This window comes from Bos mutus, unplaced genomic scaffold (assembly GCF_027580195.1).
Source record: "Bos mutus isolate GX-2022 unplaced genomic scaffold, NWIPB_WYAK_1.1 CTG216, whole genome shotgun sequence".
NCBI classification, from domain to species: domain Eukaryota; kingdom Metazoa; phylum Chordata; class Mammalia; order Artiodactyla; family Bovidae; genus Bos; species Bos mutus.
The window spans coordinates 110,517-182,605 of record NW_027219617.1 but is presented as its reverse complement, the minus strand read 5'-3'; the positions used below and the strand labels follow the sequence as shown (position 1 = coordinate 182,605).

The following is a 72,089-nucleotide window of genomic DNA, read 5'->3' as shown; positions in this document are numbered from 1 at the left end:
CTGTGCCACAGGGGAAAACTAGATGCCCCTAAATTGTAGGACTTTGAAAGACAATGAGGATTATTTTTCAGAGAACCTAAGGCCTGTAGAAAACAAAGATTTCTTATGGGTCACACACAAAATCACATATAGTCCAAGAAGAAATAGACCTCTGAGAGGAACCTGAGTCAGACAGCTTGTTGATATTGGGCAGAGCCTCCCAGAGAGGTGGGGAAAATTACAATTGACCTTGAAACATAAATACTAGTAACAAACATTTTAGCCAGCTATCCCATGACAAGGACATGGTGCTGACGAGCATCGTATTGTAACCCTCACCTAGGATTTCAGTGGTGGAACCCAGTCCCACTCACCACCTAGGTGGCATCAGTCTTGAAAAACTCCAGACCAAGCAGCTAGCTGGGCAAGGACACAGCCCACCCCCACTTGCCATCAGGCTGGCTAGGACACCTTGAGCCCATAGTGGACCTGGGACCCACCCATCACATGGCCAGCACCAGCCCTGCATCCTTTCTTCCCTATTTTTCAGAGTTAAATATTTCTGTCTCCTAATCTGGTGATCTTTACATTTCTCAAGACGGTTAATACCATTATGTCATATCTATCCTCAGGAGAGTTGATGTTGCAAAAGGATTTTAAAATGTTCCTCAAACATAAAACTAAGAACTAAATTCTTTCTCACTGCATAGCAATTAGTATTCTCAAAGACATGTTTTCAGGTTAGAAATGCTGGGGTTATAGTCTTCATTCTTTTTCTACCTTTAATAGTAAATAAAATAAATAAAAATCAGTACCCTGCATTTACAACACACTTCATGGATTCAAGCTGTTTCGTTAATGTAGCTGAACACATGCTACTGGGAAGTCTGAGGACAGATGTTCAGTTTTACTGAATACTATCATCACCGGTGATGCTCGAACCTCTATGTTTGGATGACCTTTGCTAGCATTCTAAAGTTAATCTGCGGTCTTACCTAAAGGTTTAGATATAAGTTAAGACAGTATTCCTCAATGTTTTTTTTTTTTTTTCACTATTGTCCCTTAAATTTCCTTTCTTCAAAATTCTGTTTTCTTAAGTACCTCCTCATTTAAAATAGCAATACCACAAATATACTACCTATGTATGTGTTTACGTGTATTCATGCATTATGTATAAAAAACAGAAAGAAATGTTCACCCCAAAAGAAATTATTTTTATCTTGTGGTAATAGATAGTGCCTACATTTCAAATACGCATTAGGGAAAATAAATATAAATAAATAAATAAATAAAAGAAAGGGTCATAATGTGGTTATTTAAACTCAGACCAAAACCAAAACTCTTGCTGTGCTGCAAACAAATACACAGATCTATATCCAGCTAGTCTTACCTTATCACACTCTTTAAAAATATTTTTCATCTTACCTGTTACTAACAATATTATATTTTTACATTATTCAGTTCAGTCCAGTTTCTCAGTCGTGTCTGACTCTTCACTACTTCATGAACTGCAGCACGCCAGGCCTCCCTGTCCATCACCAACTCCCGGAGTTCACTGAGACTCATGTCCATTGAGTTGGTGATGCCATCCAGCCATCTCATCCTATGTCATCCCCTTCTACTCCTTCCCCAATCCCTCCCAGCATCAGTCTTTTCCAATGAATCAACTCTTTGAATAGGTGGCCAAAGTACTGGAGTTTCAGCTTTAGCATCATTCCTTCCAAAGAACACCCAGGACTGATCTCCTTTAGAATGGACTGGTTGGATCTCCTTGCAGTCAAAGGACTCTCAAGAGTCTTTTCCAACACCACAGTTCAAAAGCATCAATTCTTCAGTGCTCAGCTTTCTTCACAGTCCAACTCTCACATCCATACATGACTATTGAAAAAATGATAGCCTTGACTTTTGTTAGCAACGTAATGTCTCTGCTTTTGAATATGCTATCTAGGTTAGTCATAACTTTCCTTCCAAGGAGTAAGTGTCTTTTAATTTCATGGCTGTAGTCACCATCTGCAGTGATTTTGGAGCCCAAAAATAAAGTCTGACACTGTTTCCCCATCTATTTGCCATGAAGTGATGGGACCAGATGCCATGATCTTCGTTTTCTAAATGTTGAGCTTTAAGCCAACTTTTTCACTCTCCACTTTCATTTTCATCAAGAGGCTTTTGAGTTCCTTTTCACTTTCTGCCATAAGGGTGGTGTCATCTGCATATCTGAGGTTATTGATATTTCTCCCGGCAATCTTGATTCTAGTTTGTGATTCTTCCAGTACAAAAAAGATCTTCATGACCCAGATAATCACGATGATGTGATCACTCACCTAGAGCCAGACATCCTGGAATGTGAAGTCAAGTGGGCCTTAGAAAGCATCACTACGAACAAAGTTAGCAGAGGTGATGGAATTCCAGTTGAGCTATTTCAAATCCTGAAAGATGATGCTGTGAAAGTGTTGCACTCAACATGCCAGCATTTTGGGAAGCTTGGCAGTGGCAACAGGACTGGAAAAGCTCAGTTTTCATTCCAATCCCAAAGAAAGGCAATGCCAAAGAATGCTCAAACTACCGCACAATTGCACTCATCTCACATGCTAGTAAAGTAATGCTCAAAATTCTCCAAGCCAGGCTTCAGCAATATGTGAACCATGAAGTTCCAGATGTTCAAGCTGGTTTTAGAAAAGGCAGAGGAACCAGAGTTCAAATTGCCAACATCCACTGGATCATCAAAAAAGCAAGAGAGTTCCAGAAAAACGTCTATTTCTGCCTTATTGACTATGCCAAAGCCTTTGACTGTGTGTACCACAATAAACTGGAAAATTCTGAAAGAGATGGAAATGCCAGACCACCTGGCCTGCCTCTTGAGAAACCTATATGCAGGTCAGGAAGCAACAGTTAGAACTGGACATCCAAATAGGAAAAGGAGTACGTCAAGGCTGTATATTGTCACTCTGCTTATTGTACATTATTATTATCCATCTATTCCTCTGGGATCTTATTTTCACATAAAAATAACCCTTTATCTTCAACATGTATACGCAGGTCCCATAACTCTCTGTCTCACTGAATAAACAGAACAATTATGTGTGGATAAACTAAATAATCAAAATTTCTGAAAGTGAATTTCTCATGAGGCCCCTCCCTTTTTTTAATCAGTAATACATGTTAACACTATGGCATAGCAATGTGAGAAGCCCTATGGACACAGTACTTACTTAACTATTCAAGGTGATAATCTCATGCTCAAACAGAATGTCAGTCTCCTCAATGACTGAGTTGCTTGTTTTCAACTAAGTGTTTCTTTCACCCAAGTGGCACTTCCTTTGAAACTCAGACATTTGAATTCCATTTATTGAGTCCATTTTTCATGATGCCCATGAAGGTAATATGTCTTCAGAAAAGAGATCATCAGATGACTTTTCCTTGACACTGGAGGGGTCACACCTTAGTGACTGAGCATGAATACCAGCAAGAGAGAAGGGTCAAGAGAGTAGCCTGGTAATTGAAGGTCAGCAGAGAGAATAATAAAGTGAAACTGAATCCCCGCACCGCCCCGGAAGAAAGTAATGCCTCAATGACAGTCTTCACAATGTGGCCAGTGGTCAGATCCATGTTTTGACTTTTTCACATCATGACAGGAGGAGTTCTGTGAAGTGGGGTGAATACAGGAATCCAACTCTAAGAGACTTCATATGCTTGCTTAACTTTATTGAGTTTCATTTCCCTCTTGCATACAATGGAGTGAAACTCGATCAACTAATACCTGTCCCTATGATAAGAGAGTTTAAGTTTGTAAAGAACCTGTCAAAATGTATGTCTCATAGTTGGCTTTCAACAATAGTGAACTCACTTCACTCACTTAATGCCTCCTAAAATTTTCACCAAATAAAACTTCCATATTAAAACAAAGTATCCTTATACACCAGATCCAGACATTCTGTCTCATTAACTTTTAGGAGAAACATAACTATGACTGATATATATATATATATATATATATATATATATATATATATATATATATATATTTTTAAGGAATCAAAAGTAGTCACACAGTAGTTGCTCCTCAGGAGATATTATCAGGAATGAGTGAAAAGGAATTTCAAAATGAGATTTAAACTTACAACCAGCAAAACTTCACCCACTGAGATTCCATATAGCCTACACATCCTTCATCAGTTCTGACACCTTCCAAGTTTTCTGTTGAAAAATATTAATTCATGCAGCATTAATTTTCTCATTCCTCCATTGAGCCTCTGATATAGCCCCCTAAAACACAATCATTGGTCTTATTTTCCATCTTCAAATCTTTCTTTTGGTCTTAGAGTAGAAACATTTACTCAAGACTTTTCTATTCACTGCCCTTGGTTTAGTCTCATCTTTTCTTATCTCCTCCTCATAATAAACCACATATCATTTAGTCTTGATTTGTTGAAAGGTTTAATTCTCACCAGAAATTTCAAACGACCATTTAATAGATTAAATGCTGATTCTATCACCTTCCAGGCCTAGACATTGTGAAAAAAAAGTGTTGTTTCCTATGAATTTGAGATAATTATGCACAATTTACTAAATACCATTACACCAGTACCATGTTCAAGCATTAGTGTATTTTTTAAATTATGGAATAAATAGCTCCAGTTCATAATTGAGTCTAAGAAAGTGACATCTGTGATAAGTAAAATGGGTTTCTGTGATGTAGTCAGAGAAACTTAGGTTTATAGTTATTAATAATGTAGGATGACCTGGTATTCACCATGTATATAGAGGAGCATTACAGGTATTCCCAGTTTTCTGAAGTTAACTTTAAGCACTTGGTTTTATGAAGAACAACATTAGTACTTGATTTTACTAATTTAAAAAAATGGGATTTTTGTTTTACAAAATCCAACAACACAAGACTCCATAATCATACAAATGTTGGTGAGGTTTTAAATATTTCTTTTTTTGAAGCACAGTTAATTTGCAATGTGAGGTTAGCTTCAAATGCACAGCAAGGCAATTTATTTATAAATATACATATCTATATATGTATAATACATATATATATATTCTATTTGAGATTATTTTCCATTTTAGATTACCATTACCATACTAATGTTTCTTTGTAAAAGTGAAGTGGTATAACTTGAACGTTCAAAAAATGAATAAACTTGTACTGCTGAAGTATACCATAACATGTGAGACAAAGCTACAAACACATTAACACCATCGTCACAAAAGAGGTAAATCATTAAGATCACAGATAATTTTCTTATCCATGTGAAAAAACATACCACAGACAACTCCTTTGAAAGAAATTGAGTTAGAAGGCCTAGGTTGAAAGTTTGTAAGGAAACTTCATTCTAGAGTTATAGGTTCTGGACATAATTTACGGGAGAAGCATGTGTGATGTGAGGCAAGTAAATCAGTAAACCTGTCTTGGCTTCAATTTGCTTATCTGTAAATTGGGAACAATGATAATGAAACTACCAGTTTTGGCTGTGGATAAATCAACTGAAGTGAATGTACCTGGTAGATAATAAAGGGTTCATATAATGTACTTATATGAATCAGATCTACAGAGCAACAGGTTTGGAAATTGACCATATGCTTTTCTGTTGAGATTTGCAAGAGATGTTTACTGGTTCCTCAAGTCTTGGTGTAAAAAATGAAAATGTTTTTTTATATTCAATAAAAATGTGAGCCATAGGGATATTTAAGAAAAAGAGAGCAAATTAAGAGTAATTTCAAAATTTCTGCTTTAACTTCTCTATTAAAAGAGAATTAGAGATAGATTGTAAAATATTCTTTCCTTCTTTTGTCAGTGACACTCATTTTGCTTTTGATAAATCCATAGTGCAGGGGAAAATTTAGCTATTATTCCTTCATTCAACTCCCTCTTCACCATGCATTTACCCAATATTTCTATCCAATGTTTGCTTTACCACAGGTAAGTAAAAATGGGGAAAAAAATGAGGTTAAGGTCCTATGGAAAAGCCAATTTCATCAAAGTAACATATATAAATAATCTGAAAAAGCAGCAGTAAGACTGGAGAAAAACTTCTTACTCTACAATCATCAAACTGTGGATTTAATGTTCTTTTCATTGCCCATTTTGAACCTATGAACACTGAAACTTTGGCAGTGTACATTAACATATCAGTATGCTTAAAATAATGCCTAGCCAAGATTAAAAATCAACAAGTGTTAGTTCCTGGATCTCTCTCTCTCTCTCTCTCTCTCTCTCTCTCTCTCTCTCTCTCTCTCTCTCTTTCTCTCTCTCTTTTAATGATCTACAAAATTTCTTAATTTTCTTTCACACTTTACAACAGGTAAATGTATGTATGTATACATTTACCCTCTGAATGTATATAAACAATCACTTTCTTGGCAGCATGAACAGCCTAAATCACTCTCCTCTTCAACAAACTCCTGATGGCATTTTTCACCTCTGTGTTTCTCACTGTGTAAATGATGGGATTTAACATGGGAGTGAGGATTGCAAAGAACATAGCCACAAATTTGTCCACAGGGTAGGTGACCACAGGACGCATATAGGTGAATATACAGGGACCAAAAAGAGCACCACTACCGTGAAATGGGAGCCACATATAGAGAGGGCTTTGTGCCGTGCTTCAGAGCTGTGGGATTTCAGAGAGTGCAGGATGACTGTGTAGGAGATGAGGAGCATGATAAAAAACACTAAGCACATTCCTGCAGTGTTAGCTGCCACCATGATGCCAAGCCTGTAGGTGTCACTGCAGGCGAGTTCCAGCAGTGAGAAGAAATCACACATGAAGTGATCAATGACGTTGGGACCACAGAAGGTCAAGTTAACAATGAAAAGAATCTGCACGGTGGCATGCACGATGCCCCGAGCCAGGCCACCACCACCAGGAGCTGGCAGAGCCCCTGTCTCATGATGGTCGTGTAGTGCAGAGGCTTGAAGATGGCCACATAGCGGTCATAGGATATGGAAATGAGAAGAATGATCTCTGAACCTCCCATTATGTGTTCCAGAAAGATTTGAATCAGGCAGCCACTCCAGGAGATGGTTTTCCTCTGGTACAGCAGGTCAGTTATCAGTTTGGGGGTGGTGACAGAGGTGAAGATGCCATCTATGAAGGACAAATGAATGAGAAAGAAGTACATGGGAGCTGAAAGTGTGGGGCTGAGGGAGATGGTGATGACAATGAGCAGGTTGGCCAGCACAGTAAATAGGAAAATGAGCAAAAAAACAATAAACAGCATTTTCTGCAAATGTGGATTCTGTGTGAGCCCCAAGAGAGCAAATTCAGTCACGTTGTTGGGAGGTGTGAGGACATCCATTTAGGAAGTAATACGTTCCTATGTCCTGAATTATCTACAAATAAGTTTAAAAATAATGATATCCATTAACCACGAAATTAATTTGATCTGAATTTCTTACAACAAAGAAAGAATGATTATTTTACTGTGGAGCATGTCCTTGTCACTTTTGTCTCAGTTCTTGTTTCAAGCCTTTTTAAATTTTTTTTCCAAGATAATTTCCATCTCTACAGACACCTAGTGCCTGTCACCTGTTAAACACCCATAGAGCAATGTTTGGTGTGTAATGTATTGAGAAATCAGTGTTCTGTCTACACGAAATCTAGATTCTTCTATTATTTCAGCTCAAAGCGATTCTGCAAAGTCATCTCAGTGCCTCATGAGCCCTTCTCTCTGTCCTTCAGCTTACAAATAATAATTCTCAGATGTATCTTGTAAGTTGAGAAGTTCTATACACAGATAAGAGTTATTTTCTATTCCATGTGAATTTACATTTGAACTGTCACCTCTTACTGTGGAAAGAAATATACCATCAACAAGTATGTATTGCAAGCAGGGAACATAGGGAAACACATATGTCACTGATGACACTATGCTTGGAACCATTCAAAACACAAAAGTTTTCAGCACTGTTTCCGCTCTTACCATGTGCCCTGCATGCTAAGTCACTTCTGTTGTGTCTAACTCTTTGTGACTGTATGGACTATAGCTTGCCAGGCTCCTCTGTCCATGGGATTCTCCAGGCAAGAATACTAGAATGGGTTGACATGCCCTTCTCCAGGAGATCTTCCCAGCTCAGGGACTGAACCCATATCTCTTATGTCTTCTGAATTGGCAGGAGGGTTCTTTATCACTAGCACCACTTGGGGCTCTTACCATAGAATCTGCTACCATGGCTTCAGTGTCTGAAACCTATTAGGTGATGAGCAAATGTGTTGGATAAGTTGCCATTCACCATAGGCAAATAGGGCTTCCTTGGTGGCTTAGCTGGTAAAGGATCTCCCTGAAATGCAGAAGACCTGGGTTCAATCCTGGGTCAGGAGGATCCTCTAGAGGAGAAAATGACAACCCCTCTAGTATTCTTGCCTGGAGAATCCCATGGACAGAAGAGCCTGGTGGTCTATAGTCATGGGGCTGTAAAGAATGGGACATGACTGAGAGACTAACATGCATGGGGAAATTATGACTGCTTCCCATGACCATAAACCTAGAAGGATTCCAAGTGTTCTTTTCTTCCTGCTGGAGAGTGAAAAAGTTGGCTTAAAAGCTCAATATTCAGAAACTAAGATCATGGCATCCGGTCCCATCACTTCAAGGCAAATATATGGGGAAACAGTGGAAACAGTGGCTGACTTTATTTTGGGGGCTCAAAATCTCTGCAGATGGTGATTGCAGCCATGAAATTAAAAGACTTTCCTTGGAAGGAAAGTTATGACCAACCTAGACAGTATATTAAAAAGCCACGACATTACTTTTTGCCAACAAAGGTCCATCTAGTCAAGGATATGATTTTTCCAGTATTCATGTATGGATGTGAGAACTGGACTATAAAAAGAAAGCTGAGCGCTGAAGAATTGATGCTTTTGAATTGTGGTGCTGGAGAAGACTCTTGAGAGTCCCTTGGACTGCAAGGAGATCCAGTCAGTCCATTCTAAAGGAGATCAGTCCTGGATGTTCACTGGAAGGACTGATGTTGAAGGTGAAGCTCAATACTTTGGCCACATTACGTGAAGAGCTGACTCATTGGAAAAGACTGATGCTGGGAAAGATTGAGGCAGGAGGAGAAGGGGACGACAGAGGATGAGTTGGTCGGATGGCATCACTGACTCAATGGACATGAGTTTGGGTAAACTCCGGGAGATAGTGATGGACAGGGAGGCCTGGCGTGCTGCAGTTCATGGGGTTGCAAAGAATCAGACATGATTGAGCACCTGAACTGAAATGAACTGATAAGAAACAGAAATAAACATTTGAAAGGAAGGTGAACTCCTGAAATTTAGTTTCTGACACATTGTATCATGTTAGTATGAAAATTTTAATTGCCTATAGGAAATAATATTTCCTGGATTAATTTATTTTCAAGATAGTGTGTTCATTATTTGATACTTCTATTTTTCAAAATTCTATTATGATATAATTTAATATAATCATATTCAGTAAATTTACAACTTCTATAGACTTGGATATAAAAGCTCTTTTAGGCGTGTTCAGTACACAAGGATCTTTCAAGCAAAGGAAATCCTTATTTTCAAAGTTCTAAAAAAATAAAATAATGTATGGAAGAAAAGAAATAATATATTGCTAGATAAGATAGATAAAGAACTACACATATATTATTGTATACAGAGGCTAACACAAACGTATAAAGTATTTACTTAAGAAGTGGGAAAAAAGTGAAAGTGAAAGTTGTTCAGTCGTGTCTGACTCTTTGCAACCCCATGGACTATACAGTCCATTGAATTCTCTAGGCCATACCTATGCAGTCCACGGAATGCTCCAGGCCAGAATACCGGGTAGCCTTTCCCTTCTCGAGGGATCTTCCCAACCCAGGGATCGAACAGGTCTCCTGCATTGCAGGCAGATTCTTTACCATCTGAGCCACAAGGGATACTGGAGCCCAAGAATACTGGAGTGGGTAACATATCCCTTCTCCAGCGGACCTTCCTGACCCAGGAATCAACCGTGGTCTCCTGCATTCCAGGCAGATTCCTTACCAACTGAGGTTTCAGGAGTATCTATTTACAAGCTCACATGTTCAACAAATATTTCTTGGAACAAAACAGTGTATATAAACATACGTTTTCCCACATACTGTCACGAGGTGTTTCTCTGTTCATTACACTTGCTGTCTGAGGTTCATTACCAAATAGCCGCAGTTCATCCATCCATGATATGCTGACCTTCTCACTCCTTTGTGTTTCTGCTACATGATTCCTACGCCTCCTTCTCCCATCTTACTATAGGGTCAGTCATCCATCCTTCCTGGTTACAGTCTACTGGATAACTAATGGGATGGGAAACTTGCCAGAAATTTTGCAAAGAAAAGACAAGAGAAAACATAAATATAATAAATGTATTCTGTGAAAATATATTTTTGTTTTCAAAAACAAATGGATGAATATCTTCATTTTTTAGTTATCCAAGATGAAGAATTCATACCTGTGTGGAAACAAAGTGCAATGGCTTCACCTTATTTCCTTATTCTAAAGTGAGACCCACAACAGAGCAAAAAAAGTTATAGAGTAAAGAAGCAAGAGTTAGATGTTATTAATAAGGTTTAGAAATAATGACAAAAAAATAACTTTTTGACTTTTATTTGGTTCAACAATACTCTTTCTAGGAAGACACTCTAATGGAAAATATTTTTAACAGATAAAAATAGTTGTTTACAGTTATATTCTACACAAATTTTCAGAGCTGTGGGAAACGAGAATGAAATAGAATGTTCAACAGTGGAGAAATGGATAATTAAAATATAGTGTGTCTCTTTGATTAATATATAGGTTTTATTTTATTTTATTTAACTTTACAATATTGTATTGGTTTTGCCATATATCAAAATGAATCTGCCACAGGTATACATGTGTTCCCCATCCTGAACCCTCCTCCTCCTCCCTCCACATACCATCCCTCTGGGTTGTCCCAGTGCACCAGCCCCAAGCATCCAGTATCGTGCATCAAACCTGGACTGGCGACTCGTTTCATATATGATATTATACATAATGTTCATTGCTGCAGCACTGTTTATAATATATAGGTTTTAAAAGATATTTTTAAAACTTATGCAGTATCATTGAAACATACATGAGTTGTAACATAAATGGAGAAAAATTTTGATGCAAATTTGAATTGCATAATTATTCTAATTTAATTCTAACTGTATTATTATTCTAATGTAAATATGTCATAAGAAATAAGGACTCAAAATATTTTTACTTATAAATTGATAGTATTATTTGAGTCTATCTTTCTTAATGTTTTGTAAGCTGAAAAAGTGATTTAAATGTCATATCAGTGTGGATGAGTGGTGATTATAAGATTTTTAAGGTCCATTTATACCTGAGAGTCTCTAATTATGAGATTTCTTGGGGAAAAATAAAAAAATACTTACCTATGAACTTGACATAGGTTCTTGGCCAGGGCCCCAAGCAGTTGTTAGTACACCAAGAAAGAAGTAAAATAGTAAGATTTCAAAATTCCAACTAGCTCAGCTACAAAAAGTATCTTTGTTGACTTAAAAGTGGTGCTTTTGGATCGCCTTAAAAGTACTACCACATGTCTTGCATAGAGGTGAATTCTATAAAGTTTCTTAGCTATGACTAATAGGATCTCAGAGGTATTGCATCATCATTAGTAGATCTTGCCAATAACACAATTATTTCATATAAGTTAACTGAACAGTAGAGAACTTGTATGTCTCTCATCTTTAATTTTTAACTTCTACATGAAGTCTATATGTAGACAAACTACTAAGACTAGAGAAAAAAAAGTTGATCACCTGTGAAATTAGGTATTGGAAAACAGTTGAGTTTATTATGAAGCTTTAATATTATATAAAATAAGCATTCAGGTAGACAATCATCTGATTTTAATTTTTATTAAAATAATTTGTTTTGATTGATCTACATTTATCCAAATAATAATTTTTAAATATTTTTTTTCAGATGTACATTAACTAATAATCATGAATCCTATTATACTATTGGAACTTCACACCAGGTGAAGTTTTCACACCAGTACTTCTCAAAATAGTTGTTTTGGATAATTCTGGAATTAGATTAACAAGATGTTAATGAAAATAGTTTCCTTATTCAATTATATCTAAAGATGATTAAAGCATCTATTTCAGTCATTTACATTTAATTGTATTAATCCATATGGTATAGAGAAATAAGCAATGCTATTCACAATTCATAGCAAAAGAAATATAAGACAAAGAATAAGAATGCATTTTCCAAGGGGAATTTAGAAACCAGAGCACTAAATCTCAGGCCAGAATACTTATATTAAATTATTGTTCTATAACTAAAGCAGAATGAACTGTTTGATATCACCAACTGTAAGCCCACTACAAACATCCATAAACAGAAACATCGATGTATGGAATTATTTTATAAATATATTTAAATCAATTAAACTCATAAATATTCTTATGTAGAGTAATACTTACGGTGTTCAAATATAATTGCATTAAGAAGAAGAAAATAAATTGTACATAATTCTCATTGGTTCCAGAGAAAGTGTCACTGTGAACAACATGTGTCATGAAAGAAAAGAGTTTAATAAAACTGAAACCACGTGACAAAACCTAGTTTGAAAGGACACTCCAATATTACAGTGCTATAATAATATTTGTGATAGCAGGTATAAAAGCCTGAAGGAGGATTTGAAACTATCTAAAGAACTGTGGAAAATTCTGAAAGAGATGGGAATTCCAGACCACCTGACCTTCCTCTTGAGAAATTTGTATGCAGGTCAGGAAGCAACAGTTAGAACTGGACATGGAACAACAGACTGGTGCCAAATAGGAAAAGGAGTACGTCAAGGCTGTATATTGTCACCCTGTTTATTTAACTTGTATGCAGGGTACATCATGAGAAACGCTGGACTGGAAGAAGCACAAGCTGGAATCAAGATTGCCAAGAGGAATATCAATAACCTCAGATATGCAGATGACAACACCCTTATGGCAGAAAGTGAAGAGGAACTAAAAAGCCTCTTGAAGAAAGTGAAAGTGGAGAGTGAAAAATATGGCTTAAAGCTCAACATTAAGAAAACTGAAGATCATGGCATCCGGTCCCATCACTTCATGGGAAATACATGGGGAAACAGTGGAAACAGTGTCAGACTTTATTTTTCTGGGCTCCAAAATCACTGCAGATGGTGACTGCAGCCATGAAATTTAAAGACACTTACTCCTTGGAAGGAAAGTTATGACCAACCTAGATAGCATATTGAAAAGCAGAGACATTACTTTGCCAACAAAAGTCCGTCTAGTCAAGGCTATGGTTTTTCCTGTGGTCATGTATGGATATGAGAGTTGAACTGTGAAGAAGGCTGAGAGCCAAAGAATTGATGCTTTTGAACTGTGGTGTTGGAGAAGACTCTTGAGAGTCCCTTGGACTGCAAGGAGATCCAACCAGTCCATTCTGAAGGAGATCAGCCCTGGCATTTCTTTGGAAGGAATGATGCTAAAGCTGAAACTCCAGTACTTTGGCCACCTCATGCGAAGAGTTGACTCATTGGAAAAGACTCTGATGCTGGGAGGGATTGGGGACAAGAGGAGAAGTGGACGACAGATGGCTGGATGACATCACTGACTCGATGGACGTGAGTCTCAGTGAACTTCGGGGGTTGCTGATGGACAGGGAGGCCTGGCCTGCTGTGATTCATGGGGTGGCAAAGAGTCAGACACGACTGAGTGACTGATCTGAACTGGTCTGATCTGATCTGAAAGAACTCCATGTGATAAGGATTTTGCTGAAGTGCCATCTTTAAAATATCTTGAACTTGTCTTTCAACTCTGGAATGAAAAGTAGAGTCAGATCAGAGAATTAGCATGTATGGACAAAATCATCACTCCTAAAGCTCATAAAAGATTGAAATCCATTCAGAATAATCCATTGAGTGGTCATCCAGCCTCTATTTAAATAGTTACGGTCTGGTTAGAGAGATTGTTTTTGAATCCCTACACGTCTCTAGTCTAGCTCCTCAAACCCTAGAGTAGCATAAAAAGAAGAGAGTGTAGTTAGGTCTAAATCAGTGAAGGTTTTTGTGTAAAGAATTATTCAAAAGTGGAGTTCTTGGAGCTATACCAGGAAATCCTACTGCTATTATGCTCAGTTGCTCAATCATGTTTGTCTCTTTGCAACCCCATGGACTGTAGCCCAGCAGGTTCCTCTGTCCTTGGGATTCTTCAGGCAAGAATCCTGGAGCGAGTTGCCATTTCCTATTCCAGGGGATCTTCTCAACTCAAGGATAGAACCTGTATCTCCCACATTGGCAGGCAGATTCTTTACACTGAGCCACTTTGGAAACCCATTTTGGAGAACAGTTGATCAATAATATTGTAAAAGTTCCAGGTGTTCAGCAAAGTGATTCAATTATACATATACATGTATCTATTATTTTTTCAGATTCTTTATCCATTTAGGTTGTTACCTTACATTGACCAGTGTTCCCTTTGCTGTACAGTAGGTCTTTGTTGGTTATTTGTGTGGGAGGAGTTGACTGAAGCTTATTTAGTGCTCTGCCTGAGAACTATGTTATTGTAAAAAGATATGCAATACTTCTTTTGACTCAACTGAAAAGAAAGAGTTTGAAACTATAAAAAGGTTTGCTGTTGTTTTTATTCAGTCACTAACTAGTATCTGGTTTTTTGTGACCCCATGGACTGCAAAAAGCCAGGCCTCCCTGTCCTTCACTATCTCCTGGAGTTTGCTCAAACTCATGGAGTCAGTAATGCTATCTAACCACCTCATCCTCCGCTGCCCCATTCTCCTCTTGCCTTCAATATATCCCAGTGTCAGGGTCTTTTCCAATGAGTTGGCTTTTCACCCCAGGTGGCCAAAGTATTGGAGCTTCAACCCCATTCACCAACAGTCAGTTATTTAAAGACTTACTGAGCACGGTCCTGCCCACCAGAGCAAGATCAAGTTTTCCCCACAGCCAATCCCTCCCTTAAGGAAGCCTGCACAATCCTCTTATACTCATCCATCAGAGGGCAGACAGAAGAAGTAATAACTATAATTTCACAGCCTCCAGAATGAAAACCACAGTCACAGAACGTTAACAAAATGATCACATAGATCACAGGCTTGTGCAACTCAGTGAAGCTATGAGCCATGCCATGCAGGACTATCAAAGATGGACAGGTCATGGTGGAGAGTTCTGACAAACGTGGTCCACTGAAAAGGGATGGCAAAGAACTTCAGTATCCTTGCTTGAGAACCCCATGAACATTATTAAAAGAGTTGTGGTTTTCTCAGTCACTAAGTCATGTCCGACTCTGTGACCCCATGGACTGAAGTATGCCAGGCTTCCCTGTCCTTCACTATCTCCTGGAGTTTGATCAAACTCATGTCCATTGAGCCAACCATGCCATCCAACCACATTATTCTCTGTCACACCTTTTTCTTCCTACCCTCAATCTTCCCCCGCATCAATGTCTTTTCCAATGAATTGACTCTTCATATCAAATGGCAAAAGTACTGGAGCTTCAGCTTCAGGATCAGTCCTTTCAATGAATATTCAGGGTCGATTTCCTTTAGCATTGACTTGTTTGCTCTTCTTGCTGTCCAAGGGGATCTCAAGAGTGTTGAGTTCAGTTCAGTTCAGCTCAATCACACAGTCGTGTCTGACTCTTTGAGACCCCATGAATCGTAGCATGCCAGGCCTCCTTGTCCATCATCAACTCCTGGAGTTCACTCAGACTCATGTCCATCGAGTCAGTGATGCCATCCAGCCATCTCATCCTCTGTCGTCCCCTTCTTCTCCTGCCTCCAATCACCCCTCCCCCCCGCCCAGCATCAGAGTCTTTTCCAATGAGTCAACTCTTCGCATGAGGTGGCCAAAGTACTGGAGTTTCAGCTTTAGCATCATTCCTTCCAAAGAAATGCCAGGGCTGATCTCCTTCAGAATGGACTGGTTGGATCTCCTTGCAGTCCAAGGGACTCTCAAGAGTCCTCTCCAACAACACAGTTCAAAAGCATCAATTCTTTGGTGCTCAGCTTTCTTTACAGCCCAACTCTCATATCCATACATGACCACTGGAAAAACCATAGCCTTGACTAGACAGACCTTTGTTGGTAAAGTAATATCTCTGCTTTTCAATATGCTATCTAGATTGGTCATAACTTTCCTTCCAAGGAGTAAGTGTCTTTTAATTTCAAGGCTTCAGTCACCATCTGCAGTGATTCTGGAGCACCCCCCCCCCAAAAAAAAATAAAATAAAGTCTGACACTGCTTCCATTGTTACCCCATCTATTTCCCATGAAGTGATGGGACCAGATGCCATGATCTTCGTTTTCTGAATGTTGAGCTTGAAGCCAACTTTTTCACTCTCCTCTTTTACCTTCATCAAAAGGCTTTTTAGTTCCTCTTCACTTTCTGCCATAAGGGTGTTGTCATCTGCATATCTGAGGTTATTGATATTTCACCCAGCAATCTTGATTCCAGCTTCTGATTCTTCCAGCCCAGCGTTTCTCATGATGTACCCTGCATGTAAGTTAAATAAGCAGGGTGACAATATACAGCCTTGGCATACTCCTTTTTCTATTTGGAACCAGTTTGTTATTCCATGTCCAGTTCTAACTGTTGTTTCCTGACCTGCATATAGGTTTCTCAAGAGGTAGGTCAGGTGGTCTGGTATTCCCATCTCTTTCAGAATTTTCCATAGTTTATTGTGTTTCACACAGTCAAAGGCTTTGGTATAGTCAATAGAGCAGAAATAGATGTTTTTCTGAAGCTCTCTTGGTTTTTTGATGATCCAGCAGATGTTGGCAATTTGGTCTCTGGTTCCTCTGCCTTTTCTAAAACCAGCTTGAACATCTGGAAGTTTATGGTTCATGCATTGCTGAAGCCTGACTTGGATAATTTTGAGCATTACTTTACTATCATGTGAGATGAGTCCAATTGTGCAGTAGTTTGAGCATTCTTTGGCATTGCCTTTCTTTGGGATTGGAATGAAAACTGACCTTTTCCAGTCCTGTGGCCACTGCTGAGTTTTCCAAATTTGCTGGTTATCCAGCACCAAAAATTGAAAGCATCAATTCTTTCACACTCAGCCTTCTTTATGGTCCACTTGGCTCAGATGGTAAAGAATCTGCCTGATATTCAAGAGACCTGGGTTCAATCCCTGAGCCAGGAAGATCCCCTGGAGAAAACAATGACTACACATGCTAGTATTCTTGCCTAGAGAATTCCAAAGACAAAGGAACCTGGTGGGATACACTCCATGGGGTTGCAAAGAATGGGACATGACTGAGTGAATAACACTTACTTATTAATAATGTAGAATGACTTTTCAGAAACATTATGGGTTTCTCCCACTTTCTTAAAGTTTACCTTAGCCACCTGACTTTTATGAAGACCAACACTGGTAATTGTTTCACTTATTAAAAAAAAATAATAATAATCCAAAGTGGACTTTGTTTTCCCCCCAAAAAGAAATCCATCTTACTAAGATTTGTTAGTTTTTTTAAAGTATTTTTTAAATTTTCTTTTATTGGAAATTAGTTAATTTGCAACACATTGTTAGTGTTCAGATGCAGAGCAAAGTGATTTGATTGTGTGTGTGTGTGTGTGTGTGTGTGTGTGTGTGTACATATATTCTACTGTGGCTCATGAGGAGATCATGAACTCTTTATTGCCAAATTCAGACTTAAATGGAATAAAGTAGGGAAAACCACTAGACCATTCAGGTATGATCTAAATCAAATCCCTTGTGATTACACAGTGGAAGTGAGAGATAGATTTAAGGGACTATATCTGATAGACAGAGTGCCTGATGAACTACGGATGGAGGTTCACGACATTATACAGGAGACAGGGATCAAGACCATCCCAAATAAAAAGAAATGCAAAAAAAGCAAAATGGCTGTCTGAAGAGGCCTTAAAAAATAGCTGTGAAAAGAAGAGAAATGAAAAGCAAAGGAGAAAAGGAAAGATATACCCATTTGAATGCAGAGTTCCAAAGAATAACAAGGAGAGATAAGAAAGCCTTCCTCAGAGATCAGTGCAAAGAAATAGAGGAAAATAGTAGAATGGGAAAGACTAGAGATCTCTTCCAAAACTTAGAGATACCAAGGGAACATTTCATGCAAAAATGGGCTCAAAAAGGACAGAAATATTATGGGATTAACAGAAGCAGAAGATATTAAGAGGAGGTGGCAAGAATATACAGAAGAACTGTACAAAAAAAGATCTTCACGACCCAGATAATCATGAGGGTGTGATCACTCACCTAAAGCCAGACATCCTGGAACGTGAAGTCAAGTGGGCGTTAGGAAGCATCACTATGAACAAAGCTAGTGGAGGTGTCGGAATTCCAGTTGAGCTACTTCAATTCCTAAAAGATGATGCTGTCAAAGTGCTGCACTCAACATGCCAGCATTTTGGAAAACTCAGCAGTGGCCACAGGACTGGAAAAGGTCAGTTTTCCTTCCAATCCCAAAGAAAGGCAATGCCAAAGAATGCTCGAACTAATGCACAATTGCACTCATCTCACACACTAGCAAAGTAATGCTCAAAATTCTCTAAGCAGGCTTCAGCAATATGTGAACCATGAATTTCCAGATGTTCAAGCTGAATTTAGAAAAGGCAGTGGAACCAGAGATCAAATTGCCAACATCCACTGGATCATCGAAAAACCAAGAGAGTTCCAGAAAAACATCTACTTTTGCTTTATTGACTATGCCAACGCCTTTGACTGTGTGGATCACAATAAATTCTGGAAAGAGATGGGAATACCAGACCACCTGATATGCCTCTTGAGAAATTTGTATGAAGGTCAGGAAGCAACAGTTAGAACTGGACATGGAGTAACAGACTTGTTCCAAATAGGAAAACGAGTACATCCAGGTTGTATATTGTCACCCTGCTTATTTAACTTATACGCAGAGTACATCATGAGAAACGCTGAGCTGGAAGAAGCAGAAGCTGGAATCAAGATTACTGGGGGAAATATCCATAACCTCAGATATGCAGATGACACCACCCTATGGCAGAACGTAAAGAAGAGCTAAAGAGCCTCTTGATGAAAGTGAAAGAGGAGAGTGAAAATGTTGGCTTAAAGCTCAACATTCAGAAAACTAAGATCGTGGCATCCGGCCCCATCACTTCATGGCAAATTGATGAGGAAACAGTGGAAACAGTGTCAGTCTTTATTTTTTTGGACTCCGAAATCAATGCAGATGGTGACTGCAGCCATGAAATTAAAAGACGCTTACTCCTTGGAAGGCAAGTTATGACCAACTTAGACAGCATATTCAAAAGCAGAGATATTTCTTTGCCAACAAAGGTTGATCTATTCAAGGCTATGATTTTTCCAGTGGTCATGTATGGATGTGAGAGTTGGACTATAAAGAAAGCTGAGCACCGAAGAATTTATCTTTTGACCTGTGGTGTTGGAGAAGACTCTTGAGAATCCCTTGGACTGCAAGGAGATCCAACTAGTCCATCCAAAGGGAAATCAGTCTTGGGTGTTCACTGGAAGGACTGATACTGAAGCTCCAATACTTAGGCCAACTGATGCAAAGAGCTGACTCATTTAAAAAGACTCTGATGCTGGAAAAGATTGAGGGCTGAAAGAGAAAGGGATGACAGTGGATGAGATGGTTGGATGGCATCACCGACTCACTGGACATGAGTTTGAGTAAACTCTGGGAGTTGATGATGGACAGGGAGGCCAGGAGTGCTGCAGTCCATGGGGTCACAGAGAGTCAGACACGACTGAGCTACTGAACTGAACTGAATGGATTCTATTTGAGATCCTTTTCCATTACAGGTTACCTTTAACATACTAATGGTGTTCTTTTGTAAAACTGAAATGACATAACTTCAACTTTCAATAAAGGAATAAACTTCTACTGCTAAAATACATTGCTATATGTGAGACATGGCTCTTGCTTTACAATATTAATCTGATTTCTGTCATACATCAACATGAATTACCCATAGGCTGGAAGTTTGTAATGTAACTTTATTCTAGTATAACAGTTCCTCAGATCTGAGGCAAATAAATTAGTAAACCTCTCTTGGCTTCAAATTGTTTCTCTGTAAAATGGGGATAATGATACTGGTATCACTTTAGTATCAGTTTAGTATGTGGATAAATCAACTGAAAAGATTGCCTGACAGATAAAAAAGGGGTTCTTAAAATATGAATACATGTATCATACATATAGGGCAATATCATTGCATACTAATCATGTGACTTTCTTCTGAGATTTGTAGAATATTTTTACTGTTGTTCCAAATGATTCCTCAAACTTGGTATTGAGGAATGGAAAAATTTCTCCTGTACTTAAGGAAATTGTGAGCTATGGAGACATTTTGGAAAAGAGACAAAATTGAGTAATTTGAAAATGTTTGCTTTTTTTTTCTCTTAGGAAGAAAATTACATTGTGAATTATTCTTTCTTCCTTTTGTTGGTGTCACTCATTTTGCTTTTGGCATATTCATAGTGCAGAAAAAAATACTGGTTGTTATTCCTTCACTCAACTGTCCCTTTCCCATGTATCTACCTAAGAATTTCTATTCCTTGTTTGATTTACAACAGGCTAAAGCAAAAGGAAAAGTTCTGAGATCAAGGTCCTATAAAAACTTCATCAAAGTAACATACATGAAAAAATATGAAAAAAATAACCGTAAGAATCCGGAGGAAAACTTACTCTACAAATATCAAACTAAAGGGTTTACAGTTGTTCTTTCCATTGTCATAAACATAGAGACATTATCAAAAACCATTAAAATTACCAAAATGCCTACCCATATTCAATAACCAACAAATGCTGTTGCTGCTGCTGCTGCTAAGTTGCTTCAGTCATGTCCAACTCTGTGCGACCCCATAGATGGCAGCCCACTGGGCTCTGCCATCCTTGGGATCTCCAGGCAAGAACAGTGGAGTGGGTTGCCATTTCCTTCTCCAATGCATGAAAGTGAAAAGTGAAAGTGAAGTCACTCAGTTGCGTCCTACTTTTAGCAACCCCATGGACTGCAACCTACCAGGCTCCTCCATCCATGGGATTTTCCAGGCAAGAGTACTGGAGTGGGGTGCCATTTCCTTCTCTGAAGATGTGTCTAGCCAATACTAAATTATCAACATATATTAGTTTCAGAGCCTTTTTTTTTCTGTCAATATTCTGCTAAGTGTTTTAGTTTCTATAATAATTTACAATAGGCTCAAGGTTATCAATGCATATAAATCATCCTCTAATTGGCATCATGAACAGCTACATTACTCTCCTCTTCAACAAACTCCTCACAGCATTTTTCACCTCTGTGTTTCTCACTGTGTAAATGATCGGATTTAACATGGGAGTGAGGATTGCAAAAAACACACTCACCAACTTGTCTTCAGGGTAACTGATCACCAGACAGGTATAGGTGAAAATACAAGGGATAAAATAGAGCACCACTACTGTAAAGTGGGAGCCACATGTACAGAGGGTGTTGCACCATCCTTCAGAACCTTGGGATTTCAGGGAGCTCAGGATGACTATGTAGGAGATGAGCAGCATTAAAAACATAAGTCAGCACATGCCGCCACTGTTAGTGGCCACTACCATTCCCAGCCTAGAAGTGTTGCTGCAGGCAATTTCCAACAGTGAAAAGAAATCACACATGAAGTGGTTAATGATATTGGGGCCACAGAAGGTCAAGTCCACAGTAAATAACATCTGCACGGTGGCATGCAGAAACACCCCAATCCAGGCCACCACCACCAGGAGCTGGCAGAGGCCCTGTCGCATGATGGCCATGTAGTGCGGAGGCTTGCAGATGGCCACGTAGTGGTCATAGGCCATGACAGTGAGGACGATGACCTGTGATGCTCCCAGGAAGTGCTTCAGAAAGAGTTGAGCAGGCAGCCAGCCCAGGAGATGGTTCTCCTCTGGTGCAGCAAGTCAGTGATCATTTTGGGGGTGGTGACAGAGGTGAAGATGCCGTCTATGAAGGACAAGTGAGTGAGAAAGAAGTACATGGGATCAGAAAGTGTGGGACTGAGGGAGATGGTGATGATAATGAACAGGTTGGCCAGCACAGTGAAAAGGAACATGAACAAAAAGACAATGAAGAGTATTTTCTTCAAGTGTGGATTCTGCATGAGTCCCAAGAGAACAAATTCAGTCACATTGTTGGGAGCCATGAGATTCATTTACGAACTCCCACCTTCCTGGGGCCTGAATTGCCTACAAAGATAAAGAATGATACTTGTTAATGAGGAAAGAGTTATTGTCTGAATGTCTTAGAACAAAAACAGAGCAGTTACAATGACTGTGTAGCATGTCCTTGGTACTTTTGCCCTGTAGTTGTTTTAATGTGTTTTTTTTTTTTTTTAATTCTTCCTCCATGATGCTTTCTACCTCTTCAGACATCTAGTCTCTCTCACCTGTAAACATCTATTGGTTAACTTTTAATTTACCAAGAAAACATTGGGCTATCTACATGGGATCTGGATTTTTCTCCTGGCTCCAATTCCACGTGAATCTGATAAGTCATCTTAGTGCTCTGTACTTCTGAGCCTTCCTTTTAGTCAATTTACAAATTGCAACTCTCAGATTTATCCTGTAAGCCTAGAGTTACCCCTCAGATGTAAGAGTTATTCCCTCTTCTATTAGAATTTGCATCTGAACCCTCTGCTCTTACTGTGGAAAGACATCATCAATAAATATCTATCATAAGCAGGCATTTTAAGGATTATATATATACATACATACATACACATATATAAAAGTCTTTGGCAACTCATCCTCTCTGGTACTTATCAGAACACATATAGCATTCAATTGTGTTTCCTCACTTATCATAGTACCTGGCATAATATCTGTAGTTCTTGAAACCTATTAGATGATGACTAAATGCTTGGTGAATTGCCATTTTCCATGGATAAGTATACAACTGCTTGTCCTAACCATAAACTTAGGAGAAATTTAAGTATTCTCATTCTCCTGCTATGTTTATCATTACTTGATGAGAAACAAGCTTTTGAAAGGAAGCTGCATTCCAATTTAATAATTTCTGATACTCTTTCTGGGGTTAATGTGAAAATATTCTTGCCTCTAAGAAAGAGAATCTTACTGAGTCATTTTACTTTGAAGATGATTATGGCATTTATTAATTGATGTTTTATCCTTTAAAACTTTTATCCACATACAATTTAACATTGTTATATTGTTGTAAAAATATAAAGTAAATTACAGATTCAGTAGACATGGATAAAAAACTCTTGCATAGGTGTTCAATACATAAGAATCTGTTAGGGAAAATAAATCCTTATTTTCAAAGTTTTAAAATGAAAATTTCAATGTGGAAAACTAACTGAAATAGCTTGCCAGGTAAGATAAAGAGATAGATAATGCACTATACAAATATACATATATACACAGAGTAACACAAGTATATCAAATCTGTTGCATACTGATGAATACTTATTACAAGTTAATTCATGGCTTATTGAGTGCAGCACTTTCACAGGATCATCATTATTAAATTAGGAGTATGATTAAGATTTGGTTATATTTCTGCATTTATATTTTGTTGATTTATTTTTATAAATCTGGCTTCCTTACATTTAATACTTATAACTCTGAATCACCATTCTACTTCAGTGTTAACATGCCAAGCAATATCAAAAAATAATATATGCAAGGTACATTGTAACTATAAAACTAAGATAGATACTTCAAAATTAATATAGGCTGTGGGGAGCTGGCGGGAGGACCTCCACCCGTGGCAAAGGTCATGAGGAAGGAGGCTCGACATACGCAAAGACGGGATCGAGCCTCAGGAGTCCCCCTGGAAATTATCAAGCATCTACCCCCATAACCAGAGCCTGCCTACTTTACTACTTTGTGCTCTCACCTACACCTCTGACTTCACAGGGGGCTGTCCCCCACCACCTCTTTCAGAGAAGGAGTTAACTTAGAGCTCCAGTTAATAAAAACTCCTGGGTGTGACAAGAGTGTTTCAACCTACAAACTCCTCTGAAGGTTCTCTAGCCTGCCTGACAGGCTTGTCTGGCCACATGTGATTGCTCACAGCCTCCCAACCGTGAGAGGCACGAGATGCTTTACACCTTCTAAAAACAGATTCTTTAGAGAAGTTAGAAAACTATTAGTATAAGTATAATGGGCTGATTAGAAATTGTATTGGTGAAGAGTTTTTCATTTGTTGAGCCAATGTTCGCTGCTAAGTCTCCACATCCCCTGCCCTTACACACATTAATGAATATATAGAAGAAATAAGTATTAACCTTTGATATAAATCACGTTAGACCTTAGGCTAAGTAAATTCTTTCCTTAATTAAAACCCACTACACCCTCACCCTATAGGAATGTAACTTTATCTGGTACCTTTGGAAGGTGGAGTCTGTTTTAAGAATAATCACCCCTGGAGAAATAAGTGTCCTGGTTGACTGACCGCTGTCACAAGGAGAGGGTCATAAATTGTCAGCAGGCCCCCTGGCCAGAAGATGATGTAACACCCCTAAGACCTCTGTATACATTTGTATGAAGCACCTGACTTTGATAAAAGTCAGGACTGCTGACCCCACATGACTTTTGCATAATATCTCAGTGCATAAAAGTAGACCATGGAAAATAAAGAATTGGGATCAGTTTCTCGAAATACTGGTCTCCCCATGTGGCTCTCTCTCTCAAACTCTGGCTGAAGTTTCCATCTGGAGTGCAGAGCCCGCCATGCTTACTAATTATGCCTGGGCTTCTAAGACCCCACCGGGGAGGCCTCAGTGTCTCCTCTCCTTCGGGAGAACAGAAGGACGCCTGCAGCCTATGTAAGTGGTGCAAGCTTCTTATCTTGAAGTTTTATTGGTTTCCTGCATAAACCAAGCTACTCAGCTTCTTTTCTCCACTGAATTTTCCTACTGAGCTATCCTCATTCTGTTACTCTTTACATCTCTAATTAATATCTAATTGGAGCTATTGTATCTTGATCCTCGCCAACGCCGTCCCCGCTTCAAACTCCCTGGATCAGCTGGGACTGGACCTCGGCAATAGGCTGTCTTTGTGTGCAGAGGAGTTAACAAAATTTCAATGCCATATTGCTATTATTTTTCTGAAAAAATGTAAAGAATCCTATTAAAAAGATTATATTATTTGAGAGAAACTTGAGAAAACCTTACACCAACTAAAATAAATCTACAGTATAAACTATACCTTAATTCATATATAACACATAAATTTATATAGTCTTATAGAGATACTTTACACCTCTAAACTGTACATGTTTTCATAAGAAAATGTGACAATCTTAAAAATGTATTTGAAACAAAGTATATACTTTGAACTAGGAAATTATGAAAATCCTTAAAAGTGTATTTTGATCATTGGAAGTGTTCACATAATAAATGATTTCATCATGGCCAAGGCATTAACCCTGAGTAGTAATTTAATATTTCTTTGAGCCCCCTTTTTTTGGGTGGGGGCAAGAATACTGGAGTGGGTTGCCATTCCCTTTTCCAGGAGATCTTCCCGACCCAGGGATTGAACCCGGGTCTCCTGCACTCTAGGCAGACACTTTACCGTCTGAGCCACCTAAATAATCACACAAGACTTTCCTGTTAAAAGCAATTATTTATTGAAAATAGGTGATACATTTTCCTGATGTATCATTTTCTTTTTGTGGTCCACAGCTTTTTCATGGCATTTTTCATCTCACCGTTTCTCAGAGTATAGATGAGTGGGTTCAACATAGGGGTGATAATGCTGTAAAACAGAGTCAAGGATTTATCAACGGACAAGGTAGAAGGAGGTCTCATATACATAAAAATGCAGGGCACAAAGAAGAGGACCACCACAGTAATATGGGAGCCACAGGTGGACAAGGCTTTGCGCCTCCCTACCTGACCATGATTCTTCAGGGAGCACAGAATGACCCCATAGGAGATGAGTAAGAGAGAAAAGATGATCACACATATTGCCCCATCATTGGTAAGCACTGTAATGACAGTAACCTGGGTGTCAGTGCAAGCAAGTTTTAACAAGGGGTACATGTCACACATAAAGTGGTCAATGATATTGGGGCCACAGAAGGGAAGATTGTAGACAAAGAGAGGATGAAATATACCATGTAAAAACCCACCAATCCAGGTCAACAACAGCAACAGAACACACACTCTCTTATTCATGATGGTCAAATAATGCAAGGGTTTGCAGATGGCAACATAGCGGTCGTAGGCCATGACCACCAGGAGGAATATATCAGCACCGCCAAAAAAGTGCCATATAAAAAGCTGGGTCATGCAAGCTTGGAAGGAAATGGTTTTCCTTCCATACACCAAGTCTATAATCATATTTGGTGTGACTGTAGTAGAATAAATAGCATCCATAAATGATAAGCAGCCAAGAAAGAAGTACATAGGGGTATCCAGGATTGAACTGACCACCACAGTCAGGACAATAAGTAAGTTGCCCACCATGGTCACAATATAGATGAACAAGAACATGACAAATAATATTTTCTGGCCCTGGATGCTTTGAGTGAGCCCCAAAAGGACAAATTCAGTTACATTGTTCCTTTGTTCCATAGGTGCTTCTGCCTGTATTATTTCAGAGTTCAGGTCAAAATTACCTGTAAATATAATTGTTATTAGTGAATCCTGAAGTCTTAAGATAGTTTACTCATATATTCACTCAATGAGGATTATAGTTTATTATGATTCAATACTTCCAGATATTGTAATAGAATGCTGAGTAATACATTGCCCTGCACCTCAAAAATCTTAAAGAGCAGCAAGTAATTAAAATACATATGTGAGAAAAGAACACATTATTAAGTAAATGAGTTGCTACAATCTCCTTCCATTTGGAAGTTGATAAAATTATACATTTAATTAATATGTTATATAAAAAATAAATGTTGATTAAAGTTTTAATAAAAAAGTAAAGCAATTTAAAAAATTGCTTCTATTTATTAGGGAGATGATTTCCTCAATTCTAGCAGAGGACGAATCTTAGCCAATCATTGGAATTTCAGATATATACATTTGAGAATTTCAGATTTCTTTTAAGGATTTAGGAAAAGATACAGTAGCACCAACTGACAAAATAAACTGGAAAAAGATTCACATTGTATGGAATAAACATATATTTAATAAATAAAACATAATTATCTCTAAGCAGTTTGCAAGTAAAAGTGTAAATAAAAATGTAAACATATATTTAAAGGAATAATGCATCTAAGTGGCCAACAAACATAAAGGAATTCTGAAACTTACTTGTGAACAGAAAAGTAGGATTTGAAGTAATATCTTGCTGGCTGCAGTATTATCTTGAGTTTTGAAATGCCACTGAATCAAGGTCTACAGATGCTACATCATCTTTTAAGCAGTTTAACAAACAATGAGGAACATAGTAATTGAACCATCATCAGGTTTACAGATATCTTTTCATGAAGATATCCTCAAATAGTTACACTTGAATTTAATTTCTAAGAAAACTTCATGTTAGAGAAAGAAATTTAGTCCAGAACATTAGAAAGTGAAAATATTTAAAAAAGAATATTACAAAACAGAATTGATTGTCACATATTTTAGTAATCACAACTAAACTAAATTTCTAACATGACTTATTATGAAAATCACCAAATAAAACTCTTACTAGTCTAAATTCTCACAACACCAATATATTCTTGAAAATAGAAAACCTAGTGCAGACCTTGTATACAAACAGTCATTGGGTTACCTGCATAAGAAGACAGCCATTCGATCCCTGTTCTGAGCTCTGATATTTTCTCCTTTTTGTCATAACTGATGCCAACTCTGTGAACACAAAAAGCCACATTCATGCATCATCACTCTACCTTGTACTGTTTTCATGTGGTCAATTCTTTCCATGTTTGCAAGAAATCAACTCATCTCAGTCATTCAGAAAAAGATTACCTTTCACAGTGCTTGGCTCTTCAAAATGATGGTGAATGTCCTGTTACCCAAAGTACTTGATTGTTGAACAGAGACCCAAAATATTTGCTCTTGGCAGAATTTGTGCCAAACACCAACAAATGTGAAATCAACATTTTTATTAGAGAGAAAACTAGAAATGATTTACAAATAGTTTAAATAAAAATTCTGCTGTACAATATTTTATACCAATCAAAGTGAAATAGTGAAATAATCTGAATAGCATATCAATTCTTAATCAATTTTAAAGTACTCTCTTCATTGTTGAACTTTGGGTTTTCTGAAGAATGGAGAATAATTTCATAATACATACATCGTTATGATTTGAGCCCACTATTTAAATTCTCAAAAGTCTGTCATGTGAGGTGAGGAAAAAAGCCTATAAATACCTTATCTACATTTGAAATAGGGCACATATTATTGAGTTATTCAACTAGTGCATCTCCAAGGATAAGTCTTGTCTAATTAAATTAATTGGGACCTTAAACATGATTTTGATGGTGCACTCTTTACCTCCAGAGATGCCACCAGTATAATCAGCATGTAGAACAAGACTTAGAGAGCCCTGTCCTCTTGAGGAAAAGCTATAAAAAGCAGCCTGATGTCATTTCACCAAAAGAGAATTGTCCATCTCTGCAGAAATATGTAAACTTTCTTTTTTAAAATAATGACCTACAAAATAGGCAAAACTATTCACGTTTAAGCTTTGTCTTTGAAAATCATATCTGAGTTGAATTGCGGAAGATAATGGATGATAATATCAGAAGAAGTCATTTAAAACCTGTTTTAAATGTAGATAGATTTTTTTTTTTCACATAGTTTGTCAACATAGCTTCAGATAGGCAAGTTGAGGGAGTCTATGTTAATATGGAATTGGGGAAATAGAAATTTGTGCAACTATTATCCCATTCATCTCAAAGTGCTCATGAGCCTTCCCCAAGGTAGAGAATTTACTATTCTGTGTCCTAATTGCAATACAGTTCAAAAGACTTAAGTCTATGCATATATATAATGCATTATATATTACAATTAAACAAGAAACATATAATAAAAATAAAAGTTTCTGATTATTTATAAATTAAACCACAGGTTACTCTTTAGTTCTCAGTCATTCTTTTTGTCAGTCTCTCTTTCTGTCTCCCTTATCTCTCTTTTGCTCTCTCTCTCTTTCTCTCCATCAGTTCAGTTGCTCAGTTGTGTCTGACTTTTTGCAACCCCATGGACTGCAGCACTCTAGGTTTCCCTGTCAATCACCTACTCCCGGAGCTTGTTCAAACTGATGTCCAAGTCGGTTATGCCATCCAACCATCTCATCCTCTGTTGTCTCTATCTCTTACCTTCAATTTTCCCCAGCATCAGGGTCTTTTCCAATAAGTGGGTTCTTCACATCAGGTGGTCAAAGTATTGATATTTCCAGGAAACTAGGTTTATAATCTTCAGTATTCTACTCTCAGAATTCTAACTGTTTTAGATGAAGACACTCAACTTCATCTCCTCAACTCAGAGACTGAACCAGGATCTTTGGTAGTACAGCTCTCTGTTTCGCAAAATGGAAATTCTTTAAAAAATAGTCAACCAGAAAACTCCTAGACAGAAATCAAATTGTTTGTTTACCATCTCTCAGTGATCATTGTCAGCTTCCCCTGACATCTAGTGACTTGAAAATAATTGTCATATTTGTATTCGCTGTTTCCTTATTGTTCAGTGATTATACAAGAATATTTATAAGAGTTCTATTCATGGTTTCAAATAGTTGAAAATAACCAAAATAAATCTTAATTGAGAAAGGGAAAAACAAACTGGGATACATGCTTGAAATGGAATACTATTTACTAATAAATGAGTGAACTATTCATAGATAAAATAATATGCATAAATATCCAATGCATGGTACCAAGAAGAAGTCAAATTAAAGGGTTGTATGGTAGACACAATCTTATAATAGAAAATACAGGAAATTCACCAAAACTGTTAAAACTAATAAAAATATCCAAACAAGGTTGCAGGATACAAAATCAATAGATAAAATTTAGTTGCATTTACATATATAAATAATGAACTATCCTAAAAATAAATTAAGATATTAATCTTATTTCTAATATCAATAGTAAGAATAAAATATATAAGAATAAATTTATTACAAACAGTGCTTCTATGAATATTGGGGTACACATGTCTCTTTCAATTCTGGTTTCCTTGGTGTGTATGTCCAGCAGTTGGATTACTGGGCCATATGGCAGTTCTATTTCCAGTTTTTTAAGGAATCTCCACACTGTTCTCCATAGTCGCTGTACTAGTTTGCATTCCCACCAACAGTGTAAGAGAGTTCCTTTTCCTCCTCACCCTCTCCAGCATTTATTGTTTACAGACTTTTTAATAGCAGCCATGCTGACTGGCATGAGATGGTACCTCATTTTGGTTTTAATTTGCATTTAATGAATCACTTTTATGAAAATGTAACTTATACCTGGTCTTTTTGAGGATATAGGATTATGCAATTAGGAGTATGATTAAAATTTGGTTATATTTCTGCATTTATATTTTGTTGATTTATTTTTATAAATCTGGCTTCTTTACATTTACTACTTATTACTCTGAATCACCATTCTACTTCAGTGTTAACATGCTAAGCAATATCAAAAAATAATATATGCAAGGTACATTGTAACTATAAAACTAAGATAGATACTTCAAAATTAATATAGGCTGTCTCTGTATGAAGAGGAGTGAACAAAATTTCTATGTCATATTACTATTGTTTTTCTGAAAAATGTAATGAATCCTTTTAAAAAGATTATATTATTTGAGAGAAAAGAAAACCTTACACCATACTGTCTTGATAACTGTGGCTTTGTAATAGAGCCTGAAGTCAGGCAGGTTGATTCCTCCAGTTCCATTCTTCTTTCTCAAGATAGCTTTGGCTATTCGAGGTTTTTTGTATTTCCATACAAATTGTGAAATTATTTGTTCTAGCTCTGTGAAGAATACCGTTGTTAGCTTGATAGGGATTGCATTGAATCTATAAATTGCTTTGAGTAGTATACTCATTTTCACTATATTGATTCTTCCAATCCATGAACATGGTATATTTCTCCATCTATTAGTGTCCTCTTTGATTTCTTTCACCAGTGTTTTAAAGTTTTCTATATATAGGTCTTTGTTCATCGCAGCACTGTTTATAATAGCCAGGACATGGAAGCAACCTAGATGTCCATCAGCAGATGAATGGATAAGAAAGCTGTGGTACATATACACAATGGAGTATTACTCAGCCATTAAAAAGAATACATTTGAATCAGTTCTAATGAGATGGATGAAACTGGAACCTATTATACAGAGTGAAGTAAGCCATAAAGAAAAACACCAATACAGTATACTAATGCATATATATGGAATTTAGAAAGATGGAAACAATAACCCTGTGTACGAGACAGCAAAAGAGACACCGATGTATATATCAGTCTTATGGACTCTGTGGGAGAGGGAGAGGGTGGGGAGATTTGGGAAAATAGTATTGAAACATGTATAATATCATGTATGAAATGAGTCGCCAGTCCAGGTTCGATGCACGGTACTGGATGCTTGGGGCTGGTGCACTGGGACTACCCAGAGGGAGGGGAGGGGAGGGAGGAGGGTGGAAGGTTCAGGATGGGGAACGCGGGTATACATGTGGCGGATTCATTTCGATATTTGGCAAAACTAATACAATATTGTAAAGTTTAAAAATAAAATAAAAGAGATACTTAAAGAAAAAGAACAGAAAACCTTACACCAACTAAAATAAATCTACTATATAAACTATACCTTAATTCATATTTAACACAAATTTATATAGTCTTTTATAGATACTTTACACCTCTAAACTCTAGACTTTTTGATAGCAGCCATTCTGACTGGTGTGAAATATCTCATTGTGGTTTTTATTTGCATTTCTCTGATAATGAATGATGTTCAGCATCTTTTCATGTGTTTGTTAGCCATCTGTATGTCTTCTTTGGGAAAATGTCTGTTTAGTTCTTTGGCCAATTTTTTGATTGGGTCATTTATTTTTCTGGAATTGAGCTTCAGGAGTTGCTTGTATATTTTTGAGATTAATTCTTTGTCAGTTGCTTCATTTGCTATTATTTTCTCCCATTCTGAAGGCTGTCTTTTCACCTTGCTTATAGTTTCCTTTGTAGTGCAGAAGCAACCTAGATGTCCATCAGCAGATGAATGGATAAGAAAGCTGTGGTACATATACACAATGGAGTATTACTTAGCCATTAAAAAGAATACATTTGAATCAGTTCTAATGAGGTGGATGAAACTGGAGCCTATTATACAGAGTGAAGTAATCCAGGAAGAAAAATACCAATATAGTATACTGACACATATATATGGAATTTAGAAAGATGGTAACGATAACCCTATATGCGAGACAGCAAAAGAGATACAGATGTCTAAAACAGTCTTTTGGGCTTTGTGGGAGAGGGCGAGGGTGGGATGATTTGGGAAAATGGCATTGAAACATGTATAATATCATATGTGAAACGAATTGCCAGTCTAGGTCTGATGCATGGTACAGGATGCTCGGGGCTGGTGCACTGGGATGACCCAGAGGGATGGTATGGGGAGGGAAGAGGGAGGGAGGTTCAGGATAGGGAACATGTGTGCACCCTTGGCAGATTCATGTTGATGTATGGCAAAACCAATACAATATTGTAAAGTAAATAGACTCCAATTAAAATAAATAAATATACATTAAAAATAAATTTAACCAAGGAGGTGAAAGATTCGTAAACTGACAATTATATGAACAAAATAACTGTGGAAACTTCTTAAAGAGGTAGGAATACCAGCCCACCTTATCTGTGTCCTGAGAAATCTGTATGCAGGTCAGGAAGCAAAAGTTAGAACTGGACATGGAACAATAGGCTGGTTCCAAATTGGGAAAGGAGTACATCAAGGCTGTATATTGTCACCTTACTTGTATGCAGGGTACTTCATTGTGAAATGCTGGACTGGGTTAAGAACAAGCTGGAATCAAGATTGCCAGGAAAAATATCAATAACCTCAGATACGCAGATGAAACTACACTTACAGCAGAAAGAGAAGAAGAACTAAGGAGCCTTTTGATGAAAATGAAAGAGGAGAGTGAAAAAGCTGCCTTAAAACTTAACATTCAAAAGACTAAGATCATGGCATCTGCTCCCATCACTTTATGGCAAATAGATGGGGAAACAATGGAAACAGTGACAGATTAATTTTCTTGGGCTCAAAAATCACTGCTAATGGTGACTGCAGCCATGAAATTATAAGACACTTGCTCCTTGGAAGAAAAGCTATGACAAATCTGGACAGCATACTAAAAGCCAGAGACATTACTTTGCCAAAAAAGGTCTGTTTAGTTGAAGTTATGGGTTTTTCCAAAAGTCATGTATGGATGTGAGAGTTGGACTATAAAGAAATCTGAGCACCAAAGAATTGATGATTCAACAGTTCAAACTGTTATGTTGGAGAAGACTCTTGAGAATTGCTTGGACTGCAAGAAGATCCAATGAGTCTATCCTAAAGGAAATCAGTCCTGAATATTCTTTGGAAGGACTGATGCTGAAGCTGAAGCTCCAATACTCTGACCAACTGATGCGAAGAACTCTCACTGGAAAAGACCCTGATGCTGGGCAAGATTGAAGGCAGAAGGAGAAGTGAATGACAGAGGATGAGATGGTTGGATGATATCCAACCAACTTGATGGACATGAGTTTGAACAAGCTCTGGGATTTGGTAATGGACAGGGAATCCTGGCATGCTGCAGTCCATGCAGTCACAGAGTTGTACACAACTGAGCAACTAAACTGAACTGAACTGAATTATATGAAATACATAAATTAAATTCAAGACACAAATTAATAGAAAGGTATCCTGAGTTCATCAATGGAAGAGTAAATATTATAAAAATGTTCACACCACGTAAATCAATCTACAGATTCAATTGTTCTTGTTGTTCAGCCTCCAAGTCATAATCAACTGTTTGTAACCCTAAGGACTATTGCACATCAGGGTCCGTTGTCTTAAACTGTCTCTTGGAGTTTTCTCAAATTCATAGCCATTGAGTCTGTGATGGTATCTAACAATCTCATCCTTTGTTGCCCAATTCTCCTTTTGTCTTCAATCATTCCCAGCATCAGGATCTTTTCCAATGAGTTGGCTCTTTGCATAAGGTGGCCAAAATATTGGAGGTTCAGCTCCACAACAGTTCCTTCAATGAATATTCAGGGTTTCCTTTAGGATTTACTGGTTTGAACTCCTTGCAGTCCAAAGGACTCTCAAGAGACTTCTCCAGCAACACAATTTGAAATGATTAATCCTTCAGTGCTCAGCCTTCTTTCTGGACCAACTATTATAATTCATGACAACTAGAAAAACCATAACTTTGACTATTTGAACTTTGGTGGGCAATGTCTCTGCTTTTCAATGCACTGTTTAGGTTTGTCATAGTTTTCCTTCCAAGGAACAAATATATTTTAATTTCATGGCTGCAGTCACTGTCTGCAATGTTTTTGGAGCCCGAGAAAGTAAAATCTGACAGTGCTTCTACTTTTTCCCCTTCTATTTGCCATAAAGTGATGGGATCAGAAGCCATGATCTTAGTTTCTTTCTCTGGAGAGGGAGATGGCAACCCACTCTGGTATTCTTGCCTGGAGATTTCCATGGATAGAGGAGACTGGTGGGCTACAGTCCATGGGGTCGTAAAGAGTCAGACATGATTGAGTGACTAACACTAGATGGGACCAGATGCCATGATCTTAGTTTCTTTTAACATTGAGCGTCGCCCTAGTTTTTACACTCTTCTCTTTCACCCTCATCGAGAGGCTCTTTAGTTCCTCTTCACTTTCTGTCATTAGAGTGCTATCATCTGCATATCTGAGATTGTTGATATATCTCCTGACAATCTTGATTCCAGCTTGTGATTCATTCAGCCTGACATTCCATATGATGTTCTCCTCAAAGAAATTAAATAAACAGAGTGATGACACACAGCTTTGACATACTCCTTTCCCAACTTTGAAACAGTCCATTGTTCCATGACTGGTTCTAATGATTGTTTCTTTACCCACATACAGGTTTCTCAGAGAACAAGTAAGGCAATCTGGCATCCCCATCCCTTTAAGAATTTTCCACAATTTATTGTGGTCCACACAGTCAAAGACTTTTGTACAGTCAATGAAGCAGAAGTACATGGATTTCTGAAACCCCTTTGCTTTTTCCATGATTCAGCGAATGTTGGTAATTTGATCTCTGGTTCCTCTGCCTCTTCAAAAGGCAGTTCCTTCATATGGAAATGTTCAGTTCATGTACTACTGAAGTCTAGCTTGAAGGTTTTTGTGCATAACCTTACTAGAATGTGAAATGAGCACAATTGTACATTAGTTTTAAGATTCCTTGGCAATTCCCTTCTTTGGAACTGGGATGAAAACTGAATTTTTCCAGTCCTGTGGCCACTGCTGAGTTTTCCAAATTTGCTGGCATATTGAATGAAACACTTTCACAGCATCATCTTTTAGGATTTTAAATAGTTCAGCTTAAATTCCATCACCTCCACTAGATCTGTTTGAAAAAAAAAATGTTTCCTAAGGCCCACTTGCCTTCATACTCTATGATCTCTGGCTGTAGGTGAGTGACCACACCATCATGATTATCCAGGTCATTAATACCCTTCTTATATAGTTATTCTGTGTAGTCTTGCCACCTTTTCTTAATTTGTTATGTTTCTGCTAAGTCTTTACCATTTCTGTCCCTTATTATGCCAATCCTTGCAAGAAAATTCCCTTGATAGCCTCAGTTTTCTTTAAGAGACCTCTTGTCTATTCATTCTATTGTTTTTCTCTATTTCTTTGCATTGTTCATTTAAGAAGGTTATCTCATTGCTCCTTGCTATTCTCTGGATCTGCATTCAGTTGGGTATATCTTTCCCTTTCTCCCTTGCTTTTCACTTCTCTTCTTTTTATTTGTAAAGGCTCCTCAGACAACCGCTTTGCCTTCTTTCATTTTTTTGTTTGTGTGGGATGGTTTAGGCTGCTGCCTGCTGTACATTGAAAACTTATGTCCATAATTGTTCTAGCACCTTGTCTACCAGATCTAATCCCTTGAATCTATTCATCACTTCCATGATATAATCATAAATAATTTCATTTAGGTCATACCTGAATGGCCTAGTGGTTTTCCCTACTTTCTTCAGCTTCAGCCTGAATTTTGCAATCAGGATCTCATGATCTGAGGCATAGTTCACTCCAGGTCTTTTTTTTTTTTTTTTTTTGCTTACTATATAGGGTTTCTCCATCTTTGACTGCAAATAATATAGTCAGTTTATTTTCAGTATTGACCATCTGGTAATGTCCAAGTGTAGAGTCATCTCTTGTGTTGTTGGAAGTAGATGTTTGCTGTGACCAGCATGCTTTCTTAACAGAACTCTATGAGACTTTGCCCTGCTTTGTTGTATACTCTAAGGCCAAACGTGCCTGTTATTCTGGGTATCTGTTGACTTCCTACTTTTGCATTCCAAGCCCCAATAATGAAAAGGACATCTTTTTTAAAGAAATATAAAAGTAATCATACTATTCCTATGAAATCACATAAGAACCAAAATAGTTAAAGTGATTTTGAGAAAGAAAATTAAATCTGGGGACACCACAGTTCCTGATTTCAAAATACATTATGTGAATATAGTAATCAAAAGAGACACTGATGTATGGAACAGTCTTATGGACTCTGTGGGAGAGGGAGAGGGTGGGAAGATTTGGGAGAATGGCATTGAAACATGTAAAATATCATGTATGAAACGAGATGCCAGTCCAGGTTCGATGCACGATACTGGATTCTTGGGGCTAGTGCACTGGGACGACCCAGAGGGATGGTATGGGGAGGGAGGAGGGAGGAGGATTCAGGATGGGGAGCACATGTATACCTGTGATGGATTCATTTTGATATTTGGCAAAACTAATACAATTATGTAAAGTTTAAAAATAAAATATAATAATAATAATAAAAAAGAGTATAGCATCTCATGAAAACAGACATTTAGACCAGTGAACAGAATAGAAAGCTCAGAAATAACCCCACTCATATCCAATCAACTTATCTTTCAAAACAGGACCAAGAATACATTATGGAGAAAGGATGTATTGTGTTGGGAAAACTGGGTATTCATATGCAAAAGAATGAAATTTCATCTAAGCTGTAGTTTGAATATTTGTATTCTCAAATTTACAACTTGAACTCCAATTGTTAAATATGATAGTTTTAGGAAGTGGAGCGTTTGCAGAATGGTTAGATCATGAGGGCTGTGCCTTAAATAATAAAATTAATGTTCTTATAAAAGAGGAATATCAGTGAGGATGTGCAAAATTTGGAGCCCTTTTACACTGAACGTGGGACTATAAGTTGATGCAACCACTATGAAAGCAAACCAGTCAATCATAAAGAAAATCAGTTCTGAATATTCATTGAAAGGACTGGTGCTGAAGCTGAAGCTCCAATACTTTGGCCACCTGATGCGAAGAACTGACTAACTAGAAAAGACGCCAATGCTGGGAAAGATTGAAAGCAGGAGGAGAAGGGGATGATAGATTATGGTTGTATAGCATCATCGACTTGATGAACATGAGTTTGAGCAAGCTCCAGGAGTTGGTGATGGACAGGGAAGCCTGGCATGCTGCACTCCATGGGATCGCAAAGAGTCAGGAATTACTGAGTGACTGAATGCAGCTGAACTGACTATGAAAACATACGCAGGTTCCTAAAATAAAGTAGAACTAATGTATGATCCAACAATTTCCCTTCTGCGTATACATCCATAGGAAATTAGTAAATATCTTGAATATATAGTGGTACTCCCATGTTAATTGAAATGTTATTCGCAATAGCCAAAATATGAAAAATTCTAAATGTCTGTCAACAAATAAATAGACAAAGAAGATGTACATAGATAGGGAATGATTATTAAGCCATGGAAAAGAAGAAAATTATGTATTTGAGAATATGGATGAACATGGAAGATATTATAAGAAATAAGCCAAATACAAAAAAGACCCATACTTTATTATCTTACCTGTGTGTGGAATTTAAAAGTCAAATTTATGGAAGCAGAAAATAGAGTGTAGATTGTCCGGGGCTGGAGAGTGGGATAAATGGTAAAATGCTGTTCAAAGGCTATAAACATCCAGTTATGAGATGACTAAGTTCTGGAGATTTAACTTACATGGTGAAACTGTTAGTCTCTCAGTCATGTCTGACTCTGTGACCTCATGGACTGTAGCCCACCAGACTCCTCTGTCCATGGAATGCTCCAGGCAAGAATACTGGAGTGGGTTGCCATTCCCTTCTCCAGAGGGGAACTTCCAGACTCAGGGATCAAGCCCACATCTCCTGCATTGCAGGCAGATTCTTTACCATCTGAGCCACCAGGGAAACCCAATATATATGGAAGCAATAGTTAATAATATAGTACTGTGTTCTTGAAATATGCTGAATTTAGATTTTAGGATTTTTAACAAAAAAAGAAAGAAAGAAAACCATGAATTTTTGAGATGATGAATGTCTTAATTAGGTTATCTGTGGTAAACATTTCACAATGTATATGTATATTAATTCATCCTATTGTACATCTTAAACATTTATCATTTCAATTTGTCAACTATACCTCAGTAAAGTTGGTTGGAAAAAAGAAACTAAATAACATTCTGCTGCTGTTGCTGCTACTAAGTCGCTTCAGTCGTGTCCGACTCTGTACGACCCCATAGACGGCAGCCCACCAGGCTCCCCCATCCCTGGGATTCTCCAGGCAAAAACACAGAAGTGGGTTGCCATTTCCTTCTCCAATGCATGCAAGTGAAAAGTGAAAGTGAAGTCCCTCAGTCATGTCCAACTCTTAGCGACCCCATGGACTGCAGCCCACCGGGCTCCTCCGTCCATGGGATTTTCCAGGCAAGAGTACTGGAGTGGGGTGCCATTGCCTTCTCCGTATAACATTCTAGAAATAGACAAAACTGTAGGAACAGAAATGGATCAGTGTTTGCCAGGACCTGGGTGTGAAGCGAGGAGGTGAATATAAAGGCACATGGAGAATTATTTTTGGTGATGAAACACAGTAGTTACACAACTGTATGTATTTTGTCAATACTTGAAGAAATTAGACTAATAAAGATAACTAATATACTGTGAAGATTCTACATTATGTAAAAATGTAAAATATTCTACACTATGTAAAAACAAAAAATTCCCTACATTGAAACAACAGACACTTGGAAAATAGAGGATAGAACATTATTTTTAATCTTAGCATAAAAAGCAAGCTAAAAAGGACAAAATTTACAAGAAATACATGAAATCTATAAGAATGCAAAAGAAGAAATATTAAGTGGAAAGACTTACCCAGTTAGTGGATTAAAACCCTCAATTCTCTAAATATATAAATGCTTTCTTAAGCAAATCTTATAGAAAACACCAAGTAAACTTAGTTTTTACTAACTTGATTGAAATTTAATTTTAAAATATAAATATGCAAGAATAGATACAGTTCCAACAGGAAATACCAATGAAAAAACCTAGGCATATTAGGTATCGATGTGTATTTTAAATCAAATGCAATTATGTCATGTATTAAATGGTACATTGATAAAGAGATCAGTGTAACATCATAAAAGCCTGAATAAAATACAACCATATGTTATAATTCAGAGTACAATGTCGGGATAGCAAACAAAATCCTGAGAAAGCTATATGCAGCAATAAAAATGGCCATAAAAATAATTATATGTATTACCAACTTAAGTCCTTACAACACAATATAGGTGGCTCAAAAGTTTAAACATAAAATATAAAACAATAGAAAATTTTTAAAAATTAAATGTTGAAAGAATGTGAAGATATTGTGGTGACACTGAAATAGGGAAATTCTTTCTATGTGAGAAGTTAACTCCAAAGAAAATTGTGTTAGACTTGATTAGGTAGATGTTAAGTATTTCTACATGGCCAAAACTTTTGCACAGTATAAAAAATTAAACACAAATCACAAGTTCTAAAAATAATTCCACACAAATAATCAATATGATAATATCTCTACTATATAATTAAATCATCATAATCAGAATGGAAAATGATTCACAATCAAGTGAAACATAAGTTTTAAATTAGCAATTCCAAAAGAGGAATAGCAATCATTTTGAACAAAGTAATAGAGACTCAAAATTCGAGTTTCAATTAAAGTATATAAATGAAACAGTGCCTTTCTTCAGATTCCTAAACGTTGTAAATTTTTATCAAGCACTGGTTGTTTAAAATCTAATTAGATGGCTATTTTCCAGAATGAGAGGAGTAATGAATTTGGTACAGTTCAGGCAATAACTGTGCACATCACCATTTTAAATGACTCATTTAAATGTCATTTTATTTTATTTTTTTTCATCCTCAAACCTTTATTTATTTATTTTTTTAATTAAAAAAAATTATACATGTGTTCCCCATCCTGAACCCTCCTCCCTCCTCCCTCCCCATACCATCCCTATGGGTCATCCCAGTGCACCAGCCCCAAGCATCCAGCATCGTGCATTGAACCTGGACTGGCATCTCGTTTCATACATGACATTTCACATGTTTCAATGCCATTCTCCCAAATCTTGCCACCCTCTCCCTCTCCCCACAGAGTCCATAAGCCTGTTCTATACATCAGTGTCTCTTTTGTGTCTCGTATACAGGGTTATCATTACCATCTTTCTAAATTCCATATATATGTTAGTATACTGTATTGGTATTTGTCCTTCTGGCTTACTTCACTCTGTATAATAGGCTCCAGTTTCATCCACCTGATTAGAACTGATTCAAATGTATTCTTTTTAATGGCTGAGTAATACTCCATTGTGTATATGTACCACAGCTTTCTTATCCATTCATCTGCTGATGGACATCTAGGTTGCTTCCATGTCCTGGCTATTATAAACAGTGCTGCGATGAACATTGGGGTACACGTGTCTCTTTCCCTTCTGGTTTCCTCAGTGTGTATGCCCAGCAGTGGGATTGCTGGATCATAAGGCAGTTCTATTTCCAGCTTTTTAAGGAATCTCCACACTGTTCTCCATAGTGGCTGTACTAGTTTGCATTCCCACCAACAGTGTAAGAGGGTTCCCTTTTCTCCACAACCTCTCCAGCATTTATTGCTTGTAGGCTTTTGGATCACAGCCATTCTGACTGGTGTGAAATGGTATCTCATAGTGGTTTTGATTTGCATTTCTCTGATAATGAGTGATGTTGAGCATCTTTCCATGTGTTTGTTAGCCATCTGTATGTCTTCTTTAGAGAAATGTCTATTTAGATCTTTGGCCCATTTTTTGATTGGGTCATTTATTTTTCTGGAGTTTAGCTGGAGGAGTTGCTTGTATATTTTTGAGATTAGTTGTTTGTCAGTTGCTTCATTTGCTATTATTTTCTCCCATTCTGAAGGCTGTCTTTTCACCTTGCTTATAGTTTCCTTTGATGTGCAGAAGCTTTTAAGTTTAATTAGGTCCCATTTCCTTATTTTTGCTTTTATTTCCAATATTCTGGGAGGTGGGTCATAGAGGATCCTGCTGTGATGTATGTCAGAGAGTGTTTTGCCTATGTTCTCTTCTAGGAGTTTTATAGTTTCTGGTCTTACGTTGAGATCCTTAATCCATTTTGAGTTTATTTTTGTATATGGTGTTAGAAAGTGTTCTAGTTTCATTCTTTTACAAGTGGTTGACCAGATTTCCCAGCACCACTTGTTAAAGAGATTGTCTTTAATCCATTGTATATTCTTGCCTCCTTTGTCAAACATAAGGTGTCCATATGTACATGGATTTATCTCTGGGCTTTCTATTTTGTTCCATTGATCTATATTTCTGTCTTTGTGCCAGTACCATACTGTCTTCATAACTGTGGCTTTGTAGTAGAGCCTGAAGTCAGGTAGGTTGATTCCTCCAGTTCCGTTTTTCTTTCTCAAGATCGCTTTGGCTATTCGAGGTTTTTTTATTTCCATACAAATTGTGAAATTATTTGTTCTAGCTCTGTGAAGAATACTGTTGGTAGCTTGATAGGGATTGCATTGAATCTATAAATTGCTTTGGGTAGTATTCTCATTTTCACTGTATTGATTCTTCCCATCCATGAACATGGTATATTTCTCCATATATTAGTGTCCTCTTTGATTTCTTTCACCAGTGTTTTATAGTTTTCTATATATAGGTCTTTAGTTTCTTTAGGTAGATATATTCCTAAGTATTTTATTCTTTTCGTTGCAATGGTGAATGGAATTGTTTCCTTAATTTCTCTTTCTGTTTTCTCATTATTAGTGTATAGGAATGCAAGGGATTTCTGTGTGTTGATTTTATATCCTGCAACTTTACTATAATCATTGATTAGTTCTAGTAATTTTCTAGTGGAGTCTTTAGGGTTTTCTATGTAGAGGATCATGTCATCTGCAAATAGTGAGAGTTTTACTTCTTCTTTTCCAATTTGGATTCCTTTTATTTCTTTTTCTGCTCTGATTGCTGTGGCCAAAACTTCCAAAACTATGTTGAATAGTAATGCTGAAAGTGGGCACCCTTGTCTTGTTCCTGACTTTAGAGGAAATGCTTTCAATTTTTCACCATTGAGGATAATGTTTGCTGTGAGTTTGTCATATATAGCTTTTATTATGTTGAGGTATGTTCCTTCTATTCCTGCTTTCTGGAGAGTTTTTATCATAAATGGGTGTTGAATTTTGTCAAAGGCTTTCTCTGCATCTATTGAGATAATCATATGGTTTTTGTTTTTCAATTTGTTAATGTGGTGTATTACATTGATTGATTTGCGGATATTGAAGAATCCTTGCATCCCTGGGATAAAGCCCACTTGGTCATGGTGTATGATCTTTTTAATGTGTTGTTGGATTCTGATTGCTAGAATTTTTTTAGGATTTTTGCATCTATGTTCATCAGTGATATTGGCCTGTACTTTTCTTTTTTTGGGATCTTTGTCAGGTTTTGGTATTAGGGTGATGGTGGCCTCATAGAATGAGTTTGGAAGTTTACCTTCCTCTGCAATTTTCTGGAAGAGTTTGAGCAGGATAGGTGTTAGCTCTTCTCTAAATTTTTGGTAGAATTCAGCTGTGAAGCCGTCTGGACCTGGGCTTTTGTTTGCTGGAAGATTTTTTCATTACAGTTTCAATTTCTGTGCTTGTGATGGGTCTGTTAAGGTTTTCTATTTCTTCCTGGTCGAGTTTTGGAAAGTTGTACTTTTCTAAGAATTTGTCCATTTCTTCCTTGTTGTCCATTTTATTGGCATATAATTGTTGATAGTAGTCTCTTATGATCCTTTGTATTTCTGTGTTGTCTGTTGTGATCTCTCCGTTTTCATTTCTAATTTTATTGATTTGATTTTTCTCCCTTTGTTTCTTGATGAGTCTGGCTAATGGTTTATCAATTTTATTTATCCTTTCAAAGAACCAGCTTTTGGCTTTGTTGATTTTTGCTATGGTCTCTTTTGTTTCTTTTGCATTTATTTCTGCTCTAATGTTTAAGATTTCTTTCCTTCTACTAACCCTGGGGTTCTTCATTTCTTCCTTTTGTAGTTGCTTTAGGTGTAGAGTTAGGTTATTTATTTGACTTTTTCTTGTTTCTTGAGGTGTGCCTGTATTGCTATGAACTTTCCCCTTATGACTGCTTTTACTGTGTCCCACAGGTTTTGGGTTGTTGTGTTTTCATTTTCATTCGTTTCTATGCAAATTTTGATTTCTTTTTTGATTTCTTCTGTGATTTATTGGTTATTCAGCAGGATGTTGTTCATCCTCCATATGTTGGAATTTTTAATAGTTTTTCTCCTGTAATTGAGATCTAATCTTACTGCATTGTGGTCAGAAAAGATGCTTGGAATGATTTCTATTTTTTTGAATTTAGCAAGGCTAGCTTTATGGCCCAGGATGTAATCTATCCTGGAGAAGGTTCCATGTGTGCTTGAGAAAAAGGTGAAATTCATTTTTCGAGGGGTGAAATGTCCTATAGATATCCAATTGACTCATGATTCCACTGCTAGGAACCATACTTTAAATATCACAAAAAGAGTTAACTGCAGAATTACTTATTATAGAAAAATATGAGGAAATATAAAGAGGACTGGATACTTCATTGTTAGTGTCTTGTCATAAAGTTAAGAGCATGAGACTACTGAGAACCAGCTAGATCTATATAGACTGATATGCAAAGATCTTGAGACTGAGCAGTAAAATGCAAAAGTTACATACAAAGACATAAATACAACATATATTTGAAATATGCTGTATTGGCAAAGGTGATTGCCTAAACAATCTCAGGCACAGAGTATAGAGACTGCATTGGGAAGGACTGGGAGACACTGGTTTAAGATGGGGCAGGGGTTTATTCTGCACTATTCCATTTTATAAATATTCTGCTTTTACTATTTATTATTATTCAACATACCTTCAATATTTATCTAAGAAATTAAAATATTACACAAAAATTTCATATGTAAGGTAAATAAAATTGAACACAGAGGTTAATCAGCATATCATTAAATATTTTAACTAATACAATAAATGAATGAAATTAAAGACAACAATCTGATTTGAAATAAAATTATGAAAAAGTAGTAAAAGTAAATTAATAAATTAGTAATTACTGTAATAGTATGAAAATGCTGATTACTTCATTATATATTGCTTATTGACTCCCTACTGTAAAGACATTCCATCTTTGCAGGTACAGTGATAAACCAGATTTTATACAGTTTACATTCTTCCAGGGAAACTATTGTAAATCACATGAACATATAGTTCATTCTTCAACAATAATTACTGTAAATCCTTCAAAGACAGAAACAGTTTACTTCAGATTTATGAAGATATTGAACTTTTGGAATTTGGCCAAAATAATGAACTTATTCAATAGTTAATTTCCCTTTTTTTTTTTTTTTCAGAGTAACCTCATAGCATCCATCATCTCTGAGTTTCTCAGAGTGTAGTTTAATGGATTCAGCATGGGGGTTATGACTGTATAAAACACACTCAATGATTTTTCAGTGGGAAAGATCTTAGCAGGTCTTGCATACATGAAAATACAGGGAACAAATAAGCAGAAAATCACAGTGATGTGGGAACCACAGATCTGGAAAACTTTCGACCTCCCTTCCTGACTCAGGTTCTTCAGAGACTGCAGGATGACTCCATAGGAGAAGAGTAAGAGCAGAAACACTATAGCAGAGGTCAGTCTTCCATTGGCCACCACTAAGATGCCAATGACATAGGTGTCAGTACAGACGAGTTTCAATACAGAGAACATGTCACTCATAAAATGATCAATGACATGCAGAAAACCTCCCACATAGCACATTACGTGCAGCACAACACACACCCACTGTTTCATAATAACCAAGTAATGCAAGGGCTTACAAGCAGTCACAGGCCATGACCAACAGAACTGCAATTTCTGATCCACCAAAAAAATGCTCCATGAATAGCTGAGTCATGCAACATTTAAAGGATATGATATTTCCTTCAAGGAACAGATCTAAAATTAAAATGGGAGAAATGGAAGAGGAATAAGTGCATCCATAAATGATAAGCTAGCAAGAAAAAAGTGGATTGGTGACTTCAGGGTCTTACTGACAGCTAGAGTCACAGTTTCCCACAAGAGTCAAAGTGTAGAAGAGCAAGAATATAGCAAAAACAACTTTCTGTTCCTTTGGATCCTGTGTGAGGCCCAGGAGGACAAAATACATTACATTGTTCCTCGGTTCCATCTAGTCTGTACAGGAGCTGAAGCAGTTACTAGTAGTTAAGTCGCTAAGTCGTGTCCAACACTTGGGACCACATGGACTGTAGCCTGACAGGCTCCTCTATCCATGGGATTCTCCAGTCAAGAATACTGGAGTGGGTTGCCATTTCTGGAGCTGAGTTTACATGTTTGAAGCAGTTCATCTACAAATCAAGGTGAAAAAAAAATTAAATACATTGCAAGTTTCCATCTTTTTTATTCATTCAATTTTAACCACGTGTATGGTCATAGCAAACACCCTTTTCCAACAGCAAAAGAGAAGACTCTACACATGGACATCACCAGATGGTCAACACCGAAATCAGATTGATTATATTTTTTGCAGCCAAAGATGGAGAAGCTCTATACAGTCACCAAAAACAAGACGAGGATCTGACTGTGGCTCAGATCATGAACTCCTTATTGCCAAATTCAGACTGAAATTGAAGAAAGTAGGGAAAACCACTATATCATTCAGGAATGATCTAAATAAAACTCCTTATGACTATACCATGGAAGTGAGAAATAGATTAAAGGAGCAAGATCTGACAGATAGAATGCCTAAAGAACTATAGATGGAGGTTCATGACATTGTATAGGAGACAGGGATCAAGACCATCCCCATGGAAAAGAAAAGCAAAAAAGCAAAATGACTGTCTGGGGAGGCCTTACAAATAGCTGTGAAAAGAAGAGAAGCAAAAAGCAAAGGAGAAAAGGAAAGATATAAACATCTGAATGTAGAGTTCCAAAGAATAGCAAGAAGAGATAAAAAAGCCTTCCTCAGCGATCAATGCAAAGAAATAGAGGAAAACAACAGAATGGGAAAGACTAGAGATCTCTTCAAGAAAATTAGAGATACCAAGGGAACATTTCATGCAAAGATGGGCTCGATAAAGGACAGAAATGGTATGGACCTAACAGAAGCAGAAGAGAAGAAGGGGCAAGAATACACAGAAGAATTGTACAAAAAAGATCTTCATGACCCAGATAATCACGATGGTGTGATCACTGACCTAGAGCCAGACATCCTGGAATGTGAAGTCAAGTGGGCCTTAGAAAGCATCATTATGAACAAAGCTAGTGGAGGTGATGGAATTCCAGTTAAGCTATTTCAAATCCTGAAAGATGATGCTGTGAAAGTGTTGCACTCAATATGCCAGCAAATTTGGAAAAGTCAGCAGTGGCCACAGGACTGAAAAATGCGTTTTCATTCCAATCCCAAAGAAAGGCAATGCCAAAGAATGCTCAAACTACCACACAATTGCACTCATCTCACATGCTAGTAAAGTAACGTTCAAAATTCTCCAAGCTATGCTTCAGCAGTACATGAACGGTGAACTTCCAGATGTTCAAGCTGGTTTTAAACAAGGGAGAGGAACCAGAGATCAAATTTCCAACATGCAGTGGATCACCTAAAAAGCAAAAGAGTTCCAGAAAAACATCCTTTTCTGCTTTATTGACTATGCCAAAGCCTTCGACTGTGTGGATCACAATAAACTGTGGAAAATTCTGAAAGAGATGGGAATACCAGACCACCTGACCTGTCTTGAGAAATTTGTATGCAGGTCAGGAAGCAACAGTTAGAACTGAACATGGAACAACAGACTGGTTCCAAATAGGAAAAGGAGTACGTCAAGACTGTATATTGCCACCATGCTTATTTAACTTCTATGCAGAGTACATCATGAGAAATGCTGGGCTGGAAGAAGCACAAGCTGGAATCAAGATTGCTGGGAGAAATATCAATAATCTCAGATATACAGATGACACCACCCTTACGACAGAAAGTGAAGAGGAACTAAAAAGCCTCTTGATGAAAATGAAAGAGGAGAGTGAAAACGTTGGCTTAAAGCTCAACATTCAGAAAACGAAGATCATGGCATCTGGTCCCATCACTTCATGGGAAATAGATGGGAAATAGATGGGGAAACATTGGATGGGAAATAGATGGGGAAACTGTCAGACTTTATTTTTCTGGGCTCCAAAATCACTACAGATGGGGACTGCAGCCATGAAATTAAAAGATGATTACTCCTTGGAAGGAAAGTTATGACCAACCTAGACAGCATATTAAAAGGCAGAGACATTATTTTGCCAACAAAGGTACATCTAGTCAAGGCTATGGTACTTCCAGTGGTCATGTATGGATGTGCGAGTTGGACTGTGAAGAATGCTGAGCACCAAAGAATTGATGTTTTTGAACTGTGGTGTTGGAGAAGACTCTTAAGAGTCCCTTAGACTGCAAGGAGATTCCACCAGTCCATTCTAAAGGAGATCAGTCCTGGGTGTTCTTTGGAAAGAACGATGCTAAATCTGAAACTCCAGTACTTTGGCCACCTCATGCAAAGAATTGACTCATTGGAAAAGACTCTGATGCTGGAAGGGATTGGGGACAGGAGGAGAAGGGGACCACAGAGTATAAGATGGCTGGTTGACATCACCCACTCGATGGACGTGAGTTTGAGTGAACTCTGGGAGTCAGTGATGGACAGGGAGGCCTGGTGTGCTGCAATTCATGAGTTTGCAAAGTTGGACACAACTGAGAGACTGAACTGAACTGAACTGATGGAGTATCTATTTGTGTCCAATGTGTTATGGACATTTTAATTATCAAATCAAATAAGGTACAGTTTCCTTCCCTCAGTGCTATGATGCATAATGAGAGATCAGACAATTCCAGACGCATGTAATAAGTGCCATCATTATGGTTCTGGCACAAAGACAGAAATATAGATCAATGGAACAAAGTAGAAAGCCCAGAGATAAATCCACGCACCTATGGACACTTTATCTTTGATACAGGAGGCAAGAATATACAATGGATTAGACAATCTCTTTAACAATTGGTGCTGGGAGAACTTGTCAACCACTTGTAAAAGAATGAAACTAGAACACTTTCTAACACCATACACAAAAATAAACTCAAAATGGATTAAAGATCTAAGTGTAAGACCAGAAACTATAAAACTCCTAGAGGAGAACATAGGCAAAACACTCTCTGACATACATCACAGCAGGATCCTCTATGACCCACCTCCAAGAATATTGGAAATAAAAGCAAAAATAAACAAATGGGACCTAATTAAACTTAAAAGCTTCTGCACAACAAAGGAAACTATTAGCAAGGTGAAAAGACAGCCTTCAGAATGGGAGAAAATAATAGCAAATGAAGCAACAGACAAACAACTAATCTCAAAAATATACAAGCAGCTCAATTCCAGAAAAATAAACGACCCAATCAAAAATGGGCCAAAGAACTAAACAGACATCTCTCTAAAGAAGACATACAGATGGCTAACAAACACATGGAAAGATGCTCAACATCACTCATTATCAGAGAAATGCAAATCAAAACCACAATGAGTTACCATTTCATGCCAGTCAGAATGGCTGTGATCCAAAAGCCTACAAGCAATAAATGCTGGACAGGTTGTGGAGAAAAGGGAACCCTCTTACACTATTGGTGGGAATGCAAACTAGTACAGCCACTATGGAGAACAGTGTGGAGATTCCTTAAAAAACTGGAAATAGAACTGCCTTATGATCCAGCAATCCCACTGCTGGGCATACACACCGAGAAAACCAGAATTGAAAGAGAGATGTGTACCACAATGTTTATTGCAGCACTGTTTATAATAGCCAGGACATGGAAGCAACCTAGATGTCCATCAGCAGAAGAATGGTTAAGAAAGCTGTGGTACATATACACAATGGAGTATTACTCAGCCATTAAAAATAATACATTTGAATCAGTTCTAATGAGGTGGATGAAACTGGAGCCTATTATACAGAGGGAAGTAAGCCACAAAGAAAAACATAAAAATAGTATGCTAATGCATATATATTAAATTTAGAAAGATGGTAATGACAACCCTGTATGTGAGAGAGTAAAAGAAACACAGATGTATAGAACAATCTTTTGGACTCTGTGGGAGAGGGTGAGGGTGGGGTGATTTGGGAGAATGGCATTGAAACATGTATAATATCATATATGAAATGAATCACCAGTCCAAGTTCGATGCGTGATACTGGTTGCTTGGGGCTGGTGCACTGGGACGACCCAGAGGGATAGTACGGGGAGGGAGGAGGGAGGGGGGTTCTGGATGGGGAACAAGTGTATACCTGTGAGGGATGCATCTTGATGTATGCCAAAACCAATACAATATTGTAAAGTAATTAACCTCTAATTAAAATAAATAAATGTATATTTTAAAAAAATAAAAAGTAAAAGAAAAAAAGAATATTCACAAAATGCAAATGTAATAGTATAAAAAGAATCAATCAATCTTAAATCAGGGAAAGTTTCTTTGAGAAATCAGCTTTAGCTGAGTTTTAAAGAAATAGAGAAAGAACAGGAAAATAGAAAAGGAATTCCATGAAAAGATGTGATATTATATCACAAAGATGTAATATTGAGACCCACACAAGCTACTTTACACATTCAGTGTGAGTAGATCAAACTATGAATAGATGGTCACTGCCCTTAATTGTCTGAGAACTCTGAGACTTCTTTCTGAGGGCTCTTAGTTGGACATTCCTCCTTTTCCTGACGAGCAAATGTTTCATTAGTCAAATTTTGTGTCTGCAGCTATAACTCTACTTTAATTTTCAAACTTGTATAAGCAACATTTCCAATTTTTGACATCTGTAATTGGTTATCAATCTACTATTTATAAACCTACATTTAAATTTTTCCAAAATAAAAAGGTATTTTCCCTTCTATACTGCTGATAAGAATGCAAATTATTTCAGCCAGTATAGAAAACACTATCAGTTCAGTTCAGTTCAGTCACTCAGTCATGTCCGACTCTTTACAACCCCATGAATTGCAGCACGCCAGGCCTACCTGTTCATCACCAACCCCCGGAGTTCACTCAGACTCACGTCCATCAAGTCAGTGATGCCATCCAGCCGTCATATCCTCTATCGTCCCCTCCTCCTCCTGCCCCCAATTCCTCTCAGCATCAGAGTCTTTTCCAATGAGGCAACCCTATGCATGAGGTGGCCAAAGTACTGGAGTTTCAGCTTTAGCATCATTCCATCCAAAGAAATCCCAGGGTTGATCTCCTTCAGAATGGACTGGTTGGATTTACTTGCAGTCCAAGGGACTCTCAAGAGTCTTCTCCAACACCACACTTCAAAAGCATCAATTCTTCAGTGCTCAGCTGTCTTCACAGCCCAACTCTCACATCCATACATGACCACTGGAAAAACCATAGCCTTGACTAGACAGACATTTGTTGGCAAAGTAATGTCTCTGCTTCGGAATATGCTATCTAGGTTGGTCATAACTTTTCTTCCAAGTAGTAAACGTCTTTTAATTTCATGGCTGCAGTCACCATCTGCAGTGATTTTGGAGCCCAAAAGAATAAAGTCTGACACTGTTTCCACTATTTCCCCATCTATTTCCCATGAAGTGATGGGACCAGATGCCATGATCTTCGTTTTCTGAATGTTGAGCTTGAAGCCAACTTTTTCACTCTCCACTTTCACTTTCATCAAGAGGCTTTTTAGTACCTCTTCACTTTCTGCCATAAGGGTGGTGTCATCCGCATATCTGAGGTTATTGATATTTCTCCCGGCAATCTTCATTCCAGATTGTGTTTCTTTGAGTCCATCGTTTGTCATGATGTACTCTGCATATAAGTTAAATAAGCATGGTGACGATATACAGCCTTCACATACTCCTTTTCCTATTTGGAACCAGTCTGTTGTTCCATGTCCAGTTCTAAGTGTTGCTTCCTGACCTGCATACAACTTTCTCAAGAGGCAGGTCAGGTGGTTTGGTATTCCCACCTCTTTCAGAATTTTCCACAGTTTATTGTGATTCACACAGTCAAAGGCTTTGGCTTAGTCAATAAAGAAGAAAGAGATGTTTTTCTGGAACTCTGTTGCTTTTTCCATGATCCAGTAGATGTTGGCAATTTGGTCTCTGGTTCCTCTGCCTTTTCTAAAACCAGCTTGAACATCTGGAAGTTCACGGTTCACATATTGCTGAAAGCCTGGCTTGGAGAATTTTGAGCATTACTTTACTAGCATGTGAGATGAGTGCAATTGTGTGGTAGTTTGAGCATTCTTGGCATTGCCTTTCTTTGGGATTGGAATGAAAACTGACCTTTTCAGTGCTGTGTATTCCTGCTATTCTTTGGAACTCTGCATTCAGATGATATATAAAAAAATATTTATATAAATCTGATATATATAAATCTTTCCTTTGCTCCTTTGCTTTTTGCTTCTCTTCTTTTCACAGGTATTTGTAAGACCAAGGGAATTTTTCATGCAAAGATGGGCTCGATAAAGGACAGAAATGGTATGGACCTAACAGAAGCAGAAGATATTAAGAAGAGGTGGCAAGAATACACAGAAGAACTGTACAAAAAAGATCTTCACAACCCAGATAATCACGATGGTGTGATCACTGACCTAGAGCCAGACATCCTGGAATGTGAAGTCAAGTGGGCCTTAGACAGCATCACTACGAACAAAGCGAGTGGAGGTGATGGAATTCCAGTGGAGCTATTTCAAATCCTGAAAGATGATGCTGTGAAAGTGTTGCACTCAATATGCCAGCAAATTTGGAAAACTCAGCAATGGCCACAGGACTGGAAAAGTCAGTTTTCATTCCAATACCAAAGAAAGGCAATGCCAAAGAATGCTCAAACTACTGCACAATTTGCACTCATCTAGTGCAATTACTAGTAAAGTAATGCTCAATATTCTCCAAGCCAGGCTTCAGCAATACATGAACCATGAACTTCCAGATGTTCAAGCTGGTTTTAGAAAAGGCAGAGGAACCAGAGACCAAATTGCCAACATCTGCTGGATCATGGAAAAGGCAAGAGAGTTCCAGAAAAACATCTCTTTCTGCTTTACTGACTAAGCCAAAGCCTTTGACTGTGTGAATCACAATAAACTGTGGATAATTCTGAAAGAGATGGGAATACCAGACCACCTGACCTGCCTCTTGAGAATTCTGTATGCAGGTCAGGAAGCAGCAGTTAGAACTGGACATGGAACAACAGACTGGTTCCAAATAGGAAAAGGAGTATGCAAGGCTGTATATTGTCACCATGCTTATTTAACTTATATGCAGAGTACATCATGAGAAACACTGGACTGGAAGAAGCACAATCTGGAATGAAGATTGCCGGGAGAAATATCAATAACCTCAGATATACAGGTGGCACCACCGTTATGGCAGAAAGTGAAGAGGAACAAAAAGCCTCTTAATGAAAGTGAAAGTGGAGAGTGAAAACTATGGCTTAAACTCAACATTCAGAAAATGAAGATCATGGCATCTGGTCCCATCACTTCATGGCAAATAGATGGGGAAACAATGGAAACAGTGACAGGTTTTATTTTTTGGGGGGCTCCAAAATCACTGCAGATGGTGACTGCAGCCATGAAATTAAAAGATGCTTGCTCCTTGAAGAAAAGCTATGCCCAACCTAGACAGCATATTAAAAACCAGAGACCTGACTTTGCTGACAAAGGTCCATTTAGTCAAGCTATTGTTTTTCCAGAAGTCATGTATGGATCTGAGAGCTGGACTATAAAGAAGGCTGGGAATCAAAGAATTGATGCTTTTGAACTGTGTTGTTGAGAAGAGTCTTGAGAGTCCCTTGTATTGCAAGGAGATCCAACCAGTCCATTCTAAAGGAGATCAGTCCTGGGTATTCATTGGAAGGACTGATGTTGAAACTGAAACTCCAATACTTTGGCCACCTGATGCAAAGAACTGACTCCTTGGAAAAAGACCCCGATGCTGGGAAAGATTGAAGGCAGGAAAAGAAGGGGCTGACAGAGGATGAGATGGTTGGATGGCATCACTGACTCGGTGGACATGAGTTGAAGCAAGCTCCAGCAGTTGGTGATGGACACGGAGGCCTGGTGTGCTGCAGTCCATGGGGTCGGAGAGTCTGACAGGACTGAGCGCCTGAACTGAACCCATTTGTTGACTGGGTTGTTAATTTATTTTGATATTGAACTATAGGAGCTATTTGCTTATTTTGGAGATTGATTCCTTGTTTGATTAGTTAGTTTGCAAATATTTTCTCCCATTCTGAGAGCTGTCTTTTTTTTACTTACAGTTTCCTTTTATGTGAAAGGTTTTTTAGTTTAACTAGATTCCACTTTTTAATTTATGTTTTATTGTTCATTACTATACCTGGTGGCTCAAAAAAAGATCTTGCAATAGTATTCTGCCTATGTTTTACAATTAGAGTTTTATAGTAACATGGACTGTGGAAACAATTTATATACACAGAGTAAAAGAAAGTTTAAAGTCAAAGGACCTCTCCCAACGATAAACACTCAAACAACACTCTATTAACAAGTTAGTGCACACTCTTTAGATGTGCTTTTGTGTGTAGACCTATGTACTATCATTTACAGGTTTTACTCTATATGGAGGCACATAAAATATTATAATATTCTTGAAATTTTGATTAAAGTTTGTGTGGTCACTTTTTGTCATTATTTATTAAGTTTTCTTCATTTTAATTGCGACCTATTATTCTCTTTTATTGGAGAAGGAAATGGCAACCCACTCCAGTGTTCTTGCCTGGAGAATCCCAGGGATGGCGGAGACTGGTGGGCTGCTGTATCTGGGGTCAGAGTCAGACACGATTGAAGTGACGCAGCATTCCCTTTTATGTTTACAACACAATTCCTTTAACCAGGACATTTTTGCTTGAAATTTATTTTATTTCTACTATTCCTCCTTACATATAGTGCAACAATGAACATTACTTACAGACATCTTTACTTGTTTCTCTTGGAGAAATCTATATCACCAAGAGAAATAAACAAAAAATATGCACATGTTTAAATTTGATAGATTCTGTAGCTTTGTTATCAAATCCGTGAAGCATCTTTTATCCCCAAAAGTAGTGTACTAAAGAGTAATTTTCCCACAAATTAACCAATACTGTCATTATTGTATACATAGTAACCAAATTTTAAGGTAAAAATCATCCAATTTTAATTTGCATCCATTCAATCCTTCATTCATAGACTTTTATTGATGGCATTAATAATAAAACTATATTATTTGTCTCCAGATAATGTTATAGTAGATTAATGTAATGTCTATCAGTTCAGTTCAGTTCAGTCGCCAGTTGAGTCCGACCTTTGTGACCACATGAATCACAGCACGTCAGGCTTCCCTATCCATCACCAAGTCCCGGAGTTCACTCAGATTCATGTCCATCGAGTCAGTGATGCCATCCAGGCATATCTTCCTCTGTCGTCCCCTTCTCCTCCTGCCCCAATCCTCCCAGCATCAGAGTCTTTTCCAATGAGTCAACACTTCACATGAGGTGGCCAAAGTACTGAAGTTTGAGCTTTAGCATCACTACTTCCAAAGAAATCCCAGGGTTGATCTCCTTCAGAATGGACTGGTTGGATTTCCTTGCAGTCCAAGGGACTATCAAGGGTCTTCTCCAACACCACAGTTCAAAACCATCAATTCTTCAGCGCTCAGCTTTCTCACAGTCCAACTCTCACATCCATACATGACCACAGGAAAAACCATAGCCTTGACTAGACGGACCTTTGTTGGCAAAGTAATGTCTCTGCTTTTGAATATGCTATCTAGGTTGGTCATAACTTTCCTTCCAAAGAGTAAATGTCTTTTTACTTTCATGCCTGAAGTCACCATCTGCATTGATTTTGGAGCCCAGAAAAATAAAGTCTGACACTGTTTCCACTGTTTCCCATCTATTTGCCATGAAGTGATGGGACCAGATGCCATGATCTTCGTTTTCTGAATGTTGAGCTTGAAGCCAACTTTTTCACTCTTCACTTTTACTTTCATCAAAAGGCTTTTAGTTCCTCTTCACTTTCTGCAATAAGAGTAGTGTCATCTGCATATCTGAGGTTATTGATATTTCTCCCAGCAATCTTCTTTCCAGCTTGTGTTTATTCCAGTCCAGCGCTTCTCATGATGTACTCTGCATATAAGTTAAATAAGCATGGTGACGATATACAGCCTTCACATACTCCTTTTCCTATTTGGAACCAGTCTGTTGTTCCATGTCCAGTTCTAAGTGTTGCTTCCTGACCTGCATACAACTTTCTCAAGAGGCAGGTCAGGTGGTTTGGTATTCCCACCTCTTTCAGAATTTTCCACAGTTTATTGTGATTCACACAGTCAAAGGCTTTGGCTTAGTCAATAAAGAAGAAAGAGATGTTTTTCTGGAACTCTGTTGCTTTTTCCATGATCCAGTAGATGTTGGCAATTTGGTCTCTGGTTCCTCTGCCTTTTCTAAAACCAGCTTAAACATCTGGAAGTTCACGGTTCACATACTGCTGAAGCCTGGCTTAGAGAATTTTGAGCATTACTTTACTAGCATGTGAGATGAGTGCAATTGTGTGGTAGTTTGAGCATTCTTTGGCATTGCCTTTCTTTGGGATTGGAATGAAAACTGACCTTTTCCAGTGCTGTGGTCACTGCTGAGTTTTCCAAATTGGCTGGCATATTGAGTGCAACACTTTCACAGCATAATCTTTCAGGATTTGAAATAGCTCCACTGGAATTCCATTACCTCAACTAGCTTTGTTCATAGTGATGCTTTCTAAGGCCCTCTTGACTTCACATTCCAGGATGTCTGGCTCTAGGGGAGTGACCACACCATCATGATTATCTGGGTCATGAATATCTTTTTGGTACAGTTCATCTGTGTATTCTTGCCACCTCTTCTTAATATCTTCTGCTTCTATTAGGTCCATACCATTTCTGTCCTTTATCGAGCCCATCTTTGCATGAAATATTCCCTTGGTATCTATAAGTTTCTTGAAGAGATCTCTAGTCTTTCCCTTTCTGTTTTTTTCCTCTATTTCTTTGCATTGATCTCTGAGGAAGGCTTTCTTATCTATTCCTGCTATTCTTTGGAACTCTGCATTCAGATGATATATAAAAAATATTTATATAAATCTGATATATATAAATCTTTCCTTTGCTCCTTTGCTTTTTGCTTCTCTTCTTTTCACAGGTATTTGTAAGACCAAGGGAATTTTTCATGCAAAGATGGGCTCGATAAAGGACAGAAATGGTATGGACCTAACAGAAGCAGAAGATATTAAGAAGAGGTGGCAAGAATACACAGAAGAACTGTACAAAAAAGATCTTCACAACCCAGATAATCACGATGGTGTGATCACTGACCTAGAGCCAGACATCCTGGAATGTGAAGTCAAGTGGGCCTTAGACAGCATCACTACGAACAAAGCGAGTGGAGGTGATGGAATTCCAGTGGAGCTATTTCAAATCCTGAAAGATGATGCTGTGAAAGTGTTGCACTCAATATGCCAGCAAATTTGGAAAACTCAGCAATGGCCACAGGACTGGAAAAGCTCAGTTTTCATTCAATACCAAAGAAAGGCAATGCCAAAGAATGCTCAAACTACTGCACAATTTGCACTCATCTAGTGCAATTACTAGTAAAGTAATGCTCAATATTCTCAAAGCCAGGCTTCAGCAATACATGAACCATGAAACTTCCAGATGTTCAAGCTGGTTTTAGAAAAGGCAGAGGAACCAGAGACCAAATTGCCAACATCTGCTGGATCATGGAAAAGGCAAGAGAGTTCCAGAAAAACATCTCTTTCTGCTTTACTGACTAAGCCAAAGCCTTTGACTGTGTGAATCACAATAAACTGTGGATAATTCTGAAAGAGATGGGAATACCAGACCACCTGACCTGCCTCTTGAGAATTCTGTATGCAGGTCAGGAAGCAGCAGTTAGAACTGGACATGGAACAACAGACTGGTTCCAAATAGGAAAAGGAGTATGCAAGGCTGTATATTGTCACCATGCTTATTTAACTTATATGCAGAGTACATCATGAGAAACACTGGACTGGAAGAAGCACAATCTGGAATGAAGATTGCCGGGAGAAATATCAATAACCTCAGATATACAGGTGGCACCACCGTTATGGCAGAAAGTGAAGGGGAACAAAAAAGCCTCTTAATGAAAGTGAAAGTGGAGAGTGAAAACTATGGCTTAAACCTCAACATTCAGAAAATGAAGATCATGGCATCTGGTCCCATCACTTCATGGCAAATAGATGGGGAAACAATGGAAACAGTGACAGGTTTTATTTTTTGGGGGGGGGGGCTCCAAAATCACTGCAGATGGTGACTGCAGCCATGAAATTAAAAGATGCTTGCTCCTTGGAAGAAAAGCTATGCCCAACCTAGACAGCATATTAAAAACCAGAGACCTGACTTTGCTGACAAAGGTCCATTTAGTCAAGCTATTGTTTTTCCAGAAGTCATGTATGGATCTGAGAGCTGGACTATAAAGAAGGCTGGGAATCAAAGAATTGATGCTTTTGAACTGTGTTGTTGGAGAAGAGTCTTGAGAGTCCCTTGTATTGCAAGGAGATCCAACCAGTCCATTCTAAAGGAGATCAGTCCTGGGTATTCATTGGAAGGACTGATGTTGAAACTGAAACTCCGATACTTTGGCCACCTGATGCAAAGAACTGACTCCTTGGAAAAGACCCCGATGCTGGGAAAGTTTGAAGGCAGGAAAAGAAGGGGCTGACAGAGGATGAGATGGTTGGATGGCATCACTGACTCGGTGGACATGAGTTGAAGCAAGCTCCAGCAGTTGGTGATGGACACGGAGGCCTGGTGTGCTGCAGTCCATGGGGTCGGAGAGTCTGACAGGACTGAGCGCCTGAACTGAACCCATTTGTTGACTGGGTTGTTAATTTATTTTGATATTGAACTATAGGAGCTATTTGCTTATTTTGGAGATTGATTCCTTGTTTGATTAGTTAGTTTGCAAATATTTTCTCCCATTCTGAGAGCTGTCTTTTTTTTACTTACAGTTTCCTTTTATGTGAAAGGTTTTTTAGTTTAACTAGATTCCACTTTTTAATTTATGTTTTATTGTTCATTACTATACCTGGTGGCTCAAAAAAAAGATCTTGCAATAGTATTCTGCCTATGTTTTACAATTAGAGTTTTATAGTAACATGGACTGTGGAAACAATTTATATACACAGAGTAAAAGAAAGTTTAAAGTCAAAGGACCTCTCCCAACGATAAACACTCAAACAACACTCTATTAACAAGTTAGTGCACACTCTTTAGATGTGCTTTTGTGTGTAGACCTATGTACTATCATTTACAGGTTTTACTCTATATGGAGGCACATAAAATATTATAATATTCTTGAAATTTTGATTAAAGTTTGTGTGGTCACTTTTTGTCATTATTTATTAAGTTTTCTTCATTTTAATTGCGACCTATTATTCTCTTTTATTGGAGAAGGAAATGGCAACCCACTCCAGTGTTCTTGCCTGGAGAATCCCAGGGATGGCGGAGACTGGTGGGCTGCTGTATCTGGGGTCAGAGTCAGACACGATTGAAGTGACGCAGCATTCCCTTTTATGTTTACAACACAATTCCTTTAACCAGGACATTTTTGCTTGAAATTTATTTTATTTCTACTATTCCTCCTTACATATAGTGCAACAATGAACATTACTTACAGACATCTTTACTTGTTTCTCTTGGAGAAATCTATATCACCAAGAGAAATAAACAAAAAATATGCACATGTTTAAATTTGATAGATTCTGTAGCTTTGTTATCAAATCCGTGAAGCATCTTTTATCCCCAAAAGTAGTGTACTAAAGAGTAATTTTCCCACAAATTAACCAATACTGTCATTATTGTATACATAGTAACCAAATTTTAAGGTAAAAATCATCCAATTTTAATTTGCATCCATTCAATCCTTCATTCATAGACTTTTATTGATGGCATTAATAATAAAACTATATTATTTGTCTCCAGATAATGTTATAGTAGATTAATGTAATGTCTATCAGTTCAGTTCAGTTCAGTCGCTCAGTTGAGTCCGACCCTTTGTGACCACATGAATCACAGCACGTCGGGCTTCCCTATCCATCACCAAGTCCCGGAGTTCACTCAGATTCATGTCCATCGAGTCAGTGATGCCATCCAGGCATATCTTCCTCTGTCGTCCCCTTCTCCTCCTGCCCCCAATCCCTCCCAGCATCAGAGTCTTTTCCAATGAGTCAACACTTCACATGAGGTGGCCAAAGTACTGAAGTTTGAGCTTTAGCATCACTACTTCCAAAGAAATCCCAGGGTTGATCTCCTTCAGAATGGACTGGTTGGATTTCCTTGCAGTCCAAGGGACTATCAAGGGTCTTCTCCAACACCACAGTTCAAAACCATCAATTCTTCAGCGCTCAGCTTTCTTCACAGTCCAACTCTCACATCCATACATGACCACAGGAAAAACCATAGCCTTGACTAGACGGACCTTTGTTGGCAAAGTAATGTCTCTGCTTTTGAATATGCTATCTAGGTTGGTCATAACTTTCCTTCCAAGGAGTAAATGTCTTTTACTTTCATGCCTGAAGTCACCATCTGCATTGATTTTGGAGCCCAGAAAAATAAAGTCTGACACTGTTTCCACTGTTTCCCCATCTATTTGCCATGAAGTGATGGGACCAGATGCCATGATCTTCGTTTTCTGAATGTTGAGCTTGAAGCCAACTTTTTCACTCTTCACTTTTACTTTCATCAAAAGGCTTTTTAGTTCCTCTTCACTTTCTGCAATAAGAGTAGTGTCATCTGCATATCTGAGGTTATTGATATTTCTCCCAGCAATCTTCTTTCCAGCTTGTGTTTATTCCAGTCCAGCGCTTCTCATGATGTACTCTGCATATAAGTTAAATAAGCATGGTGACAATATACAGCCTTGATGTACTCCTTTTCCTATTTGGAGCCAGTCTGTTGTTCCATGTCCAGTTCTAACTGTTGCTTCCTGACCTGCATACAACTTTCTCAAGAGGCAGGTCAGGTGGTCTGGTATTCCCATCTCTTTCAGAATTTTCCACAGTTTATTGTGATCCACACAGTCAAAGGCTTTGGCATAGTCAATAAAGCAGAAAGATATGTTTTTCTGGAACTCTTTTGCTTTTTCCATGATCCAGCAGATGTTGGCAATTTGGTTTCTGGTTCCTCTGCCTTTTCTAAAACCAGCTTGAACATCTGGAAGTCCACAGTTCATGTATTGCTGAAGCCTGGCTTGGAGAATTTTGAGCATTACTTTACCAGCATGTGAGATGAGTGCAATTGTGTGGTAGTCTGAGCATTCTTTGGCATTGCCTTTCTTTGGGATTGGAATGAAAACTGACCTTTTCCAGTCCTGTGGCCACTGCTGACTTTTCCAAATTTTCTGGGCATATTTAGTGTAGCACTTTCACAGCATAATCTTTCAGGATTTGAAATAGCTCCACTGGAATTCCATCACCTCCACTCGCTTTGTTCGTAGTGATGCTTTCTAAGGCCCACTTGACTTCACATTCCAGGATGTCTGGCTCTAGGTCAGTGATCACACCATCGTGATTATCTGCGTCATGCAGATCTTTTTTGTACAGTTCTTCTGTGTATTCTTACCACCTCTTCTTAATATCTTCTGCTTCTGTTAGGTCCATACCATTTCTGTCCTTTATCGAGCCCATCTTTGCATGAAATCTTCCCTTGGTATCTCTAAGTTTCTTCAAGAGATCTCTAGTCTTTCCCATTCTGTTGTTTTCCTCTATTTCTTTGCATTGATCACTGAAGAAGGCTTCCTTATCTCTTTGTGCTCTTCTTTGGAACTCTACATTCAGATGCTTATATCTTTTCTTTTCTCATTTGCTTTTCAATTCTCTTCTTTTCACAGCTATTTTTAAGGCCTCCCCAGACAGCCATTTTGCTTTTTTGCATTTCTTTTCCATGGGGATGGTCTTGATCCCTGTCTCCTGTACAATGTCACGAACCTCATTCCATAGTTCATCAGGCACTCTGTCTATCAGATCTAGGCCCTTAAATCTATTTCTCACTTCCACTGTATAATCACAAGGGATTTGATTTAGGTCATACCTGAATAGTCTAGTGGTTTTTCTATATAGAGATACAAATGTATACATAAATACAACATACTCATAACTGCTACTGCTAAGCCACTTCAGTCGTGTCCGACTCTGTGCAACCCCATAGATGGCAGCCCACCAGGCTCCCCCGTCCCTGGGATTCTCCAGGCAAGAACACTGGAGTGGGTTGCCATTCCCTTTCCAATGCATGAAAGTGAAAAGTGAAAATGAAGTTGCTCAGTCGAGTCCGACCCTCAGTGACCCCATGGACTTCAACCGTCCAGGCTCCTCCTTCCATGGGATTTTCCAGGCAAGAGTACTGGAGTGGGGTGCCATTTCCTTCTCTGAAAGAAGGTCTATATAGCATTAAATATTTTAAGTAATACCCTAAAAACAATAAATAGAGAAGGTTCTGAACTAAAATCAAACTAACAATAAGAAAGTGACAAAAGTAAATACAAATTTAATTTAAAATTAGGATAATTCTAAAATAATTTCATTAGCTAATGTGCTACATGTTAGTTACTGACACCCTACTGTAAATGCATTCATCCATTTAAGTGTAATGTTAAACCAGATGTTATGAAGTTTACATTATAGCAAGGAATTGTTATTAATAGCACAAACTTAGAATTCATCCTTTATTATAATTATCTTAATTTCTTGAGAAAAAAAAAGAAAAGGTGCACTTATGATGATATTTACATTCCAAATAGATTGGCCCTATTGCTTAATTTGTTACTTCATGAAGGATAATGCACATATTTAAAACTTGATTTGCCTTTTTCTTCTCCAGAGCCTCTTCATAACATTAGTCAACTCAGAATTTCTTAGGCTGTAGATTAATAGATTAAGCATGGGGGTTATGACTGTATAAAACACACTCAACGATTTGTTAATGGAGAAGGTCTTAACAGGTCTTGCATACATGAAAATACAGGGAACAAAGAAACAGACAACCACAGTGACGTGGGAACCACAGGTTTGGAGGGCTTTCCACCTCCCTTCCTGACTCAGGTTTTTTGGAGAATGAAGGATGACTCCATAGGAGACAGATAAGAACAGAAACACTATAATACACATCAGTCCTCCATTGGCCACAACTAGGATACCAATGACATAGGTGTCAGTACAGACCAATTTCAGTAATGGAAATACGTCACGTGTAAAGTGATCAGTGACATTGGGACCACAGAAAGGGAGCCCATAAATAGTGATAAGTTGAGTTACTGAGTGTAGACAACGTCCAACCCAGGACACCAGCAGCAGCACAACACACACCCCTTGTCTCATGATCACTAAATAATGCAAGGGCTTACAGAGTGCCGCATAGCAGTCTTAGGCCATCACCAACAGAAGGATTAACTCTGATCCACCAAAAAAGTGCTCCATAAACAGCTGAGTCTTGCAAGATTTAAAGTGCACGATGCTGGATGATCTGGGAAGGCCCAATGGTAAGGTTGGGAGGGGAGGAGGGTTCAGGATGGGGAATGTGATTTTTTTAAAAAAAAAAAAAAAAATAAATAAAAAAAAAAAAAAAAAAAAAAAAAAAAATAAAGGATATGGTATTTTTTTCCCAAAGAACAAATCTGAAATCAGCCTGGAGGAGATAGAAGAGGAATAAATTAGGTCTAAAAATGGCAAACTAGCAAGAAAGAAATACATAGGTGAGTTCAGGGTCTTACTGACAGTTACGGTCAGTACAATGAGAATGTTGCCAACCATGGTTAAAATGAAGAAAAATAAGAACAGAACAGAAAGGACTTTCTGCTCCTTTGGGTTCTGTGTGAGGCCCAGGAAGATAAAATAAGTTATATTGCTTCCTGGTTCCATCTAGTCTGTACAGAAACTGACTTCTTCACTTATTAGAAGCTGCTTACCTACAAAGAAAAGGAGGAAAATTTTTATATACATTATAAATTTAATCTTTTATTTATTCATTCAATTAAAAGAATGTGTAAGAATTTATTAGTGTCAAATACATCATAGATATTGTGATTACCAAGTTGAAGAAGGCATAGTTCTCTGCCCTTAGTAATATATGACAGGATGAAAAATTTCATACTGATATAATGCGTGCCATTTTAAGAATATTCATATGATGCTAGAGATCACTGTGTAGGAATATATCAGGTAAACTGGAATCAGAAAGGGCTTCCTAGAGGAAACAACACTTTTGCTGAGTTTTAAAGGGAAAACAAAGAATGAGAAAAGATGGGAAGAAAATGTGATGGAAAGATACATCACTTATAGTGTTATAAAGCTTTCATACTTGAGAACCACATAAGGTAATTCACACACTCAGTGAGAATAGCTGAAGCTCTGCCCTGGACTGTTAAAGGACTCGCTGAAATGCCTTTCTGAGGGTCATTAGCAGGATGCTCTTCATTTCCTGACCAATAAATACTGGTGCCATCCAGTGTTGTCTCAGCCCCAACCTCTACACACATTATCAAATTATGGTATGCTATATCTCCAATTTTGGACATCAGTAGTTGGATATCAGTTTAGTTTATATAATAAAAATGTTTAATTTTCTACAATAAAGAGGTGTTTCCCATCTCATTAAATGGTACCACCTTCAATGGAACCGCTCTTACAGAAAATATCACTTGAGTTCTTCACTTCCTTTTTATTTCCATATTTTGATTTTTGTCAAAGTCTCCTGCCCCTATTTTCAAAATATATCACAAATTTGGTCATTCCTTATCCCTCATTTTCTTCCTGGTCCACTGCAATAGCCTCCTGACATGTCTCTCCACTTTTCTTCTGGCCTCCAACAATGTGTTCTCCTGAAACATCTCAAATTATACTTTTTAAAACTTCTTTCAGTTATGTCACTCAATTCCTCAGAACCCTTATATTGCTGCTGCTGATGCTAAGTCACTTCAGTCGTGTCTGATTCTATACAACCCCATGGACTGCAGCCTACCAGGCTCCTCTGTCCATGGGATTTTCCAGGCAAGAGTACTGGAATGGGTTGCCATTGCCTTCTCTGCAGAACCCTTATAGTGACTTCTAATCTTGCTCTCACAATTTAATGTGCCACAGTTGACATTACACTAAGAAGTATACTATAATCACTATTTTATCATTGATGAAGCTGAGCCTAAGAATATCTTATTAATTGTCTTAATGACACATTTTAAGTAGTAAAACTAGAATTGGAACCTACATATGCTTTATTTCAAAATGACTTAATTTTAACACAACAAAAGAAAGAAACAAAATTGTGAATCCTGTTTCCCACCATTTCCTTAGTCTTACCTTGAGGAAATTTACAATATGAAGTAAGACTCTTTCAGTTATTCACAAACACCCAGAATTCGTCTTCATCTAGTTTGGCAACCGAGGGAGCTAGATTGCATTTTTACTTGAGGAAATATTTTATTTCACTCAGTTACCTGTTCATTTCCTCAATGAATTTTTCTGGTTATTCATAAGAATGCTTCTATTTACATTACAGATTTTTTGAAAGCTATTCCAAGGTGCATGCAAAAAAACAAAATCTTACAATGTTAGAATAATTTATCTAAAAGACAAATAAAACCTCCATTTACACAGGAAGATAGCAACAACCCATTTCCCAGGGAAACTTATCTCTAATTACTTCTTTTCTTATTAACTTCAAAATAGGAAGAAAAAAAGAAAAGAAAAGAAAAACAGTCTATAGTTCAGCCTTTCTCACTCTATCATGTTGGTAGGGCCAGACTGCTTGACTTCAGATTTTTAGAGACTTTCTTGTGTGTATGAATGTTTTAATAATGTATTGCAATAAGCCTAACAAAGAGCTATATATATATATATATATATATATATATATATATATATATATATATATATATATATATATATATATATACATATCAGTTTTTAAAAGGGCGTCATTTTTTCCCACTAGAGGAAAACAATATTGGATATGTTATCCCTTATAGCCAAATTTATCATTAAATCTTAGAACTGGAATGTGTCCAAGACTGATTCTTGCTTAATTAAATTCACTGGGATTTTCCAGTAAATTTTAAAAGTACATCTGTGCGTAAAAGTACTACTAAACCAAATCACAGAATTAGGGTCAGAAAGATGTGTGTGCTCAGTCACTTCAGTTGTGTCTGACTCTTTGTGACCCTATGGACCCTGTCGGGCTTCTCAGTCCATGGGATTCTCCAGGCAAAATACTGGAGTGGGTCGATATGCCCTCCCCCAGGGGATCATCCTGACCCAGGGATCTAACCTGCATCTCCTGTGGCTCATGCACTGCAGGCAGATTCTTTACCACTGAGTTACCAGGGAAGCCCCAGAAAGATGTAACATGAAGAAAAAAATACAGCTTAAGAACCATACTGAGACTATTGCCAGGCAAAAGCAAAATGTGAGACCAATCTTTTTGTTTCACTAAAGATTAGTTTGTTATGTATTTGCCTACTTTCCAGAACAAGTTTTACATTCTTTTTATTTACAGCTTCATTCTGCCTTGTCGTTTGGTCAAATATATAAACATTATATCATTAATTCAGATATAAAAAACTAATTATTGAAAATAATGAAAGGGAAAAATCTACAATCCAGAACAAACTACTGGACAAGGCTTTTATTTAGATTTTAATGAGAAATCAAAAGTTTAACAGGAAAGGAAAGGCTCAGAAAGTTCAGCACCATAAAACTAGATTTATAAGAAATATTAAAGGGACTTCTATAAGCAAAACAATTAAAAAAAAAAAAAAAAGGCCACAACTAGCAATGTAAAAATCATAAACAGAAAAATCTCATTGGAAAATTCAAATATAGATTAAAGGCATTAAGGTCAACCACTTATGAAGATAGTAAGAAGTTTAGTAGAAAAATTAGAAAATGCATCTATATGCTCATAAGTAGTTAAAGGATACACAAAACAAAAAGATATAAAATACCAAATCAAAAGTAAATATGAAGAAAAAGAGTAAAAGTTCATGATAGTTAAAATATAGTTGAACTTCACAAGTTAAAATAATTATATACATATACATATGCCCCATGTAAAAACAAAACAAAATTATTTAATAGACTATTAATTAAATTATTTAATAGATAACTCTTTGCAACCACATAGACTATACAGCCCATGGAATTCTCCAGGCTAGAATACTGAAATGGGTTGCCTTTCCCTTCTCCAGGTGATTTTCCCAACCCAGGAATCAAACCGAGGTCTCCTGCATTGCAGGTGGATTCTTTACCAACTGAGCTATCAGGGAAGTCAATTTAATAGATACACACAGACAAATGAAGTAATAATCTAAGCATAACAATAAAGGTAGTCATCAAATCACAAGGGTAGGTAAGCTAAAAGTGAGCTACAAGGACAAGTCAAATACAATTAACAAATGACAAAGCGTACATACCTATCAATAATTACTCTCCATATAAATGGACTAAATGCTCCAAAGACACAGAGTGACTGAATGAACACAAAAAGACCTATATATAAGCTGTTTATAAAAGACCCACTAGACATGAGAACACAATATAGAATGAAAGAGTGAGAAAGGAACAAGATATCCCAAGAAAAGAGAAACAAACAAACAAAAAAAGTCCAAGGTAGCAATATTTGCATCAAAAAATATAGACTTTAAGACAAAGAGTGTAAGAAGAAATTACAAAGGATAACACATAATGACAAGGAGATCAATACACTGTCCCTGTGAACTATCAGGTTTTTTATCTGATGGGAATATGCACTATTCTTCGCCCAGTGTGAGCACCAACCTCTCTTATCTGTAATCCATCTGAAATTCTTTTCCCAGGTTTAGACAGTTTCCTCAAATTCACCACTGAAGCTGAGGGGAATCCTCTGCAGTCTTCCAGAATTCCTTCCCTCACACTTTCTCTGCCTCTTTATGTCTCTATCTCTCTCCCCCACTCCCAGGTCTATAGGTCTATCCTCTGCAGTATTCTACTCTCAGTATTCTAGCTGCCTTTGTATTCTCAGACCCTCAACTTCACTTCTGAATTCAAGGAGTCTACCAGGATCCTCTGACGTAACACTTCTTATACCACAACTTGAAAAATGTAGAGAAGAGCTAACCCTTATCCTACTCAAACTCTTCCAGAAAATTGCAGAGCAAGGTAAACTTCCAAACTCATTCTATGAGGCCACCATCACCCTAATAGCAAAACCAGGCAAATATGCCACAAAAAAGAAAACTACAGGCCAATATCACTGATGAACATAAATGCAAAAGTCCTTAACAAAATTCTAGCAAACAGAATTCAAAAAACATATTAAAAAGATCATATGTCATGACCAAGTGGGCTTTATCCCATGGATGCAAGGATTCTTCAATATCTGCAAATCAATCAACACAGTACACCACATGAACGAATTGAAAGATAAAAACCATATGATTATCTCAATATATGCAGAGAAAGCCTTTAACAAAATTCAACATCCATTTATGACAAAAACCCTCCAGAAAGCAGGAATAGAAGGAATATACCTCAACATAATAACAGCTATCTCTATATGACAAACCCACAGCAAACATTATCTTCAATGGTGAAAAACTGAAAGCATTTCCTCTAAAGTCAGGAACAAGACAAGGGTGCCCACTCTCACCACAACTATTTAACATAGTTTTGGAAGTTTTGGCCACAGCAATCAGAGCAGAAAAAGAAATAAAAGAAATTCAGATAGGAAAAGAATAAGTAAAACTCTCACTGTTTGCAAATGGCATGATCCTCTACATAGAAAACCCTAAAGACTCTACCAGAAAATCACTAGAGCTAATCAATGAATATAGTAAAGTTACAAGATATAAAATTAACACACAGAAATCCCTTGCATTTCTATACCCTAACAATGAAAAAACAGAAAGAGAAATTAAGGGAACAATCCCATTCACCATTGCAATGAAAAGAATAAAATATTTAAGAATGTATCTACCTAAAGAGTCAAAAGACCTATATATAGAAAACTATAAAACACTGGTGAAAGAAATCAAAGAGGACACAAATAGATTTTATTTATTTGAGTCCTCTTTGATTATTTAATTAATTATAATAATTAATTATTTATTTAATATATTATTATAATATAATTTAATATAATATATAATATATATATAATATAAATATATATATAATATATAATAATATATAAAATATTATAATATAATTATAATAATTAATTATTTATTTAATATAATAATTGATTAATTATACCATGTTCATGGATTGGAAGAATCAATATAGTGAAAATGAGTATACTACCCAAAGTAATCTATAAATTCAATGCAATACCTATCAATCTACTGAAAGAGATGGGAATACCAGACCACCTGACCTGCCTCATGAGAAACCTATACGCAGGTCAGGAAGCAACAGTTAGAACTGAACATGGAACAACAGACTGGTTCCAAATAGGAAAAGTAGTGCATCAAGGCTGTATATTGTCACCCTGCTTAATTTAACTTATATGCAGAGTACATCATGAGAAATGCTGGGCTGGAAGAAGCACAAGCTGGAATCAAGATTGTTGGGAGAAATATCAATAACCTCAGATATGCAGATGACACCACCCTTATGGCAGAAAGTGAAGAGGAACTAAAAATCCTCTTGATGAAAATGAAAGTGGAGAGTGAAAAAGTTGGCTTAAAGCTCAACATTCAGAAAACGAAGATCATGGCATCTGGTCCCATCACTTCATAGCAAGTAGATGGGGAAAAGTGGAAACAGTGTCAGACTTTATTTTTCTGGGCTCCAAAATCATTGCAGATGGTGACTGCAGCCATGAAATTTAAAGACGCTTACTCCTTGGAAGGAAAGTATGACCAACCTAGATAGAATATTCAAAAGCAGAGACATTACTTTGTCAACCAAGGTCCATCTAATCAAGGCTATAGTTTTTCCAGTGGTTATGTATGGATGTGAGAGTTGGACTGTGAAGAAAGCTGAGCGCCGAATAACTGATGCTTTTGAAATGTGGTTTTGGAAAAGACTCTTGAGAGTCCATTGGCCTGCAAGGAGATCCAACCGGTCCATTCTAAAGGAGATCAGCCCTGGGTATTCTTTGGAAGGAATGATGTTAAAGCTGAAACTCCAGTACTTTGGCCTCATGGTAAGTTGACTCATTGGAAAAGACTCTGATGCTATGAGGGATTGGGGGCAGGAGGAGAAGGGGACAACAGAGGATAAGATGGCTGGATGGCATCACTGACTCAATGCACATGAGTTTGAGTGAACTCCAGGAGTTGGTGATGGACAGGGAGGCCCGGAGTGCTGCAATTCATGGGGTTGCAAAGAGTTGGATATGACTGAGTGACTGAACTGAACTGAACTGATCAAGCTACCAACAGTATTTTTCACAGAACCAGAACAAATAATTTCAAAATTTGTATGGAAATACAAAACCCTCGAATAGCCAAAGCAATCTTGAGAAGGAAGAATGGAACTAGAGGAATCAATCTGCTTGACTTCAGGCTGTACTACAAATCAACAGTCATTAAGACAGTATGATACTGGCACAAAGACAGAAATATAGATCAATGGAACAAAATAGAAAGCCCAGAGATAAATCCACACACCTATGGACACCTTATCTTTGACAAAGGAGGCAAGAATATACAATGGAGAAAAGACAATTTCTTTAACAAGTGGTGCTGGGAAAACTGGTCAAAGAATGAAACTAGAACACTTTCTAACACCATACACAAGAATAAATTCAAAATGGATTAAAGATCTAAACAAAGACCAGAAACTATAAAACTCCTAGAGGAAAACATAGGCAAAACACTCTCTGACATAAATCACAGCAGCATCCTCTATGACCCACCTCCCAGAATATTGGAAATAAAAGCAAAAATAAACAAATGGGACCTAATTAGACTGAAAAGCTTTTGCACAACAAAGCAAACTATAAGCAAGGTGAAAAGACAGCCTTCAGAATGGGAGAAAATAACAGAAAAAAAAACAAGTGACAGAGAGTTAATCTAAAAAATATACAAGCAATTCCTGCAGCTCAATTCCAGAAAAATAAACAACTCAATCAACTAATGGCCAAAGAACTAAACAGACATTTCTCCAAAGAAGACATGCAGATGGCTAACAAACACATGAAAAGATGCTCAACATCATTCATTATCAGAGAAATGCAAATCAAAACCACAGTGATGTACCATCTCACACAGGTCAGAAAGGCTGGTATCCAAAAATCTACAAGCAATAAATGCTGCAAAGGGTGTGGAGAAAAGGGAACCCTCTTAACACTGTTGGTGGGAATGCGAACTAGTACAGCCACTATGGAGAACAGTGTGGAGATTCCTTTAAAAGCTCGAAATATAATTGCCATATGACCCAGCAATCCCACGATTGGGAATACACACTGAGGAAACCAGAATTGAAAGAGACACGTGTACCCCAATGTTCATCGCAGCACTGTTTATAATAGCCCGGACATGGAAGCAACCTAGATGTCCATCAGCAGATGAATGGATAAGAAAGTGTGGTACATATATATACACAATGGAATATTACTCAGTCATTAAAAAGAATGCATTTGAATCATTTCTAATGAGGTGGATGAAACTGGATCTTATTATACAGAGTGAAGTAAGACAGAAAGAAAAACATCAATACAGTATACTAACACATATATATGGAATTTAGAAAGATAGTAACGATAACCCTATATGTGAGACAGCAAAAGAGACACAGATGTCTAGAACAATCTTTTGGACTCTGTGGGAAAGGTTGAGGGTGGGATGATTTGGAAGAATGGCATTGAAACATGTATATTATCATATGTGAAATGAATCACCAGTCCAGTTTTGATGCATGAGACAGGGTGCTAGGGGCTGGGGCACTGGGATGACCCAGAGGGATGGGATGGGGAAGGAGGTGGGAGGGGGGTTCAGGATGGGGAACACATGTAAATCCATGGCAGATTCATGTCAATGTATGGCAAAACCACTACAATATTGTAAAGTAATTACTCTCCAATTAAAATAAATTTATATTTAAAAAATAAAACTTTTAAAGGTAGTAAACTGGAGAAAGCCTACAGATAAACTTGTTTTTTTCCCCATCTCTGAGTGATCATTGTAAATTGTTCCTGATATGTAGTGTCTTGAAAGTAGTTTTTTCATATTTTTCTGATTTGTTTTTTAATAACTATACATGAGTACTTGTTGAAAATTTACGCATAATTTCAAATTGCTAAAAATAACCAAAACATCTCTTATTTAAGAAAAGGTTAAATGAACTGGGATACATCCATAATATCCACCAATCAAATAGACTATTGATAATCCCTGAAGAAGGCAATGGCACCCCACTCCAGTACTCTTGCCTGGAAAATCCCATGGACAGAGGAGCCTGGTAGGCTGCAGTCCATGGGGTCACTAAGAGTCGGACATGACTGAGCAACTTCACTTTCACTTTTCACGTTCATGCATTGGAGAAGGAAATGGCACCCCACTCTAGTTTTCTTGCCTGGAGAATCCCAGGGACGG

At 37.6% G+C, this 72,089-nt stretch overlaps 1 protein-coding gene and 4 pseudogenes across 1 annotated transcript; all 5 read right to left on the bottom strand.

The window, feature by feature from the left end:
• Nucleotides 1-6,359: 6,359 nt before the first annotated feature.
• On the bottom strand, nucleotides 6,360-7,284 carry LOC138986850 (olfactory receptor 4C13-like; annotated as a pseudogene).
• A 13,931-nt stretch (nucleotides 7,285-21,215) lies between these two features.
• Nucleotides 21,216-22,138, bottom strand: LOC106701444 (olfactory receptor 4C3D-like; annotated as a pseudogene).
• A 3,471-nt stretch (nucleotides 22,139-25,609) lies between these two features.
• Nucleotides 25,610-26,527, bottom strand: LOC102281763 (putative olfactory receptor 4A4). The gene has a single exon (XM_005888749.1). It carries the CDS (start codon nucleotides 26,525-26,527, stop codon nucleotides 25,610-25,612), a length of 918 nt encoding a protein of 305 aa, XP_005888811.1.
• Nucleotides 26,528-44,853: 18,326 nt separating this feature from the next.
• Nucleotides 44,854-60,934, bottom strand: LOC138986849 (olfactory receptor 4A47-like; annotated as a pseudogene).
• A 1,436-nt stretch (nucleotides 60,935-62,370) lies between these two features.
• LOC102283164 (olfactory receptor 4A47-like) lies at nucleotides 62,371-63,438 on the bottom strand (annotated as a pseudogene).
• Between the last annotated feature and the right edge of the window lie 8,651 nt (nucleotides 63,439-72,089).

Bases quoted from the DNA above. Each gene is read 5' to 3' on its own strand.
- LOC102281763 (XM_005888749.1), bottom strand. From the start codon at position 26,527: ATGGAACAAAGGAACAATGTAACTGAATTTGTCCTTTTGGGGCTCACT.